This window comes from Larus michahellis, chromosome 3 (genome assembly GCF_964199755.1).
Source record: "Larus michahellis chromosome 3, bLarMic1.1, whole genome shotgun sequence".
Classification (NCBI taxonomy): Eukaryota; Metazoa; Chordata; class Aves; order Charadriiformes; family Laridae; genus Larus; species Larus michahellis.
Genome location: NC_133898.1, coordinates 21,048,172 through 21,120,260, shown reverse-complemented (window position 1 = coordinate 21,120,260; position 72,089 = coordinate 21,048,172). Strand labels below are relative to the sequence as shown.

At 38.8% G+C, this 72,089-nt stretch overlaps 2 protein-coding genes across 3 annotated transcripts; one reads left to right on the top strand and one right to left on the bottom strand.

Moving 5' to 3' along the window:
• The first annotated feature begins 4,158 nt into the window (after window positions 1–4,158).
• DNAH14 (dynein axonemal heavy chain 14) lies at window positions 4,159–15,020 on the top strand. The gene is made up of 7 exons (XM_074578216.1): window positions 4,159–4,239; window positions 5,726–5,860; window positions 7,097–7,230; window positions 8,462–8,626; window positions 10,886–10,998; window positions 13,017–13,499; window positions 14,892–15,020. The coding sequence occupies exons 2-6, from the start codon at window positions 5,746–5,748 to the stop codon at window positions 13,087–13,089; spliced, it is 600 nt and encodes a 199-aa protein (XP_074434317.1). The 5' UTR covers window positions 4,159–4,239; window positions 5,726–5,745; the 3' UTR covers window positions 13,090–13,499; window positions 14,892–15,020.
• A 27,941-nt stretch (window positions 15,021–42,961) lies between these two features.
• On the bottom strand, window positions 42,962–63,214 carry LBR (lamin B receptor). Of its 2 annotated transcripts, none has more exons than XM_074579019.1 (14): window positions 63,062–63,214; window positions 58,306–58,486; window positions 56,573–56,761; window positions 54,858–54,941; window positions 54,004–54,181; window positions 53,221–53,417; window positions 52,389–52,443; window positions 50,184–50,378; window positions 48,775–48,878; window positions 48,433–48,558; window positions 48,168–48,336; window positions 47,766–47,846; window positions 47,548–47,670; window positions 42,962–45,440 (listed from the first exon to the last, which is right to left on the bottom strand). In XM_074579019.1, the coding sequence occupies exons 2-14, from the start codon at window positions 58,468–58,470 to the stop codon at window positions 45,280–45,282; spliced, it is 1,827 nt and encodes a 608-aa protein (XP_074435120.1). In that variant the 5' UTR covers window positions 58,471–58,486; window positions 63,062–63,214; the 3' UTR covers window positions 42,962–45,279. The 2 variants fall into 2 exon arrangements, with proteins under 2 accessions (XP_074435120.1, XP_074435119.1); XM_074579018.1 differs by lacking the exon at window positions 63,062–63,214 and adding an exon at window positions 59,780–61,563.
• Between the last annotated feature and the right edge of the window lie 8,875 nt (window positions 63,215–72,089).

Below are 72,089 nucleotides of genomic sequence, written 5' to 3'. Positions count from 1 at the left end.
ATGTGAAATTATACTTCTTTATCATAGCTTTTTGTTCTCTGCTACTTAAAATTTGAAATGGCAATGGATGTCTTCTACTGAATTATTCGACTGCTTCTTTGCGAATTCTGTGAAGCTTGGATTGACGCTTCAGCATAAACTTAATAATTTTTGCCCATTGCAATAGAGTCTGATGTTGTTTATGTCACTGAAAATCTGGAGAAGTGCTAGTGAAGTCCTTGCAAACAGAATCCAGTCTAGTCAATGGGAAATTATATACTATATGAACCAATGCAAATGTATTCCTATACACTGTGTTGTTTTCACCTGTGAAGAAGTCAAGTGCTAGTATTTTTCAAGTTTAATGATGGAATATAATGACTGAGGTGATTTAATTGTTTGATATTTATTGTCTCAAAGTGAAACTAAAGGAGTGTTCATATTGATCTCAAATATTGTATCAAAAACCTTTGAAGTGGCATGACAGGGTGAAGGGGTGAGGTATACTTGCCAAGAATTAAAGGTTCAGAAAAATTGCTATAGTGGGATCAGTGAAGTCCAGGATTCTCCCTCTAACAGTAGCAGGAGTAGAGGCTATTTAGGGAAACTGCATTCTGCAGTCCCTTTCCCTTTTACTTCCTTGGCATCCATAATTATTGGATTATGAATGTTTAGGGCTGCAGCTCTGCCATGTATCTGTTTATCAACTTGTTGACCAGGGACTTGTCTTCTCCCTTTTTGGACCTCTCATACTGTTATCCTGCACAGATACCTGTGGCAGGTAGCTCTAGAAGTTTGTAATCCCCAGTCTTCTGGCACAGCTCATCTTTTGGTTTCCTTTCCCTTTCGTAGAGGTGATGAGGAAGGAAAATATTTTTCTGAGGCTGATGAGACAAGTTTGCCCTTCTTGCAGGCAAACCTCTGGTCCTGAATTGGATTAGAACCACACTTGGGGTATTTTATCCTAAATTCCTTTTTTAAAAAAATGAAGTTTGTCTATCAATTTCTTCTCAATGGATTTTTAACTAATTGATCTCTTGCATCGAAACTTATATGAGAGATGATGTAGACATCTGGAAGATGTGAACTTCTCAATTTATGAAAAATGAGATTTTGTGTAATGGAACCTCAATTTTCATCAGTCCTGAGCCAGGCAGAATGGTCTCCATGCCAGATATCGGAAAGTTTCTGAACAGTAAAGATCTGCATTCTGGCTTGTATCACCATCCATAATACATGCTGCTAATTGTCTTGTTTATTTAGTAGGTGACGTGAAAGAAAGCTGAGAGGAGGAATTCGGGCATGGAAATTGAAGATGGAATTATTTCTGGGGAGTGATTAGGGAGTATTAAAGTACAGATTGGGAAACTGCCAGTCTTCATTAGTTTCAGTGCTCATAGTGCAACTTATTTTGTATTTCTGCATTTCGCCCAGATAAAATTTTTGGCTTCATACATCTGTTGAGAAAAGCACAGAAGTGCTGCTATTTGTGTATCAGGGGCTGCTAGCAGAGATTTCTGTCCTATCTTTCACATACTGGATTTGACTTTGCCAGCACTTTGTCATTCTTCAGTGAACAGAAGAATCTTACTGGGGGTTGCCATTTACAACCTGAAGTTTCACTTTTTTTTCTCTCACACTTCTCTTTTCAGAAGGCAAAACTCCTCTTAGCACAGAACTGTCTGCACCGGCTGCAGCATCCAGTTTAGTACAGTCTAGTTCTCCACTCCTTTTTTAAATTGTTCTGACAAGTTTCTTTAAGACATCTTCTCTGCTCTAACTGTGAGACTATGAAGAAGGGATTCTACAACAGTTAGGTCTTAGTCCAAAAAATAAAGAATGTCCCTATAGCTTTGAATTAAGGAAGGTCAAGTCTACCTTCATAGACTCTACAAGATAATTACTAACTACCATAATCCTTCTTTGCAGCCAGGGAACCAACCAGCACCTCTTACCTTTTGGAATAAATTTTCATGTTTGATTGCATGCTATCACATGGAAAATGTAATTCATAGCGAAAGAGGGCCATTACTGAGGAAGATTCTACTAATCTAGTGGTCTAGGTAAGATGACAGCAGACCACCACAGTTCAGCACTATGTCCTAGCTAGAAAGAAAAAAATTCCTTCCTCCTAACAGTTAGCAGAGGACAGCTGCATAATCTTGACCCAGGGAAGGGTAAACATGCAAAAATCAAACTTCATTTTAGTACAAAGAATGCAATTTATAAGACCATGTCAGAGTTTGGTCAATTTACTCTTCCTCCAAAAATTCCAGATCTGAGTGATGTTGGTGTCTCTCAAAGTGACAGTTTCATGAGGGAGATGAGGACTTACTTGTCTATTCTGAGACATGTTGTCTCCTGCATCTACATGCTGCTGTGTCACAGATTTTTCTCAGATATGTGCAAGGAAGTGACTCTGGTCTCTGCCAGATAACCAGTAAATGTATTGATATCTAGGTGATCATTGTATGTGCTTATCTAGATTGTAGGTAATCACAGCTCTGTTATCAGGTCCTCTCTCACTTTTTCCCACCTTTTTGGAAAGTGGCTGCTGTTCCCATTCTTTCTGATTAGTCCCTGAACTAACACGCGGAACGTTCAAGGTCTCTAGTTCAAGGTCTCTAGAAGAGCCATACTGCGAATGCTCAGGTAGCTGTTACATCTAGCTAAGACTGCTGGTGTATCAGGCAAAGCTGCTCTTGTTGTCAAAGACCTGAAATCAGTCTTCAAAAGAACAGGCTGCTGCTGAAGAGCTACCCACAGCTAAGTGTGCACGTACCACAAGAAAGAAGTTATGGAATAGAGTAACTTCTTTGAGGTGTATTTTTGGTATGAACAGTGCTCACCCTTTCTTTCCTTTTAGTAGTTTGTATTATGGAACTCTGTACTGGAAGAGAAACTTCAAGACTTGTGCATTCATCGTTCATGCTTTTGTGGGAAGTGCATATATAGCATGCGTCTGCTGCTAAAGCAAAAAGTTCTGGCACATGAGTTTTAGACAATTTCAGCTGCTCTAAGTCTTCTTCTTTGATGTCATTGCCACTTTAATATAATCTAGATTTTGAATTATCCTATTAGTCTGAATTATATAGTCTGAATTTTTTACAGCATATCCACAACAGAGTGAGACCAACATTTAGCTGAGGCATAGTTACCTTAATTAATTTTTCAACCATTGAAATCATTATTTCCTTTGTGGTTTTTATTTATTTTTCATTTTATCCTGACAAGTGAAATTAGCTGGAACAGATTAAAAATTTATCTAAGATGTGTACACTTAAATGTATGCAGAGGCTGTCACCTGCAAGATGTGTAAGAAGCTGGTGTTGCTTACTCTCCTGTGTCCTTTTCTTTGTATTTTAACTGCTGACGACTATTTTCCTTATGTTTCTGTTCAAGCTAATATAGTGCACGTATTTTTCAGAGCTCTCTAGCTTAATCTTGAATTACTTTTTCATTCATCTTGAACTTATTTAAGAGATTTTCAGATTAGTCTACAAATCTAAGAATGAGCTTGAAAAAAACCCCAACAAATCCTGTATTACAGTATTCTTACTTACTTTTTATGCTTTTTCTAGGAAAGAATTTAATTTTGAAAATAGAACTTATTACTTGTTTTTCTGCTTTCATAGTAGATACCATGCTGATGGAATTACTAAGAATGAGAACAAATTATACCATTGATTTTTTGAAGTATTGTTTTCTCAGTTGTGTTTCACAGAGCTTAAACTTAGTTTAATCTTGAAGCTCTCTTACCTTTGAGACTAATAAAAAAAATTATCAGTTCTTATGTAATAATTCTTCTGATGCCTATAGTGTCAGAGCACAAGAGGTAGAGCTGTAATTTTATTTTTATTTCTTTTGCCACCCTCACTGTATATTTTATTCATCATGAATAAAGCTCTAACTCTGTGCCATAGGACAGCTGTATCTTAATCATAAATGCAAACCATTATACGAGTCATATTTTAGTTGATTGTTCTATTTTGCCTGTATGACTGAATCTTCAGGTTTTACCCTACTAGAGTATATTGTTCAATTTTAGGCTCTCAAGAATACATAAGGAGGGAAGAGAAGAGTCTGTTTGTCAGCCTACTAGCATGTCAGAGCAAGAGACAATGAAGTTAAAAAGGAGCATAACAAAATCAGTGTCCTTAATGTCAAAGAATAAGAATTTGAAAAAGACAGTTCCCACAGCTTCTGCTTGCAAAGGAGTTCAGCATGGTTTTGGCTCATCACCTTCTTCTCCTGTATATGGTAAAGTACCCAAAATGACAGAAAGTGGAGTAATGAAAGATATGATTTTCTTTCTTCATCATTGTAGCAATTCTTTTCCAAGCACTTGTAAATATACAGTGTCTTTGAGTGCATTTCTAACAAAGAATACTGTAAGTCATGAGCATTCCAGTTTTTACTTCAAGTGTGGTCTGATGATGATTTTTTTGTTTTTCTACTGAAAATAGCAGTCTTACTGTAGGGGAGAGATAATATTGCAATGGGCAGCCATAGTACAAACATACACCCTGTCCTCTCTAAAGCCTTTAGAAGCGAGCAAACAACGCTTTCTTTGTAGGTAGTGAATACATAAAAAGACTCCTGCAAAACTTTTAAAAAAACATCTTTTAAAAAACAAAAAGAAAAAAAAGTGGAATAGTGGAGATATAACACTGACTTTAACTCTTTATACCAACTGCAAAGCCTATGCATAGAGTATGCATTTATTTTGGTTTTAAAAGGTTATAGTTATCCATACTTCTTTTCTGTGTAGGTTTGACTATTCAAAGTTTCTGTAGGTGAGAAGGCTGTGTAATGGGTCTTGAATATATTTACTCCACCAGATGTTAATGAAAACTAAATATATGTTTGTCTTTCCTATTGTCCTCCAATCAGCTTGGGTTTTTTTGAAGTGTGAAGTGAGGTCATGTCTCTAAAATATAAAATCATAATTCATGGAAGTTGTATGTATGATGAAACAAAACTCACAAGGACTCGGTGGCCTTGTGATCACAATTCTTGTTCTTTGAAAGTCATTGCAAGTTTCAAACTGACTTCAACAGGTCAAAATTCAAGCAAGTCTGCAAGCTGGAGTTCATTTATATTAGTAATTTTGGGACCATGCTTTGAGTGAAACTTGCAGAAAACATTTTTGAATCAAGTGTGTCCTGTAAATCTTCTGCACCTAAAACACCACTATTGAGAAACTATGCCTTGTTAAACAAGGTATTGAAGTGTAGGGTTGTACGGGTTCTGGCTGGCATGGAGTTGATTTTCTTCAAAGTAGTACATATGATACTGTGCTTTATATGTGTGACTGGAAAAGCGTTGATAAGGCACCGATGCTTTGGCTACTGCTGCTTTCCTAGGGTCTAGGATTTCTCTGTTTCAGAATGGATTAAAAGGTTTTCTAGCAATAAAGAGGGACAAACAAATGACAAAAGCCAAAGTGAATGTCATTCTTTTTACTTCATGGGATACACAGGAAACAAGTATAACATTTCTTATCCAACCATGCTGAAGTAACTGATGTCAAGTGATGATCTGAGTACAAGTTTTAATGTATTACCTACAAAAAGAAACAGCTTCTTGTGTCTCTAAATACAAGTATTAAAACCATCAAAATGCATTTCGGGAAGCGGGCACAGACATGTAAACTTGTAGGAAGGTTAACTTAAATTAGTGAAAAAATGTGCAAATGATCTGCTTTAAATTACTGATATTTTCCTTCTTAATGTGTTGGTTGCAGATCATATTAGAAAGACTGAAATGCAAACAGCTGTTTTGGAATCAAGTTGCCTTAAAAAAACTCGTGAGCAATCAAAAGTTGAAAGATCTTCTAAAAAGACTTTGAGAAGCAAAGTTCATACTTATGATAGAACAGGTATGTAAGTTGTAGGATTGGGGGGGAAGACTGTGCTGTTAGTTACGCCCGTACAGCCAGTGTATTTACCTCAGATTTACATCGATATAAGGGAGAATATACTCACCTGCTACTGTCTTTCCTCATCTTCCTCCTGCCTTTACAGTTAAGAGTACACATGTAGGGCAGAGCTGACACAGCTGCAAATGAGAGAGTGCTGTCATTTTAAACCTTATTTCAAAGGCTAACAACTTCACCCTCTGTATTCACCTTCTGATGTTTAGGTTTTTTATACCTGATCTCAGAGCAGACTTTCAGGCAGAATTTGAATTTTTATTTTGATGTTGTTTATATTTTATAGATAGTTACAGTAAGTTTTCTTTTAATCAGAAGATTTGTAAAGCGTAGTCGTGATTTCCTACTTATCTTCCAAGATTAGTGTCAGGAAAAATAGATTTTGATCATTATTTCTCCATTAAAAATATCTGTTGCTGAGTCTGAAAGCTGGAAGGGAGTGATACCACAACTGGATTCCGATATTATTTTTTTTTCAAACATTTTTCTATGCACATTTTAATAGGGATTAAAAACCACAAAAAAATATTTCTAATGTTTTCCAGGACTTCTCAAATTGTTTTCCATAATGTTATAGAATCTTTTGTTCAACTGGAGTGTTCTTCTCCTATGCAGGACTAGATTGGTCTGATTTCTGCAGGGGTAATATGTTTCCATGTAAAAAGGAATTTCTTTGAAATATTAGAAAGAAAAGTATTATTGGTATTCTTTCATTTTCAACAGTCTTTTTGTTTAGCTGAGATTTTGCTCTGCCTTCAGAAGTCTTTTCTCATTCTTTCAATCTTTTTAGCATTTGAGAAGGTCTTTGGCATGTAAATAATATTTTTTCTACTGAGTACTTTGAATTTTGATGTGTAAATTACACCAAAGATCAGTGTAAAATCACTGGAAATTGAAATTACTTTGAAGTCAATTGAAGCACTGTTCTTCAATTTCAGAAAAAAAGCATTTGGAATATCTGATGGCCTTTTTTTTTTTTTTTTTGAGAAAGACTGTCTGAGACATGTCTTCAGGGTCTTCCAACTTGGTCTAAATAGCATTAGATGAACCTTCCACACTTGTTAAGGCTTATGCAATGAAACTAAAGAATGAATGGCTGGCTGGCTTGTACAATGAATCTAAAGGTTTTATATTTAAGGGGAAAAAACCAACACTTTTTTTTTTCTTTTCTTGATGTACCAGAACCAATTGATGATGATGTTATAATGCATATTTTGAGGCTTCGAGGCAAACTTGGCTGGCAAACAAAGTTACCATTGTGTGAAGAGTTAGCTAGAGAGGCTGATGTCACCCGACTTCAGATGTTCACACTTACGGTGAATTTTACTTTCCCTTCTCCACATCCTGTTCAATTACACGTACTAGAAATGATGCTGGTTCTAATCTAAAACACTTATTTCCTGGAAGTTTTTTTCCTCTGAAAAAGAATAGCTCTGTCCTTAGAATCAACAAAATGTTTAAAGAGAATAAACTATTAGAATTCAAATTATCAGGATTGAAATACAATTCTTAAAAACAGGAATTGGAAGCTAAATTACCCTTTGCAATGGTCAGAGCCTTAGCAGCGTTCTGGGAGGAAATGGTCATAATAGTGGTACCCAGAATTATTTATTCCATCTCTGGGTGCACAGCAATCACTTAAACTTAGCACTTAGCCAGCGCTCCCCATAGTTGAGCTATTCTAGCACTGAGTTGAGTTGTGATTGTGTCTGTCCTGAGCAGACATGGCAAGAATGAGGCCAGTATTTGTTGTGAGTGGTACTGGGCAATCTGTTCTTGATGTAGCCAAATGGGATTCTGATTGTATTCTCTTACTAATTTGGTGTATTCAATGACTGACAGACACATATCTGGTTTAATTATAATTTGCATAAACACTTTTTCATGGAAAAAAATAAAATAGGCAATACAGAAAAAGTGCTTCTTTCAATGTGCACCATCTTGTGAAACATTTTGGATGCACAATAAAAATAAAATCTATGTTCTATTTTGTCCCTTGGGACTTCTGATTTCAGATACGGCTGCAGAACTTTTAGGAAGCATTACAGTTGTCCACAAAACTAAAATTTCTTCCAGTTATAATGACATATTTTCAAAACAACTAGGTATCACTGATACTTACAATCTTTAACCGTATAGGTGTTTGCTACTAAAGAGCTTTACAGTGTTTTTTTGATCTTAACAGTGCTTACCACTGTTTTTATAGATTGAGAAACTTAACTACTAAAAAGTTTTTCATTAGTTGTAAGTTGTAACATTAAGTTTTAACATTAATAGGGTTATATGAAACTGTTTCCTTAACAAGAACTAGTAATACTTAACTAGCTTTGGTGGAACTGAAAAATAATTGTTTAGATTGGAAATAACAGAAAAATGTGATGATAATAGAATAACTTTCTAGTCAATTCAGCACTTCTGCTAAGCTTTTTATCAGAACATTTGGGTACTTTTTATTTTTGTTCTCATAGTAAAATATATAGATATATAACTTGTAATCATGAAAAATAAATAATATATATACATGTAAATAATTCCCTCTCTTGACAGAGACCATTATTGCTAAAAGATACTGGGGAATATATATACTGTCTTCAGCGAAACAGGAACAACTTAAACGCTCCCTACAACCCATATGATTTACAGGCTGTCTCTACGAATACAGCTATGCAAAAGAAAGAATATTGGACAATTACAGCTTCATTTGTGTCTAAGGTAGCATGTTGTACAGCACACAGAGCAACATAAACCCAGAGATTTTCACAGAAAGAACATTTTTCTTTTTATTTATTATCATGTCACATTCCCATTGCAATTATGTTACCACCTTTGCTTAAGAGCTTACTGGTCCCTCCTAAAGACGAGTGCTCTGTTGGCTTTGAGCTTAACATAGCTCATCCTTTTGCTCATACATATATTAAGATCTTGAACCATGGTATCCAGTTTGAACCTTAGCACACTAGGCTTATCGGAAGATGGGTAACTTAAAACTTAGCACCCTGTAATCCACTAATTATCTACATTTCTGGGCATAGTAATGCATGACGGGGAATACATTCAATGTCCTGCATCTTCTCATCTCAGACAAGGACATACCCTCTGCTGATGGCTGTATATAGAAACTGATAATGTTCATGTCTTATCTTTGCTTTTTCTGTTCTTTTACTCTTTGCATTGTAAATAGGTAAACCTTCAGTGACTTATTGATTAGTCTTCGTTTGGTCTTGACAGCATTTCCTTTTTAAAAAAATAAAAGAGCAAAGTTTATTCTCTAACTCAGGATGAGATTCCATGACTGGTTTAAGCCTGTGTAAGGCTGAGAAGAGAGTGGCTCTAAGACACCCTCTCCATTGCATTGACAGTGGTGATTTCGTGGCCAGTGTGTTGGATCATCTCACTAATTTAGCTGAAAATGAACGAAAATACTTTATATGTGTATTTATCCGCTTGCCAGGTTAATTTTCAGTCAGATTAGAGTGCTAATCCATCTCACCAGGAGCACAGAGTACTAAAATAATACCCTAATGAAAATAAAACACAGAAGCACTAAAAATAATACCCTTTAAGAATATGAGCACCTCATCGCATGACGTTTCATCAGTTCTTCAGTGTTTTTGAAGGCAACTCAACTTTGAAGCTCTTTTTCTCATTAGCATCAGAGAAGTTTAGAACTAGTATGACACTAACCTTGCCTGGAAGAAGTGATAATTGCATAATTTACATAATTGGATTGTTGCTGGATGCTAAAGTTAAACTTTTTGTTGCATGTATGAGATACATGATTTGAATGTCAGAAAATTACAGACATGGCTTAGGAACTGATGCAATTACTGTTGTTAAAACGGGCAAGATGTTTTTGCTACCGGTGGAGGTACTAAGCTTTTATAAAACCAGACTGGAAGAAAAAAATAGATGTTGGGACCCTGACTGGGAAAAAAAGGCTGCGACCTTGCTCCTTTGCCTTTAGAATGCTTGCTTTACACAGAAATTTGAAGTACAGCCTTTATTTGAATCCAAAGTGATTTGTTCCAAAACGTCCATAATAAAAGATTTACTACTTGCTTTGACTGAACCACAGAATGATTCATTCAAAACAATTAGTTACTGCTTAGTAGCCAACCTTCTCTCTCTTACACTCCTATGAAAGATAATAAAGATTTCTACAAAAGTACATCTGTCCATTGCCATTTTCATGTATTGTTGTCAGTCAGACTCCAGTCCATAATTTGAAAAGGAATTATGCTAATCTACAATTTGTAATTTTTATATCCTTTCACACAGGCGTGAACATTCTCTTTGGAGAATGAAAATCTATTTCCTTACCCCGTTGTTGATTTGGTTATAAGATGCTGTTTGCCTACATGAAAAATACGGCAGAGGTTCAAGAAAGGGCGTTTTTTGAGTTTGCTGCTAGAAGGTGTTATGGTGACCACCCTCTGGGTGGGTTTATCTGCCTGCATTGTGTTGGAAATCTTTACACAAGTCTAATTCTCTTTTCCTCTTATTCAGTATTGTATCTTGAAGTGATGGGAAGAAATCGATATCCCATAGTTTTACTTGCTAACAGCGAATAAGTACATTCAGATTTCTTCTCCTTATATACTTTGTGTGAGATAAACCATTAAAGAAGAAAGATATTCAGTGGGCCTAAATAAATGGATTTTCAAATGTTCTGAGGGCCTTTCCTAACTACTGACAGACTTAAACATCTGCCAGAATACTTTCCTGAATAGCGTGTATGTGCCATAATGACATATTATAAATGATAGAAACATCTTAAAGTTTAAAATAATAAAAACATGTAGAAACTGGAAGCTTGTTCAAAATAAAACAAAACCTACATTGGTAGACAAAATAAAATGTGAATTTTGCCACCACTGAGGTCATCAGTATTCATGCTTTTTTTCTTTGATAAAGAAGGTTCAAATTATTTTTGAAAGTGACTTGTATACTTTTTCTTAATGTTTTCCCTAGTTTTCCGCAAGCCATGAATTAGGAGAAATGGAAATAACACCAGTTCCACAATGGCTGCATGAAAGACAGATGTATTATAAGTTACTCAATTTTAATTTCTTTTCCAATTTCAGGTAAGGAAATGAAAAATTGAAGTTAACCAGTTACAGTAATAATTTTTGATATCTTTGTATGATAAAATACCAACTTAATGCTGTTTTAATTCCTGCATAGGCATTCAAGAATTTCAAGAATTACAATATCTAAAGACTACTCAAAATCTTTTCTCATTCTTATGTCTAAATCATTAAAGGAACTAAATATCCTCTTTTCTCTTTTGTTATTTTTTGTTTCTTCTTGTGTATTTATCCTTAGAAAAAGTAATAATATCTCTAGTAGTATCTTCCTATGCACTAAATTTTAGGAGGCAAGTTAATTCTTCCGTTTGTTCTCTTTCAAGTAATATAGACTATGTGAAAGAGCTAGTACTCTTCACCATACATAGAATGCATTCAAGCAAATTGTGTAGTGTAAAATAGAAGGAAATATTTAATGGTGAAATTGTCACATTCTTCTGTCTGGCTGTTTTGGAAACATCAGTAAAAACATGATAGCTGGATTGTAACCTCTTGCTTAGACAAATATTAAACACCCATCTCCTACACATTTGTTTTAATATTTTATTTTAGTTACTTTTTTAGTGGAATATCCTTGTTTCTGGTTTATTTTTGGCTTTTATCTATAGACTATTGCTGGAATTGATTCAATTTTGGTACTTGACCCTGTGTCTCATGTTGGACTTGTTCATGCAAGTTTTTTGTGCATGCATCAGTCATCACAATGATGGCATCACAAATTTCACACATTTTTGAAATTGTATTTTATGTTTGCCAGTGCCACTTTCCACATACAAAAATTAACCAAAGTAATCATGATTTTATTTCATTACATTGCTCCACAAAATTCTGGTAATATTTGTTGTTACTTGTGTTTATGTGTCAAGTAGAGAATTAAAGATTGCTGTGATGGGAATGTTTAGAAGACAGATAAGCCGATTTTAAGCTTTTTAAAAAAAATTTGCTAGACTGTCATTCTTTAACAACACACTTTCATTATCGCTCCACATAGTCACACGGTCATGATCGCTCCATAGTCAGTTAGTCCTTCACAATCCCTATCTGTGAGTATGCAGTTCCACAGAGCTGATGCGGTGGGTGTGATTAGCACAGTTCTTGATTGCCTGGGGTTGAGGTGGTAAGACTCAAAACCTGTCTACCAAGGGAAGCTGAAATGATAGTGAACATGTTGCGTCTCTTCTCCCTGCCCAACCACATTGGAGATCCTACCCATTTGTAAATGTATTGTGTTTATATTGTTTCTAGACAATTGGCCTCCGCCTCTGGGCTAGGTGATGCAAAAGCTTAATGGGTACTTTCCCAAGCTGCAGCAGGTGTGTTATCCTGTAGCTTGGCTGGGTTTTTTTGTTTCTTTGTTGATTTTCCTTAGTTAGCTGCTGCTTCTCTTCTTAAAGCAAAAGCAATGTTTGCCCAGCCTTTGGGGTTGTGTTTTATCACTGCCCAGTCATCGACCATCAGTGAGTTCTGGGACCCCTTGCTTCAACCTGTGGCCATATTTTCAAGGCCTTTACTGTTACCCTGAGCTTAACGTACATCCCAACAAGAAATGTCTCGTACTAAGGTCCAGTTTACACAGGAAGTTCTCAGAACAAGTCGGTAACAAGCCTAACCAGCCAGGGCTGAGGGCTGGTGCAGTTAACATCGGGCACAGTTAGTGTAAAGCTTCAGATTTATTACTGGCAGTGGCAGTATTATTTTTACTTGGCACAAAAGTGCTTAAGCAGTTACGGTACATTAAGGAGCTTAAAACAAGTTAATATTAGTGTTTGCGTAGTGTACTTTGTCTTTTGTGGGTACAACAGGCCTCTGCTTTAGCTATACACTTCATACATCCATCAAGTTAGACGAAGAGGTGTGGAGGCAATGTTTGGGAGCAGATTTAGAAAGCAGAAATTGGCTAAATAGGTCTGCATCTGTCTCCCAACAGTGTAAGTGCCGTTACTGAGCTGTTGCAACAGCAGGTGTGACAGTCTGTAGAATTTACATGCATAAATAATTATTTCTGTTTCTTCTAGAATGAAGAAATACCTTCTAGTCTGGAAAATCAATGCTAGAAGAAGCAAGATGAACAAGACCAAGTCAGTTTGAGTGTAGGTTTTTCATGCGAAAAGGATTAAAGAATACATCTCCTGCTGTACACTTTAGCAATTTGTTTCTTATTTTCCTTAAATACTTTATAAATCAACAAAGACCATTATACAAATGGTGGATTACCTGTTGATAACAGCATGGCGGATTTACTCTAATAAAATTTTTATGGTACTTTCATCTTGCTGTGAAGGAGCCTGGAATTTTAATCTGGAGAAACATGAGCTTTAATTTGATGTTTGTCTAGTTCCAAGCACAGTGGGACTCCGCTTTATGACTAAGGATTTTCTGTATAAATGGGATGAAAATAATAATTAATACAGTGTTACATTGTAAGATGAGGGGGGTTGGACCAATTCCAGGCTGGATAGGGGCTGAATGAGAAGATGGAATTCAGTCTGTATGTTGAGGTGAGTAAATAAAATCCCATCACACTTCATCTGTTTTCCTTAAGGTTGTCCATTATTGGCATGTAAATAATATTTGTATTGTGTAGGTTTGATGATGACAAAGACACTGTTAACCCTTCACGAGAAATAGAAGAGAGTTTTTTTCCCCTTCTATGGAAATGTATCCTTTAGCTAAGCTTATTCTTACAGGTTTTTAATTAGCCCTTTTGTTAGGAAGACGCTCTTTCTGGGATTTATATCAAAATCATTAGTTTTGTGCTGAGAGCATATGGATTCAATCTTTCACTTGTACCTAGGGTTAAGGAACTGTGAAAGGCTGATGACCTTTTTCTTCCATTTGAATAGTCAAGTGGAAAAGGCATAAACTGTCAAGTAGTCCTTTGTCTAATTCTAAAGTTACAGAAATAGGAAAAGTATTCAAGTAAACAGTGTTTTTAACTGTAAAATCTTAAAACTGTCATTTATGGAATGCATCATTAAAAATAATATATGATGAGTCAGCTTCTGAAAAAAAGTCATGTTTTCTCTTTGCTTGGCATTAGTCAGAGACACAATCATTAATTCATACATTAATGCTTAGCAGGTACATGGCGCTTTCCCTAAAAGCAGATTTTTTGTAGGTGGCAAGTTCATCAATATTCAGTTGGGGCACTTTAAATGACTGACTATAGAATATTTTTAGTATGTTTTGTCAAAATCAGTTTTGTCTTTTGAGATGTTTTTATGTCCTAAAATCATATGACCTTAAACTGTAACCTTTGTATAAATTAGAAAGTAGTCCTGATACTCTCCACACTTCAGCATTTGAATAAATTTGGGAGTGAGTTGTTCCTGTAAACAAAGATGGTGAAAGAGAGTGTAGTCCCTATAGAGTCCATAAATTTGTTTTGTTGAGTTTTTGAGTTTAGTTTTATTCCTCAGCATGTTGCTGCTCACATAAAATTATTGGACCTTCATGTAGGTAGATTAGTGCAGGACACTTTTTCAAAAGGAAATTGTTGACTACACAGCCTGTTTATGCAACTGATTGTTCATAAAATGATTTGGATCCCTATGCGTTAAGAAAAGCAATATAAAAGTTATTGTTTTGGATTTGTTCAAATTCTTTATATTTTTTAAATGTCATGTTGAGGCAAAGCTCTTTAAAGTTTATTCATGCAATAAGTAAGTTTGGTTATGCTATTCCTTATTTTAAAGTCATTAAACAGTATACTCCAAACATGGGTAGTGAAATGCAAACCACTTGAACTACACTTTGACAGTTTGTTGTCTTTTCTGTCCTCTACACAAAGGTGTGCACATTGCTTCACACAAATCAGAAAAACAAAAAAACCTCAGAGTGGTTATGTTTTGATTTGGAGACTATAAAATGGATTTTGTATTCCCCCACAGAATTTCAGATTAAGATTTTGTTATCAGGAGCATCTGCTGAAAAGACAGCCTTCTTTGGAATATCCCAGTGCTGTCAGACAGAGGCATAAAACTCAGTGCTGCTTCTCATCACTTTACAAGTCCTTCCTGGTATGTAGTGTGGCATGTTTTAACGGTGTTATTGTAAAGATGTTGTCTGTTAAATAAATATCTGGTATCATTTTAGTTGTCCTAAATTCTCAGATTTTGGATTATTAATGGTTTCAGTTATTTATACCATTGAACAATTGGTTATGTTAATCCAGACAAAACTGTCTAAGATGTACATAACTTATTTTCAAAGACTAGAGAGTGTTTAAATGAATCTTATGTAAACTAAAAAGAAAACAAATATTCTAGAAAAGACCAAGCACTTATCAGCTCTCCAGATTTGCTAGGGTAGAACATAAGATTATGCCTCATGGAATGAGGCATGGTGCTATATTTAGTTGTTCAAGGATTTTCAGAAGTATTAAAACCCGGCGCTTCACCTGTAAAAAAAAAATTAAGATCTTTAGCAACAAAGGAAATCAGGAAAGTCAAAACCAAAGCCAATACCGGTCTCCTAGCCATCTCCGTTAGCCCCTTTTAGATTCAAGGTCCATAAATCTGTAACCTGACTGATCTGAAGGGTGGCTAGACAAGGACCCATTCAGCAGCTGATGAGAAAAGCCACCAGGGCATCTCAGTGCTCACTTGCTCCCGACTGCTGTTGTTGCAAATGTGGTGAGAGTCGTCTAAGTCTTGCTGATTCCACTACCGATTACTAGAGTCCTGTTATTCATAGTAACTGTTCCAGTGCTTTCCTATGACAGTGCATAATTTGTCACTGTTCCCCTGTAGCACCAGAATCAACCACATTCTGCTCAATCTGAGGATATACTGGTGAGTGTCAGCATTTTTTTCTTTTTCATGGTATCAGTACTAAGCTCTCCTTTGCTCATATCTAAAATTATTTGTGGCCTGTTACCTAGTGTTGGTGTTAATCCTGTTATGGCATGAGAGAAACGCCCCACCTTGCAAGGACTATGTCAGTAACAAAAACTAGATCCTGACCATGTTTTCCCTTCTTTGCCAACCAAGAGGCACTGATCTAGAAGGAGTACAATTCAGAATTATGAATAAACATAAGAAAGCTGTCTTCACAGTGTTTGATAACAGTCTGCATATTTGCAAGGCTGCTATAACGTTTCCTCTGGAGGTACATGTTGTGGATAAAATCTTTAAACAATAGGTATTACTGTCACTTCTGGTTAAGGTTAACTAGATAATCTGTTAATGGGAACTTAAACAGACATAGCCATGTTACTATGACAAACCCCTTTCTTCAGAAAGAAAAATCAGCTGCTTTCGGATTTCAGAAAGAGCTTGCCAAAGAGAGCAAAGTCCTACAAGTAAAAATAAAACCTCAAATAATAGTATTTCTTTAGTAAGAAAAATGGCCAATAAGAAAAAACAGTACAAACAGAAATGTCAAATTATTGTCTTCCAGACAAGATATGATTTTATCAAGTGAAACTTTCTAAGTTTTCACTTTAAAAATTTCCATAATATTTGAAGGTGAAATTAAGATTTGTTACCATAGAGAAGGTTAACTTCTGGCAAAAATAGTGCTGGAGGAAACCCTGAATATGAAAACCAGAATCTTCTGGCACTTCAGTCAATAAAGTTGTCCAGACCTTTCTGACACCATTTTTCTGTAATGTTAGCAAACACATACATACTTTTAAATAAATAGAGTTTAAGAACTCTGAGTATTTCTACTTAGTCTAAAATAAAAATAACAAAAGCTGTAGCCCTGCTAGAGGCAATTGTTTTACCCCTCTAAAAGAACCAGATAAAGGAAGAAATACAATTTTTTTACATTTTTTTTTCCCCCTTTCTGTTTATTGCTGCATTATATCAGCAGTCTCCTAACAACTTCAGGGCAGTTAATTTGGTCATTAAGATTGACAAATGCTATGGATTTTTCTGTGTCACTTCTTTTTTGGGAATAGCAACAGAGTTATTAAATGGACATTCAGTTGCTCTGCCTCCTCCACTTTCATCTCCATTCTTTGTTCTTATTTAGGACTTCCTCTGTCTCAAGCATAAGGGTCTCAGTTATTCGGAATTTTGAAATTGGGATTTGTTTTTTGGGTTGGGTTTTTTAAATGTGTGAATTAGAAATGTGCTGTCCCTAGTGTACTCCTTACTATGAAACTCTGGAGAGCATTTTTAAACTCATTTCCCCCTATAGCCAAGTATTACTTGGAATCCTCTATGTAAACACCCTGGTCATGTGCTATAGATTCAGCACAGAATCTACGTGAAACCTATGTCAACTATTCTTATTTTATAGTGAAGGAACTGAGAAGTGAAGGAAGAAGACCTGCTTTTTACATTGTTTACTGAAGGTGCAGGGACATTCATGGAACAACCACTATCCTGAAGGATGCTCTGGACCAAAATGTTCATTTTATATATAGAAGATGCACAAAAATAGAATAGGAGAGTATGTAAGAGAAAAGATACTTACTGTACAGTAACTGCAATTCCTTGAGAAAATTCCCCAAGAGGTAAGGCTGCCATTTTTACTGTGTGAGCCTTCTCCATCTGGTTTGAGTAGCTCTACAGGAACATGTGTCATGATTCTTTACTATGAAGAGTGCAACAAAGAAGGGTGAGAACAGTGTCTAAAACAAAGACCAGATTGGGAACCACTTGTAGGAACAGACCTATGCTACCAAAACAATGCACAAGATTAAAAAATGCGGCTTACGTAGCAATGGTAGTTTAACTGTAGAAGAATAATTTCAGAAAGTCTATATTTAAGCCCCAGAAGTGTGTGCACTGCTATATAAAGTGAAGCAATATCTGTCCTGAAAAGTTAACATTATAATAGCAAAACATTGAGGGAGAATCTGAGAGGGAAGTGGTACTAAAAGTGTTGATAACAAAAATAAAGGATTTTTAGGAAGGCTTTGAAATAGTTGAAAGTGATTGTGCAGAAAAACACTTTGAACAAATGTAAGAAAATACAATTTTGTGCTCTTTGCAGCAGTTTGTCTTTTTGATAATGCTATTTCTCAGAGCTGTGGTAATTTAGAGTGTGTTTAAGTAATTGCTTGAAATTGAGTTGCTTATTCTATCTCATCTTACATATGACTGTGCATGCGTCAAGAACATTGCAATTGCAAGCAGAATGTGTTATAAGTATTCTTTAGCCTAACATAATCCTAACAATTCTTAGTATACAAATGGTTGCGGTTAAGAGTTAGACATTTTTAATGTACAGAATAAAATTTACAATTTTTTCTCTTGCAATGTTAAATCTGCAGATGGTAAGTCTTCTGGCTCTTAGCAGTTCAATGGCACAAGTAGAATCCTACAGCAGGCAGTTTATATTATTATCGTAGCGTGGAGAATAGTGCTAACATTGCAAGCATCAAAATCAACACTACAAAAGGAAGTATCTTCAGAAGATTTCAAGAACATTCTTGTTAAGTATACAAATGCCATGAAATAAGCTGTAGGAATGACTACTGAAAAGCATAGCCACATGATCAAAGTCAAAAGCTTTACTATCAGAAAGACTGCCTTCCATATTTTGACAGCCTTCCATTTGGTTAAATAACACATTTATCTATGAATAATAAAATTGAAGAAATTAATTCACATCTGGATTTATAGCAGGTGAGACATAAACACTGATGGAGATAAGTGAAAATATGTTATGGTGATTGTATTCCGTATTAAAAGTTCAGTGACACTTTGAAATCAATTGCTGCTTCTTGACAATGATGTCACTAGACATTTATAATGTCTGCTTGGCACTCTGAACTGCATTCTGCAGAAGTCATGGTTCTGTCTTGACACGACATGTACAATAAATAGCCTGTATGCATATTCATAAAGTGGATATGCACGTGTCTGCTCTGTCGAGACTTCTTAGGATGTCTGTAGTGGGTGCACTGATGCTTCACTTCCCTATCTCCTGAATATATGAGAAATAAGATAGTCATTCTATTTCCTTTCAGTTACTGAGTAGTGACAGACCATTTCACGCCTATGTTTTCCAAATGATTCAGCCACCTGTGCCTCCTCCTATGCCTTCTTTAAGTATTACACGATTTCAGAGCCATGCAGCACAGAAACGGTACTTGACGAAGTGGTTCAACAATTATTTCTGTGAAGGATTCCAGAACCAGCTGCCTAGCACAATTTTCTTGAGGCTTACTTTTGGAATCATCCATCATACAAATGCATATTGCTCAAGGAAATTATGCCCAGTAACTCATTAACTTTATTTTTTTGAATCTGTTGTCTACATTTCCTTCTCTTCTCCTCCTAGCAAAATCTCAGAATAACTCTGATATATTTGCAGTTCTGCATGTGCTAAGATTAAAATGGCATTGCGTGTGCTCTACCTTGTGCATTCCACAAAAGAGGCGGCATATGGATGCCTGTTCTATGATACTTCAAGGAGAAATCTCAGGAATAGTCAGGAATGGCAAGTGATAAAACCACTGCATTCCATTTTCCCCCTTCTTTGTCATGACAAATTGCCACTGTGTTCCATAAGTCTGTTTCAGAATGCCTCACATTGCCTATCTTTTCCTGGGATTTCTGTTTGCTTGCTTTTTTCAGCAGTCCCTCAATGTAATTGTACCCTCTCGCTGACATACGTGTTCTGGTTAGCAATATTTGTGCAGTATTTATTGAATATAAGATTTATTTTATTTTAATGATTTGTACCTCATTCACTTTTTAGACATACAATAGTAAAAACTAACTGGTAATGTTGAGATCTCCATCTTGTTCTCATTACCATGTTTCTTTTGGGTTTTATATTCTTTTGCTGATTTCATAGCAAATATACATAAAGATTTAAACACTGTAGAATCTTTTTTTTCTGTCCTGGGTAATATTCTGAGGGATGAGAGTTGTGTGTGTATAGACAGAAACATTTGTCCAGCACTTTTAAATTAAGATTAAGTGATTTTACTGAGAGCTCTTGGGAAAATATTCTCCTACACTTAGGACTTGAGCAGGACTTACATTGATACAGGCTTGAAGCATGTGCGTATCCCACTGACCTCAGTTACACTGAAATATGGATCTCTCCAGGCTCAAAATCTTACACAGAATGTTTCTTTGACCACGCAGTTGTGTGTGTATGATGACTTGATATAAATATGCTAGAGCTGACTCAAGCTGTATGCGAAGCAGTATTGTCTAACTAAAACTAATAACTTGGTCACAACGACTATTAGAGTTTGCTTTGTTATTTTTTTTCTGATTTTTTTTCTATTAAAAGATAGATTCTATTTATAGGCCAAAATTAGCAGTCCTAGTCATGCTATATAACCTTTTCCACCTCCAACAGTTATTTTTCTTTGCCATTTGACAGCTGTATCCCACAAGGTGAGGGAAAATACTTCTGGCAAAAATGCCAAACCAAGACATTTAGAAAAGTTTGACTTTTTAGCGTATTCTTCTAAATAATATTTACATATTCTGAATTGTACACAGGGTGCTTACTAGCAATATGGTTAACTGGGACAGAGCATAACCTTTCTGTCTTCAAGTCATAGTGTACGAGTCCATTCTAGCTGCAGGTGCCTTTGTGCTGTTTGAGATTGAGAAAACTCCCTTTTATCCAGTCTCTGGAGTATGCAGCTGGTGAGCTCCAGCAGCTGCCAGTACCTGAGAACAAATCGGAGAGAAGGCTTCCTCCAAACTTGGAGTGCCCAACACTCCAGGTACTCGGTACCAAGCCATCCGTGCATTGGTCTGTCCTTTCGCGCTCACAACTGTACGGTGGGAGGTTGCCTGCTGAGATGCTCCAGCTTTAAACATAGTATCCCTTCTCCAGAAGAGGCTGATTTTAGGACTTCTTGGGACCATAAACCTGGCTGTCTTGTAAACTGTGCACCAAATTTGACAGGCTGCCTAATGTAGCTCTATGCCGAAAGACTGGATGGCAGATATTAGATCTATGTGACAATTACTGATTTTCCTTTCCTGTGCTTTGGTGAGTAATTGCAGCAAAGGAAAGGTCAAAGTCACCTGAGAACGACTCAGGCAAAAAAATACACTGGGTTTTTTCTTCAGATTTCTTAAGTTCAGACTTGCAAGTTATCAAAAGCTTTTTGTCAGATCTGAATTTAATGTCATGACATTTTAAAATTATATCAGCGAGCCCCAGAGACAGCTCTCCTGGCTTTCTCTTCAGCCTCCCTTTCAGGCTGTGACAGACACTGGTTACAGTCTCTTGTGTGTTGGAGGTAACAACTGCATACCTGCCAAGTCTGGTGCTCTCTCACAGGATTCTTTGAAAAATTGCAGACAGTTCTTGTCCCGTCAGAGGGTCTGAATTTTTTCAATGACAAAACAAATCAAATGATCCCGTTTATTTTAGTAATTGCAGGCACCTTACCCTGAACTATTTCCTGCTGTTCAAGGCCTCACACTGCCATCCCAGCCCTCTTACCATCAGAAACTTCAAGGAGAAAGCAAAATCAAAGCCAAGACACTACCAGGCTGATCTGGCTTCTTCTGCTTTGGCTAATCTTGTTTTTCTCTTTCCCTGCCTCAAGGCATGATTATTGCCATTACCTTCTGACCTTCATAAATGCAGCGGTTCCTCCAAGAGACCTTGTCACTTTACAGTACTGGGGAGACCCTCTCAATGTGTGCATTGCCATGTCCTCCCAGCCCTCTCTGGCTGATCCAGGTCAGTGATGGTCACTGATCCCTTGGTCTTTGAATTGTGTGCCACACAGGCAGCTTGAGAACCCAGGGCATGCGGGAAATCGAGGAGAGGAACCTTAATATCCAGATATCCTTAATATTGTTAATATCTCCTCCAGAGCTCAGAACACTGTGAAGTCAACCACTGATAAGTCATGACAGCTGTCATGCCACGCTATCTTAAATTGAGAAACAGGATGGGGAAAAGATCCTTTGCTCTCTGCTGAAAAGCTGTTTGGTTTGTTGGTTTGGTTCAGTTTTAGACTCTCAATGGTCTGCTTTACTGGCAGCATGCACCATGTTCACAAACAGCCTGAGCTCATTTCAGGTCGTTAGCAGAAAATAAGGGAGGGTGTTTCTTAGGAAATTTTTTAAAGACAAATGTATTTTCAGGGACGGTTCCTTCTATGAGCTATGCTAACATAGAGAGGCAGACTCGACATTGTAACTTACATAATTTTTGTCTTTAACATTATAGCTAATAATCTTGGATCCTAACAAGTGTCACACATAAATGGAAATATTTGCTGATGACAGTAGAAAGCAATTCACTAGATAAAATGAACTGGCTATAGTGAAATAACTTCTTTTGATATTATTCTACCAAATCAAAGTCAATGGTTTAGATTCTTGATTCCTCTCATATTATAGACTCCTTGCATGGGCTGGAAGAATTTAGATTGTCCATGAGCTTGGGCTGCATTTAGTTAGCAGAAACCTCTGCCCGACACCATTCTAGTGAGATTCTGAAATCCTCCTTTCTTCTCCATTCCAGTTTTCTTCAACTACACTAGGATTTATGAGGATGTTTCCTTTCATCAAATATCTTATTGCTGAGTAGTTCTTTATGTCCATTTGTTATTCTGCTAATAATGTCTTAATTATTGGAGCTTTTTTTCCTCTTCCTCCAGACTTTTTGTCCTCCAGACAGTTTCAGGGTGGAGAAATCATTGCACACTGTGAACATCAAGAGGAGTTTGTCATTTTACTTCCAAGGTCAAATCTTTCAGATGCTGCCCCAAATCTTTTCATTTAATTGCTAAAGGTCCAAGCTCTGTTTGTAAAGGAGCTGTGAAGTTGGACAAAAGTCTGTATTATTTATTCCCCCTTATGCCATGACCTATTTCCAAATAATCACCCCACAGACCTGAAGCTGCGTCAGCATTCTTGCTCAAGAATTGTTCCTTCCTAAGTATGTTCACAGAAACCATCTTGGTTTCTACTCCCCTCCAGTAATCAGTATGTCATCCAGGGTCAGTGCCATGTTTGGCAAAAGGGTGTCAAGGTTTGTGATTGTATGAAGAGTTCTAAGATTTTCCTCTAATTTATTGTGCCTTTATGACATTCGGCATCACCTAAATAACAAATTAATATATGTAAAATAATAAATAATAGTATGTAGACTATTACTCAGAGTAGAGAAAGTTATTACCAATAGCTGCAGTTCTTCAAGATCCATAATCTTACACTACCTCCCTCCTTCCCGTTTACTCTAGTTGAACACCCTGGGTCAGCCTGACGCAGTCGTGGCTGCAAGAAGCAAGTAACCTGCTTATGGTCACTATAACCGCTCATATGTAATTATGGAAAAAAAAAAGTCAATCAGTTAATGAAATCAAATTGCTTGACTTTAGCTCATTTCTGCTTCTTTTCCTCCTCTCTCCACAGTGATGTAGCCAGCATCTGTAAATGCTTAAGACATTTTACTGAGATACTTCAATTTCAAATTGGTGTTTCCAACACCAAGATCATCTCAGGACCAGTGTCTTTGGCTTTGTGTATACTTACCAGAAACTTACTTCACAGAAAGATGCACGTTATTAAATCGGGGAAAAATTTTCTTTTAGAGTTGGGAGAAATTTAACAGAAGCTGATTTCTGGTCAAGAAAAGAATAACCACTCACAAAGAGCAGGTAGCTATGTTCTTGAGCACTACACTTCTACTACTACTATAATCTAGAACTCTCCTTTTCAGGCATATTAGAAACTTTAGTTGTAGAGAATACTTTTGAGACAATAAGATCCTTTTAAAAATAGAGGTAGATATACTTCTACCTAAAGAATGCATTGTATGATCTTCTAAGGTCCCTCGGACCTACTGCAGTTTTTGAGAAAGGTTACATCCTTTCTGTCAGTGATGACAGCGTTAAAATGACTCATTTCCAAATCTAAGATAGACTTGATTTAGTGCTTCAGTAGCTCCCTTTTTGTCTTTTTTTTTCAGTTTATTCAGACACTGTGTCAAAAATTAAGAAAAACTACTATAAACAAATGTTATAAAACATATTACTAGTAAAAACAATAAAGTTATAAGGAAAAATGTATTTCAGCAAATATGTTAGTAGACTTCATCTGGCTCCAATAACAAGCTTCTATAGACAATAGGTGAATCAAAGCTGAAAAAGGCTGTTTGTGACTGTAATACCACATATGCTAAATTTAAAGCTTGAATTCTCTTGTGAAGCAGGAACCTCAGTAGAAGGATTTCATTTGCTTTTGAAAAGCTTTTTTTGACAAGTGTATTTTTACATTAAAATCCTTAAACTGTTAAAATGCAATTTTTTCCCTTTTCACCGAGACAGATATGGCATCTTTATTTTATGATGTATCTCATCTCTCTTAGGATATGACATTCAATTAAAAACAGTATTAGAAAAAATGTTTTTCTGTAAAAGAAGACTTATAAAGGCATGCTTTTCTCTACAAGCAGCATTATAAAAGCGTGTTTTTCTGTACCTTTGTTTAGTTATCAAATAGGTGATTGGTAGAATAGAAATTTTTAGTAACAGGGAATGATTTCTCTCTTACGTGCAATACCCAAAAGACTGTGACCACATAGACAGATTCTGCTGCTTGTGAGCTCTTTTTGTCTATCGCATATATTTTTGATATATGTATGTGTGCTCATGCATTCCTATACATATGTATGTGTATATGTATAAAAATTTTACCATCAAGCATCAGAATGATATTTGAAGTCTTTCTCAAGCCAGTACTTTTACTGTTAGTAGGTGTGCAATCATCTTCACAGTAAGAATGTAAGCTTTTCTCTTCTTTTAAACAAGATTTTATTATTTTAAAGGTAAAAGGCAGACAAGACACTAAGATGATAAGAGACACAAAAATTTTAGTCTCAGGTGAATTCGTAACATAATGGGATTTTCAGGTTTTTCTGCTTTCTCTGCAATATTCATGTGTACCATTTTGCTCTGACAAATACAGGCATCTGGGTTTTTTTAAATTTAATAATCTCTTTTGCTATTACAATTTGAAACTTGCAGACTCTGCGTTCACATTGCTAGGTTGAGTATAACTGTCACCAAAGTCACAAAGATGAAATGTAAAAGCAGTCATCCCAGAAGTGGCACTAGGCAACATGGCACTCAAGGACATGTATCTGTGTTGCAGTTCTTGTCCTGCTTTTCCTTCACCTTGTAATGATGCGGCAATTTTATTGTTTACTCTCTATAAAAAGCAATCTACTAAACCCTAAGGGACAGTTAAATGTTGCAGCAAGAGGGTAGCATGATTAAAGCTAGGATCCTGCCGATTTCTTCTTCCAATTACTAGTTGAAATTAAGGAGTGACTGATGCAGTGACTTTAAGTAACTGGTGTCTCAGTGCTTACTTGTGTTTGTTCACGGTCTTTTTGGAATCTTTGACAACAATAAGCATTTACTTCAAAGGGAGCAGGATTAAGCTTCACGATATGTATTCAATTATTCTGTGATTATATACAGTTATACAGACTGTATTTGAAGATATAATGAAAAATACAGTCTTTTTCATTAACAGAATCAAAATAACGAAGGATGGAATCCTTCATTGTTAAAAGGCTATTAAAAGTTCAAAGAATAATTACACAGAAATTTAAAAGTTTGTTTCAAAGAAGTTTGAGAAAGGACAAAAGTTTTTATAAAAATACAAAAAAATGCAGCCATTTCTGTGCATCAGAAGGGTATTGTGAAGAATCTCTGATGATGATGTCGGACAGACTAAATAAATAGTAAACAAGTAAATTCCTTCTAACAATGGTGATCAGGATCACCATTGATCAGAATGTGTCTCCATGACAGGATTCTGTAGGAAAGTTCCTGCTGTTGCAGTGAACTCTTACCATTGAAGGATAAAGATAATTCATTAATCTTGTATTAGTGCCATTAAAATAGGTGTAGTTTAGTGACTGCACTGAATTTCTTAGTGGTATGTTCCATGGCATGTATGGTCCAAGCACTCGTCAGAGTAACACCACCTGGCATTTTGGATACCAGCTTATGAAGTCCCTTTCCTATCTTTCGAAACAGGCCTCTGATTTTCTACCATCTTGTTCCACATTTCCCAAGATGATACTGAACAGTCGCATGACTGAGCTTTATCTCCCCCAACTTGTGTATTGAGTTCTCTTTAAGATACGTAGGTTGCTGCAACCTTCTGGGTATGCAAACTGAAATATTAAATAAAGTCAGCTAATGGACTGTTTATAGTTTCTTTCAATTTAAGAATGTAAAGACCTAAATTTTTCACTTCATTCAAGAAGAAATCATACTTTTTTTTATGTATTTCTTTTCCATTCTAGTTTTGCTGACATCATGCAATAATTTTCTGTGGACACAGAACAGAGTTCTACTGCTTGGAATTAATCAACCTAGGTGGAGGTATGTGTAACATTTGCTGTGAGACTCAGAAGTTTTTTGTCATAACAATATCTGCTCCCTACTCTGCAGTGAAATCTGCAGAAAATATATCCTTCTAATTATAAAATTAACTACCCTTGCCTCAAGACTCCTTACTGCCCACTGTTTGACCTTAGCAACATGAAGATACTTCTTGAGCTGGAAGTTACATCCAGAACAACACAGCAAACAGCTAAAGATGTAACGATCTTCCAGGAAGTTGTCTGATCCCTATGAGAAGACAGTTATACTTTCTGCTTTCACAGCATCCTGTGGGCAAAGTAAATGAGCTGTGTAATTTAATTAAGTTGTGTAAAAAATGTACTTTTATTTGGTAGTTTTAACCAAACCATGGTGTCTGGTAATTTCAGTTTAGTCAATCTAGTTTTCATTCAAGATTCACCTTCCAGATATTCTTGACTTTTAAAGATTGTGAAGTTTGGTGGGAGATAGCAAAGGTGAAGCCCAGATGTGGCTGAAGGACATTCTGTAAGACCCTAAGCCACACCTGTGGGCTCAAGACCATCTCTTCAGGCTCCTGGCTCCCTGCTTATATTTTCCCATGTATTACAACTTTAAGAGAAGTTTCAAGATTGGATTCTGTGCCTGGGAAAGTGTTTGACCTGAAGGCTAATTAATATTATAACCCATGGGTTACATGCGGTTTGAAAGAGAAAAGAAAGTTATTGGCCAGAAAGTTATTTGCGATGGTGATATCTTTGCACGTTCTGCCGTCTGTTCCACCCCTATCTGGTTTTCCATGACAGTTGATACAACCTGGGATGCTCCAGCTGTGGGGAAAAAAAAAAAACAAACCCAAAGAAAAAAACAACCCCAAACCCCAACAGATTATGTGCGTGATTCTTTCTGATCTTAGCAAAACACAGGGAAGAGCAGAATGCACATGCACAGTGTGGACACTGGTGAGACCAAAACCAAAAGACAACCAACCAGGAAAAACCTCAGCCTCAAACAGGTTAAGACCATGTGCACTTATAGTGGAGTGCTAGCAGGGTAGTTTACTTTTTTTGGTTTTTTTACACCTGAAAATGAGGAACAGTTATTCAGAAAGCAGTATAAATCTAGAACCATAATTTTAATATTTGATGCATCTTGAATTTTAGCAGCAGTACTGCAAAGTTATTTACCCTCTTCCTCTTAATAGTGATTTAATGTTTCACACTCCATTTGGCTTCTAGGAAGCAAGAACTACTGAAAATGCTAGCCAAATATATCTTAGTTTATATATAATATATCTTATAATATATCTTAGTTTATGGCAGCGAAATATTTGAAAATTATAATAATCTGCTTAAATTATTAATCTTTTTTTCTGTTTCATTCATTTCAGGGGGAAAAAAAAGATATAATTTCTAGAAAGGTGTTCTGATAAGTTGCAGTCATTATAAGGGAAACTTCATGTATTTGCATTTACTTGGGCAACTGGAGGTGTTTTGGGATGAGAGGATGATTATGAAGATGATTCTCTGATCAGCATAAACACCTTGAATGAAACTCTTCTAAAAATGACTTGAATAACATTTAGTTTCAATAATCTTGTGCATGACATATTTGAAGGATTACCCTTCAAAAAAATTACCCCTTCAAAATTTTTATATATGAAACATATTACATGTCTTTCATTAATATTATTGTGTTTCTGCTATGCTATTTAATTTTTTCAAGACCAAAGCCTTCAATTAATATGCACGATTGGTTTTAAAAGCCTTCTATTTGAATATGATTTTGAACTTTTAAGAAGAAAATCCAATGAGTAATTCTCTCTATTTTCAGATTCAGTGCCAGCTTGTCTTCCACAAACCGTATCTGTCATTACGAGGATTAGACACAATCATATTCAAAATAATAGCATGATTGAGAAAAGGTAGAGCATTAGGTTATATCAGCCATGGTTTCTACTTTGAATGATATTTTTTGTGACTTGATGAACATTGTTCATATAGCAGCAGCTTATTACGTTCTAATGGCTTTTATTATCAGTTGTGCATAACTCATGTAGTCCTATGTGTCCAGAAGAAAATACTGGCACCAGCAGAAGACACAAATATGATTTCCAATGAGCATTACAGCTATTCCGTTCACATTTGCATTTAAATTTCTAAGTAAAATCATGGATTTATCGATTACTTTACTTCTTTTAAGTATCTGGGCCTTAAGTCCAAAAATGCTCATATGAGATTATGTTACTAGGTAGGACTATGACATATCTTTATTACAAAATATAAAAATTTGTGAGAATATGAGCAGACTGAATAGCTTTTGTAGAGGTTTGTATGAATTTCTTTTGTGGCACACAGCTAAGCAACTTGGAAATTTAATTCTAGACCTGGCATGCCTGCCAAATGATTAGCGCGGTGGCATCATGGTCAAAGGTGGTTTACAATATAAAGAAGCCATCATCTCTCTTCTGCTTGTTCCTCACTGTAAGTGGTTTTTCATATTTATTCATATGAACGCTTACCAGCAGACATTTGAGAGCAGCATCCCAGGCACCTGTATGTTAGAGAAATCTGGGGTTAACTGGGAGGTTAACTCACGTCCTCCTCTTGCGTATCTCTGAGAATTGAAAGAGCACAAAGACTATTTCTCTGACCTAACCGTAAGTCACAGACAAGTCAACAAAGCGTTATGCCCCTAAATACCAAAAGCCATTGAAAGACTCTGCCTGATCTTCTGCTCTTGTCCAACACTAGAGGGAAAATATCAGCTGAAGCAATGGCTTTTGGGGGTTTCTGAATTGTGGATCTATATATTTTTGGCACAGACTAAATAAATGGGAGAAATGTAGAAGATGAATTGACATGAAGCAATTCTTACCTACATACAGAAAAAAACACAATTGTTTTTTATAGTGAAGGTTGGAATTGCTATCATTTGTCTCTTTCTGGCAGCCAGCTGATTTTACACTACCTTTATTATCACAGATCAACTGGAAATCTTGAGAAATATTTTTCCAGTCCTTTAAGATAAGTTAATGTAGGTGACAATGCAAATGGTAGTGCAAGTTTATTATATAAAATCTGACTTTTTCTACTTCACTGTAATTTTGATATTCAGTGTATTTCTAGACATTGAAAAGGTTTACTATTAAAAGTAGAGGTACAACATCTGTCTGCTTGTTGCCTGGGAAACCATATACAGGAATCAGAACAAAGTTCAGAAAGGAAACTTTGACTTCTAGATTTTTGTGCCAGTTGGGAAAATAGCAGTACTGAAATACTAAGGATATAGCAAAAGAATGAAAAAGCAAGATCGACGATTTGTCAGCTCTGTTTTGACTTTCAGCTGTGTGTGTGGCACAGAAGCCAGCACGCAGCTGGCGAAACAGACATTCTGGCAAATGGAATTAGTTACATGACACCATTAGTTGACTTTTTATCTTTGTCCCTCATAGGTCCTTTTAAGGCCAGCTTTGAAGCAAAACATAAATATTTGCATTCATATTAATGGCTTTCTGCATTCAGAATTAGGTTAGAAGTATTTAATTACTTTTAAAAATAGTTTCAAGTGAGATTATTTAGTTATTACCGAACAGGTTTTTTATGTCCAAACACTTTTCTTTCTTTCCCCCATTTAATCTAAAGTTTATGTATTTTTAGGCAATATTTTAAAGCTGTTGTCTGATCTTCTCTCAGACATAAACTTCCATTTATTCCAGATGGACCAAGAAGAAGATTTAAAAGTAGAAAAGTAGCAGCTATAATTGCATTTTGTTTTCTAAAATCTGATTTTATTTTGCAATGTTAGCTCAGTAGTTTAAGTTTCTCTTTTTTTCTTGTTTCTTTATACTTAGAAGGCCTAGGTTGTTTCCTTGGGTGCAGACTGTGCCTCTCCAAGTGTTGGAAGAAATGGCATCAGTTACTATCTTCTCTCATATTTTTGCACATTAGCTCTCCCTTCACCTTCTTTACAATCCTTGTAACAGGTTTTTCTGATAATAGGTCAGATATTTTGGAGGAATCAGCACATCAGATGGATATTTAAGAAAGAATGAATACTCTCTAAAGTTTTTGGCAAAATAGTTGGGTTTTCTTTCATCTTGCACTCTGATGTTGTATGTACTCTTTGTACAATAAAGGAGGAGGATAAAATGCAGGAAGGCATTCACGTATCTCCCCCAAACGGATTGATATTTCTCAGTTGTAAGAAAATTTTCTGATCCAAGACAGTGATCAAATTGCCCCTCAGCACTGAGAAATATTTTAAAGTCTGAAAATAACTTCAATTTGAAAACCTAGAAGTTGTTTCATTTCTCTTTGAGTATAACTGAAAAGGTATTGAAAGTCTGAGGATCCATTGTTCTGAAAATTGATCTGTTTTATTTGTATTTCTGTACTTATAATTCTCTAAGCCAAAGTGTTGATGGAAAGGGCTGAAATGGCTCACGCTGAGTGTTATTTGGTTGCAGCGGCTATGCTTAGTCACAAACACTTCACTGTGCTCCTGATATTTGTGGTAAACCGTATCCCATCTCCAGCTGAAATGCCATCAATCACCGCGAGTTCCAAAGCCAAGTGCACTGCACAACTCGGACTGTCTCCTAGAAGGAATTCAGATGGATTCATTTTTTATGCTAGGTTGGATTTGTGTCCTGATGGTGATAAAACACCCAGTTGCACCCGTGCATAAATGTTACAGAGCCCCTCTGCAGCTTGTACCTGTTCAAAAACAAAGTCATGTTTTGTGTGTGAGAAACTCAACGGAAAGAGCAGGGATGAAAAGTGTGAAAAAACTGAAATCTCAGGTGGCATTTAACTGCATTAAACTGCAGTCACTTCAGCCAAGCATCTCTTAATGACCAGCTTTTAGTTACTCAACATTCACAGATTATTAGGAAGTTAGAAGTAAAAAAAACCAATTTAATCAAATTAATAGCTGAGAGGCCCAAAATTTCTCACCAACAATTTACCATGTCACGAATGGAAACTTGCAATGATCTTTCAACAACAATTTTTTAGGACTAAAGGTCTTTCAGGATCAAGCTTTTTTCTTCAGAAGTCAGCAGGAGACACACAAAACTGTTTTCCAGAGTCAGTCCCTTCTCTAGATATGTTCCTGACCCCAAGGCGGGAAAGTTTTTTCATATTTCTCTGTTTCTCACCAGGACGAAAAGCAAAGCAAAGCAAACAAACTGCTGATCCGGCTGGTCACAGACTGGCTCATGTTGGCTTTACTCCAGGACTCACGGGTTGGTGAATTCAAGCACCCAGAGACATTTTGCCAGATCTTTCGCTGTACATTTAGAACAGCTTGAACATCAGAATCTGTCTTCTCCTCCTTCTGGTCTGGGTGCCTGGCCTCCAGGATTTACTACAGAGCTGCCATAATCCATGCTAGTATTATTAGGAAATTTCAAGAAAATCTTTTTTGTCAGATGGGCTCTGTTTTATGGTAGGTTTTACAACCAGATCTCATTCTCCTGTGTTACCATTCATGTCTTCCACTCTGACCTCTGAAAATATCTCCTAGACCTGAAAATATCAGGTCTCCGTTAGATTGCTCAGAGTTTATTTTGTGTTGTTTTCAGCCTTGTATCTCCAGATTTGGGGCTTGCGGTTGGGACAAAGTGGTCTTTAAAAGTCCCTTCCAACACAAACCATTCTGTGATTCTATGATTAGATTAAATACTGTCCTGGTTTTCCTATGGAACATTTATGAAAAGTTTGATCCAAGTTTTTTTCTAATCCAGTCCACCAATGGGACTTCAGTCTTATGGAAAATTCTGTTTTCTTATTAATAGGAAAGTCCTTTATACCCATGGCAAATTTTTCCCATCTTCATTTATCTTCCTAATATCAACTTTATTTGCAAGAGAAGGGAAAAAATCAAACCTCTACTAGATTATTTTCTTTATACTGTTTCTTCAAGGATGAAGTAACTCTCAGGATGCTTCCAAGCACCTTGTGTGTGTCCATATTCCAAGCATGTCACAAAATTAATTTGCCTGTGATTTCTTCCAAACCCGTATGAATCCACTGCAGGAGCTTGCTGTCATACACTGAGTATTAGTTGTGCTTTATCTTTTTATACCTACAGGATAAAATCCTTTAAAGCCATTCCTTATCTTTTAGTGTCAGATGCTGAGAAGTCCTGAGATTTACATATTTCATTAAAGAGAATTTCTCCCTGGCATAACTGACTTGTGCAAACACGTTACGAGACCATTAAAAGGGAATCCTCTGCACCAGTCAGGGTTCATTCAACGAGAGCTCAGGCAAAAATGGGATTTTTTCGTTTTCATGGAGTATGCCTGCAGATGGAAACTGCAAAGCAGCCATTTGAAGCTCCACTTCATTCTGTATTTGTAATATTTTCCCACTGAGCTTTAACAAGCCGAACCTGAACTCCCAGGATTACAACTTTATCCATTGCTTTGGTGCCTGCCTCACATTGCCTGGATGTTGGCTTATTCTCAACGTTAAACCATCCTGCCTCTCTTTTGTGATTTAAAATACTATATATACTAGGAAAGAATCCCAGAAGTGTAGTTAAATGGCCACACAGAGTGTTTTTGGGATGTTCAGGAAAGTTCTGTCACTTCTTGAGACCTCTTCCAGCAACCATAGCAACTTCAAATTGGGATGATTAATTGTGTGAAGGCACATTTCATAGTCAATTCTGCTCATCACCTGCCTTAAGACAAAAATTCGCACTTTCTTATCTGACCACAGAGAGATTCCTTGGGGGCTTGCTCAACCAATGCAGACTAGTTAAGGATCTGCTCTCAGGAAATTTAAATTCACTTCTTTTAGCTGGCATGGGGAAGCCCTTCACTCTTACATCCCTTGTCGGTGTCTTTTCTTGATGCTGCACCATCCAAAGCAGTAAGAAAACTCGAGGCTCCTGTTTCTGGCCTGCTCTTTTGGGATAAGGTTATTCCCAGGACACAGTCTAAATTTCTCCCTACAGTAGTGCATTGGGTCTGGCTGACATGGAGTTAGTTTTCCCCATAGCAGCCCTCATAGTGCTGTGCTTTGTACTGGTAGCTAGAAAGGTGTTCAGCCTGAAGAAGAGAAGGCTCCAGGGAGACCTTATAGCAGCCTTCCAGTACCTAAAGGGGGCCTATAGGAGAGATGGGGAGGGACTCTTGATCAGGGACTGTAGTGACAGGAGGGCTAACAGTTTTAAACTGAAAGAGGGGAGATTCAGATTAGGAAGAAATTCTTTACTGTCAGGGTGGTGAGGCTCTGGAACAGGTTGCCCAGAGGAGTTGTAGATGTCCCATCCCTGGAGGTGTTCAAGGCCAGGCTGGATGGGGCTTTGAGCAGCCTGGTCTGGTGGGAGGTGTCCCTGCTCATGGCAGGGGGGTTGGAACGAGGTGATCTTTAAGGTGCCTTCCAACTCTAGCCATTCTGTGATTCTGTGATAAGACACCAGTGTTTTGGCTTCTGCAGAGCAGTGCTCCGACAGCACCCAGGCTGTCTCTCCAACATTGCCCCCTCACCAGTAGGCTGGGGGTGGGCAAGATCTTGGGAGGGAACACAGCCAGGACAGCTGACACAAACTGACCAAAGGGATATTCCATACCATATGACGTTTCCTCAGCAATAAAAGCTAAGAGAAAGGAGGAGGAGGGGGGTACATTTGTTATTATGATGTTTGTCTTCCAAAGCAACTGCTACACATACCAGGACTTCATCTGCTGATGGGAAGTAGAGAATAAACATTTTGGTTTCCTTTGCTTCCACACGCAGCCTTTGCTTTTGCTTTTTTAAACTGCCCTTTACCTCGACCTATGAATTTTTCCCACCTTCTTTTCTCCCCCCTTGCCCCCAGCCCTGCTGAGGAGTGGACCGAGGAGGCAGGTTGGTGGGCACCTGGTGTCCAGTCAAGGTCAACCCACCACAAATAGACTCCAAATTCTACCTTAGTCAGGAGTTAATATACTGGTGGTCTTTCCTGGATCTTATACCATGATGGCTCCAGCATCTTTTAAATTCCTCAATATCAGACATGCCCAACCATTCTACCAATGAAGTAAAAAGACTTTCAGCAGGACTCCTTGCTGCGTTGCTTCCACAGAGGCGATATTTGGACGTGCGTGTGTAGATCTACAACACTGCTTTGTGGGCATCCAGCTACAGATAGCAATTGTTCTAGTCTTTATGTCCCTTTTCTGTAAAAGATGGATGAAAATTTTTATCACCCATTGTTTATTTTAGATTTCAAAATCTTCTAGGCTTTAATTTTTATATGTATATTCTCACAGCACCATGAGGACTCTTAACTATAACAGTAATACAAACCCAGTGATAAATATATCTAGTCAGACTGAAGAGACCAACTTCAATTTAGTTTTCATGAACATAAATCATACTCCTGACCTGTGATGATACTTGCCTGAAGTGGGAGGGACCTTGCAGGACAATTCCTCAAAGACCAACTGAGAATAAGCCATTAGAATAAATTAGGTGTGGAGTAGAAAGACATTCATGAGAGGCAAATTGGGAGAATCAAGCAGATAAAATATTTCCGCATCTATTTCACATGTTCCCTGCCAGTTGCTATTTTAATCCATTATTACTTAGAAGCTGGTTTTGTTGATGGGATTTTTTTATCCTACTTTCTCATTTTCTCACTTAACGGTTCACTTAGAAGAAGCTGTGAAAATTAAGTATTTCTGTAATAGCAGATACAGGCACAACACACAACTAATTTGACGGAAGAAATTTTAGGCAAACATATTTATGGAGGAGCTTATGTATCCCTAACCTAGTGTTCTGTAACTTCTCAAAATAGAAATGTATAATGGAGAGACCTGATGCAGTCTTAAACATAATATTGAAAATGTTACACTATTGTAATTCACTAAGTCATATTATCTATAGTACTACCACTATTTCAATATTAATGGTGACATGTCATGAAGAAATACTTATTTTTGTTTCATTTAGTTCCATTTTCTACACGGCATAAAAGAATACCAGGTACACTTAGTAAAACAATGATTATCATGGAATAGACTGCAATTTTGTATTACCCTTCCTATTTTATAATTATATCTCTGAAGACAGACGTATGTGATCAGTAATATTAGTGTATTAGTGAATGTAATTAGAGTATGGATTTTACATACATATACGCTGTTGGAGTCACGTAGGTAAATGGGGAGTCTTTGTGTTACCATTGCATAAAGGTAGCAGTTTCAGAAAGAGTATACTTATTTAGCATACTTTTTATAGGGTAGATAATGGCTCGTTATGGGCAAAAGTTGCTGAAAATTGTGTGGCCTGTGAAATATCGGTTGGGGGAGCACTGCAGCCAAAAAGAGTAGGACTTCATAAGGTACAGCTAATGTGGCTCAAATGATATAATCAAGTCCTTACTTCAAATTTAATGAGGTTTGTAGTAAACTACAGTTTGGACTAGACTGCTGACAAAAATTATGACGACATTAAGCAATTTCTTTCATTTGCTAGTACTTTTTATAAAATAACAACTGCATTAAAGGAACTGAGCACATAAAAATACCAGGTAAAGCATGGAGGTGAAGAATGAGATTGGAAATTTGTGGGTTTGCTATTGAAATAATGGAGAAAAATTTATTTTGTTTTAATAAAGACATTTAAGAAGCCTATTTACATTTAGGTAAATCTGGAAACATACCTTTATAACAATAGATTTTTATAACAACAGAGGTTCAGAGATGTAAGGATATGCCAGCGTCTTTGTCCATAGCTGCGTTCAGCAGGGAGTGTCCCAACGTGCCTCCAACACCAGCCAAGTGCAATCACACGTTGACTCGATAAGATCTCTTCAAGATCTGCTGTATCCCTCTACGTGGTCAAAAGCACTGGAGGAATGTTTTGGCTTGTGTGTAGACTAAAGAGGAGAATACAGAAGCTGATAATTTTACTTCCACAATTGTCAAAGCTGTTCAAAATGTGTTATTAAATGCAAAAGGAAAACAAAGGACAGGAGAGCTCCAGAAGTAAGCTCCTGCCCCATGGAGAGTCCAGAGAGCACGAGAGCTGAGTGGGAATAACCCTTCTTGCTGCTGCAAGTGTTCCAGCTTGAAATCCCAGGAACGAAACGCTCCCGGTGTCCTGTCTGTGGGCAAGCATGAAAGGACCTGGCCCAATTTCAGCCTTGAGAAGAAGGTGCCGTATCTGGAGCTTTTGCTCCCCAGTCAAGTCCAGCCTGCGCATAAGAAATCACAAACATGTACTTTACCTGTTCTCATCTGACGGGCGTGATGCATAAGCCTTACAGCAGCATGCGGTTTACTTGATTGTATAGTAGTAGGGTCAGTTGTATACAACCTTTCTTCCTATGGAGTTAAGGGATACACTGGGGAAAGGCTTGGAGCAGCCTGGTCTGGTGGGAGGTGTCCCTGCCCATGGCAGGGGGGCTGGAACGAGATGATCTTTAAGGTCCCTTCCAACCCGAACCGTTCTGTGATTCTATAACTATAACATCACTAATGGTAATTATAAAGAGGAATACAAATCACGTTTTCTTCATAGGCAAGAACAAAAAGAAATCAGTTGATACTTCTGTCAAAGGAGTAAAAAAGGTAATTCAAAGGTAATTTTTCTAGGCTTATTTAACAAGAATAATCCCTGATATTGATTTTAAGGTGTGGTTTTTTTTAAGATTTTAAGATTTTTTTAGATTTATTTAGAAAATATTAATAATCATATATTCACACACAGAGAATTATAGTTTGCTCTTAGACACTAAGAGCTAAATCTAAGAAGTTTAAAAGTTCTTCTTTCTCCCTCCTTAACTTGAAGGAAGCAAAGCACCTGCAGAAAGCCTTGGAGGCTTCAGGAACGCCTTCTAGGAAGCCTTGAGGATCCGGGACCACATATATTAGATATTGCTTGAGCAAATCCTGTGCTTAAGAAAAGTGTCGTTCCCACACTGCCACGCTTCGGAACCCACAGACAGGAGCACTGATTGACTGCCCAAGTAAGCATGTGGAGCTGAACCCAGGTATGGGCCTCCAGGGATGTGCTCTGGATTTCAAAAAGCCACAGGCCGGCGTCAGTTGTCAAGTTATAGAAGAAAACAGGGGCTGAAGAAAGCAGCCAAAAAAGAGTGAGGCAAAAGCTTCTCTGTCGCTCTGCTCTCCCTGCCACAAGGGTTTCGGAGCTGCCCCGGGCTGAGGTTTGGGTTGAGGAGCACACCTCCGGGTTGGTGGCGTGTCTCTGGCCCTACGGTGGGGACGCGGGGCTGCGGCACGCAGGGTCATGGCTAGCTTTGCTCTTCCCGGCTGCCTGGGAAGGAAGGCTGGTATATCAGAGCCCTCTGCCGGGCACGCACAGCGGGCTACCGCTTTTTATTACAGTGGTGAATTTAACACACTCGCTAAAGCAACTAAAAAGCTGCTTTGAACCCAACGCTGTTGTATGTAACTGGCTTGAAAAGCTCCTGCGTGCTGCAAAAACCTGCCTTAGCCATGACTGACTTTTAATCAAACTGAGGTAGTATAAATAAAGCCTGTATTTTCTCTTTCTTTCCTTCTTCATGGTTACATTTCCTCATTTATGGTTAGTAGAGAATTCAGACCTAGAAGCACCTGAAACTCTACAACTGAATTTAAAAATTGTTTAAATGGTAAATTTGATTCTTCCGGGTCTGATTATATGAGTACATATCAGAAACGATTCCACGGAAACTGATGTGGCTACAGTAACGGAATCTCAATAGGACCTGGAAAATATATCAGCTCACAGGATACAAACTTGTCATAAAAAATGTCTGTCATTTAAAAAAAAAATCAGGATTCTTGCTTCTTACTGAAAAATAATTTTGACACATTGCACAAAGCTGCTTTTTATCAAGGAAAAATTAATCTGTGTACACTTGGCATAAAATGAAGTCTTATGTTTTTCAAAACTAATGAGAAGACTTTCAACATCAGTGCCTATTCTACCCGAAGCTGTATTATTAAATTCAACAATTCAGATTTTTTTTTCCTTAAAAAGTACACTATTGTAATTTGGCTTAGTTTTTATCACTTTGTGATGGATCGCAGAATTCAGCCATCTGTAGTGCTTAGCCTTCTCGTCACTAATCATAGGCTATTCCTTTTGGCATAAAATGGCTGTAGGCAACAACATAAACGCCAATAGTGCATGGTTCAACACATGTAACAATGTCAATTAAATGTGTATCTAAAGTACACCTAAATTAAAACTTTAACTACGTGGTTTTACATTTTTTTCTCACTTAAACTAAACTCTGTTCCAAAATTTAACTGCGTGTGTTGAAATCCACAAAAGCAGGTTGAGGATAACGAAGAGCCACCTGACCAACACAACACGGTGCAACTAAGTGACCCCCAGGCACCGCCTGAAGCTCCTCGGGACCTTCTCAAGGTGACCAGAGATATCAGAAAAGAAACCTCTGCGTAGGCGGTAACGAACCACCATCGTTTTCCTATTACACGCTTTGCGTGGAGCCCCCATGGTAGGGCGGGAGGCCGGCCTGACATTTAGAGAGAGAAACTTAATCTCTGCCCATGCAACGTGCCCGCACACGTCTAACCAGCGCTGAGCAGCAGGCAGGAGCAGCCTGAAGTTTACTGCAGGTAACTATGGAGTACAAACACCTCCAAGGTCACAAGTGCGGTGTCTATTTGTTTCTTAAAGCACCCAAACCCCCAGTCTTTTATTTAATCATTGCTTCAGCTCTACATTCAGGTTTAACCCCAAATGGCATTAAAACCAGCTCAGGTACGTTTGTTAGGCAGAAGTAGCTAAGCCTGTGTAAATCGTATATTGGCTCTCCCTATTATTGAACGAGGGCAGGGATGCACACAATTATTTATAGTTCTGACTTACCGCGGCAGCAGGCGAACGCCCTTGGTTAGCTCTGCAGGCCGTGCTGCGTGTGTGCAGCTCATCGCGATGGCCTCTGAGCTGATGGAGGGGAAATTGTGCCAATTTTCCACTGCCACAGAATCTCAGCTTTCATCCTGCCAACAGACTATTCAGTATTAAAGCCGGTCGAAACAGCGAGCTGAATCTGGGCTATTAACAGCAAACGTAATAAAAGAATACAACTGTGAAATGCAATTAATTTTATTTTTAGGGATTGTTTTAATAATGGTCTATCCAAACACAGACGCAACACTTTCAGTTGCAGAAATGCAGGAGGAGTTACTTCTCCTTGGTCCTCAAATAGAACAAAAATCAAAGGTGGTTCAAAATACATTGTTGCTTTTGTTCAGTAGCGTGCTGAATCTTTAGTGGCGTCCTGTATTAGTTCACCTCAAAAATCTAATTCCTATACATAACTCTGTGACTTGCTCTTAAAAATTAAAATTCAACCCCACCACCCCGACACTTCATGGACCCACGCGCGTATACAAAACCCTACCAGTCTGAGCTAAGAGAAGAGCTCAAATAGACGTACGTGTGTGTGTATAAACACCCTCTTGCCAAGCAAGAGATTGAATGACAGTGAAGCGCAGTGACATTCCTTGTTGGCTCCTTCCGGAGACGTCAGTCACTCAGTAACTCTGTCACATTTATTGAAATTGTATCAAGAGCACGTTTTCCTCAGGCAGGAGAGAGGAGACATTGCAGAAGCTGCAGGGAGAATCACGAGCTGTGGAAAAGGTTTGAACACTTGTTAAATAAGATGAGGAAATCACCGTTGTAGAAACAAGGATTGTGGCAGAATATGCTCGGGTTCGATGTCCCTAGTGATCAGCTCCAGACTTGCATTTCCACAGACACGGGCATCAGCTGCTGAGACTCCACTCCCCTTTATCTGGGTGGGAATTGAGAAGTTGCAGCCTGGCAAAGTTCCATTCCCTGAAGGCGCGATAAGCAGCTACGAAGGCAAACCGAAACTGCCATACGATTCCAGTGTCTGTATTCTTGTCTGCAATGTCAGGCTGCTTTCAGAGGAGGCGTCACAAGGCTATAAAATCACAAGTAGAAAAGAGCATAGAACAGTGCTGCTTTGGTTCGTTAAATCATTACTCTATCTGAAAAACTTTGCGTGAGCATCATTTGTCTTGCCAGGAGAAAAGCTTTTCTATTAATAGTTATAATACGAGTATTTTTAATGCTGTGCTGCCAAAAGCAAATGGTTTGAATTTTAATATGCCTTTGAGTTCAACTTCTTTTCCTTTTTTCCCCCCTTTCTCTGCTCATTAATTTCCGCTTATATTCCTAAGGATCTACCAGGTATCGCAGTACTTTTAACAGGAATTCTCTTAATCTGATTTTGTGCTTTAGATGGATTCTCTTTCTGGTCAGTCAATTCACGTTTAAAACTTTCTGCAATTTGAAATATAGGCGCAAGAAGGTCCTTAGTCAGGCTGACTAAACCTAGCAATATTCGGCGCCAAGAGGGAATAACAAGGAAGAGTCCCGGGAAGCTTGTCCTAGGAAGAGCGGACAAGCCCATGTGTGCACAGGGCAAGTCTCAGGGATCTGGAGACAGGCTGGTGACGTGAATATTTGGTTGCGTAGTGAACGAGGCGCTGTACATGTGTCGGTTTAAATGGCGCAGTACGCTCCCACTGATGAATAGCTGATCAGTCGTGTTTCTCACCTTCGGGATCGCTGTTAAAAGATTTTCTCCTGAACATCTGCAAAGACCTTTCTCATGGCTGTTGAGCGGACTGACCAAAATTCTCTTGGCATCTGCATCTTCCACAAGTATTTTACAAGGGAAATATTACTGGCTCAAAATTGCCGATTTTCAATGGCAAGTCACCTCCATTTACCTTTCACACAGGTCCAAGAGCTGTTCTTTAAGGCATTACTGCTGCACCTTCAGCTTTCCGTCCTTTGGCCGAGGAGGGAACGGAAGAACACATGGACTCACTGAACCATTACCCTCTCACAATCCTTTATGCAGAAGGCAAGCAGACACGCAAATGGGAAAAAAAAGTAATCTTCCAACCGTAAGGCATGCTAGTCATTAGTGTGGCCATGCCGAGCTGACACCGTGAAGTAACGAGGAACTAGTAAATAACCTGCTCCACCAAGTCCATGTCACCTGAAACGCAACAGTGCCAAGGACGCGAGGAGGTTCTGCTGCAGCCCGCCTGCCTCTCACCCCAACGGATGGTGCCATCTCCCGCCCCAAGGCAGGCGGCAGGAGAACAAACCACCTCAAGGTGCAAAAGGAAAATTACTTGGAACATTTGGCTACCGTGGCACCAGATAGTCTTCTGAGGAGAATGACGGATGGTGTGGTGACACGACCTGAGTGTGACAGCTACAAAACACACAGAAAAGGAGCTGGAGTACCGAGCCGGCTTGGCAACGTCAGCCTTTTCTTCAAAAGGTTTCCCCACTCCCATGACAGGGCGTGAAATCCTTTTCTCATGGTACTCTGTAGCATTGTTTTTGCTCACATTTTTATATACAAAAGGGTAGAACTGATGATTTAAAAAAAGCTTCTCAAAAAAAAAATAATAAAAATCCAGCATTCAGCTTTTCTGAAATGTTAAAAACATCAAAGCAGATCAAAGTATTTTAGAGAACTTCCCCACCAGAAGAGTGTTGGAGTTTTTGGTTTATCTACAGACAGCGCAAGATGTTCCCCACCCACACACAGGAGAGGTTTTACACCCACTCCCCCAAACAGCTTTTGCTCCCCGAGAGGCACTACCTATGCTTCTGGTGAGGTTTTCATGAGCTGTGCTAGATGTAGCTTAAGCAAACATTTTTATTACCTGTGGTAAGTAACTTTCTGTAGGCAAAATTATGATTCCTGTTCCTTTCACCATGGATCCTATTTCCACTAGAGTCCTGTTCACGTTAGGTGAAATTAGCACATTTATTTCCCGTGCAGCATCCCTTAAGCTGTAGCCCATGACTACATGGAGCATTGTTTGGTTTTGACTTCTGATAGAAGCTGTGGGAAAAAATACAATATAATACAGGCCGAACAAGCATTACCTTCTGTCTTTTTACAGTTAAAATGAACTTTATTTTTGGATTATCAGAATAGAGGAACAAAAAGAGGTAATGCATTAGCCTTGCCCGCTTCACTGGACGCCCTAAAGACCCACAACACCGTCACCAATTCACTTTGTAACAGCTGTCAACCTACCCTGCCAGCAAGGACAAAGTCAGAGCCACAAAAGCTGGTGCCCCGATGCCCTGCTGTGCCAGCTCCACGTCTGACAGCTCCCAGATACCTTAAATGAGCATTTCATTTCTCTGAAGCCATCATCTTTTCCAGTAATGACAATCGCTCTTCCCTAACTTAGCATCAACTGAAGTTACTGTCCACTGCGGGTTTCAGCCTGCTTTTCCTTCCCCTGCCAGGCCACCTACTACTTAGCACTTTGATTTTCTTCAGTGCAGGCCGACGAGCGAGACAGGTGATGCAGACGCAGCCGCTTCAAAGAGCAAACGTGCTCTCAGGCTGACAGAGCATCTGTAAACTTTCGCGTAGAGAGAAGCAGAAGAAAAGGGAGAAATGGAGATGTCCCTTTTATATGGAGAGACATCCTTTCATTAACGTTCTCAGAGAGGCTAAGAGGAGCACCATGCGTGACCCTGTAATGCTCAACCCACCCACAGCCACAGATACAAAAGGAACTTCAACAAACTCGCATCTTTACTGAATAAGATAAACCACTTCTTTTTTTTTCAGACACCACCGTGAACAGGGGGGAAAAAAAAAAAAAGCACTACTTAATTTTCAGCAAAAGCTTTATTTCAGTTCATAGGCTTGTTTGTATTAAAAACAGTTACTTCAAAATCAAATTCACATAAAACTCGGCATGTAAATAAACTGGAGTTATCATTGGTCAAGCTCTGTTCCTGAAAGACACGGGCTCCAAATTACATTTTAACAACCTTGTGTAGCAACAGATAAAACTGGGACGGCCGTAGCATCTCCTAGCTTAAAGGCTGAGGAATTAAACTGCCCCCTCCACCCACCCCCTCCCGGTACATTTTAAAACACCAGCTGCAAACTGGTGCAGTTAAATGATTGCTCTATTTTCCATTAACCCACTGGGCAACCATTGAAAAAAGTATCCCAGTTTAATCTGCGACTTCACAGGAGTAAATGCTCTTCAGCGTTGTTACAGGCACTGCTGTTTTCTTCCAGGAATCAAAGTACTTGTCTCAAAACATTTTCCTTACAACACTAAGACACAGATTTTCGGAGGAGACTGTCACAATCAAGCTACATTATATACACTTCAAATGTACAATTCTCTGTTAAAAAATGCCTGTGTACAAAATAGAGGGATCTTTTATTTAAAAAAATGCCATGCTAGATTTCATTACATCAACATTTTAAAAGAATTTAAATCAATTGATGAGTAATAGCAACATCCTGATTTATTAGGAACCTTCCTGCAAGCAAATGTAGAGGTACCCGCTCTGTATTTAAAATTCTAATAAGCTTTTTTTGGACAATTTGTGCTATAAACCTCATGTATGAAGTATGTGAAAAGTTGTGACGACAGAAGGAAAGTTAGTTAATGCAAAATTATTTTGGTAAAATATAAAATTATTCTACTTATGAAGTAAATCCTGCAAGGGCATCTCATTTACAGCCAGTTAGACAAAAACACAACTAGTGCCTAGTTACACATACATTAGTTAAAAAGTCAAATATATACAAAAATATATTAGAAAGTGGTCGAGTTTAACCACAGGCTCATGTAAAAAAATGTTGTTTTAAATAGCAATAGCAAAAAAATAGCTATTTTCTCTATCTGCAACAGTACAAAAGGCAAAACCTACATATGAGGTAGCAATGCCGAATTAAAAAAACAACAACTTTGGATTGAGGAGCATTTCCTGCATTTTCATAGCATATCTGTCAATACAAATATTTAAATGAACACTTCAATTGTTTCAAGAATTAATACATTAATTTACAAAAACCTTTATTCAATTAACGTTTTTAAAAAGAATTACTGGCAATGGATTTAGTTACTGATTTCCCTTGTTTCTAAAAAAAAGCTATCGCATTTTCAAATCCAAACACTGTACAGCAAAAAGGTGGAGGCTTTATTATACACACTCGGTAAACGCTATGGTACATTAAGACATAATTTACAAAGATGTGACTAAGCCAACTGTGGTCATTTCATTCTTTTCTGCCAAATACGCACACACTGCGCCTTTTGCTACCCCGTGTTCAGTGCTCGTTGCAGGATAAGGTTCACTACTCGCTTCCACAGCTCTGCCCACAGCCGAAACAAGTGTTTGTATCATCTACCTTCAGGAGCCTGAGCCAGAAGCGCGGCTCCTCTCTGGGGTCAGGGACGCTGCCAGGCAGCAGCTCAGAGTCCCCCCTGGTCCGTGCTGAAACTGCCTCAAGAATGCAGGGATGGGATGGGATGGGACGGGAGGGGACAGCTGTGCCCCTTCACATCTCCTGAGCCCATCCCTGCAGGGGCCACCTGAGCCTCCCTGACCAAAAAAAAAAGTCCCATTAATGAAAAGGCAGGAGGGGGACGATCACCCAGCTGAGCTGTGCCAGCTCCGGGCCCAGGCCCCTCAGGTGAGCCAAATCCTCTGCTTCCAGATCCACTGACCAAAAAGACCCTGCTGCTTTGGCAACCAAGTCAGACGTCTGAAGTTAGATGGTACAAGTAACACCAAAAAATGAACTGGATGGAATTTCTGTATTTATTGCATTAAGAAAATAATATACTTTACATCACAGTGCTTAATTAAATGCAATAAAAAAATGTAAACTCAGGATGCTAGATAAAATTTAACTTGAAAAATTAGGGCTCCAAGACTTTTAAAAATTCACAATATTTTAAAAATTGAAGTCACAGACAGTCAGTTCACATAACTCACGTATTTAAGATGACTTGTAAATACCTGTTGATGCACTCCAATGTTTGGTCACTTTTTTTCTTTCTTTTTTTTTTTTAAAAAAAAGCCTAAATAACAAATAGACCAAGTGCAAAGGTAAGAGGTATATTTTTATTTGCAAAGAAACTAACTTTAGAAGTAATTTGCAAATCAGGCATCTGGAGTGCTCTAGTAGATGTAAGGAAATATGCGGTATGGTACACGCTGACAATACCTTTCCCATGCCAAGCCATATTTTTGCTTACAGTGATGTTCATCACGAGCTTCTCGATGAATAAGCAAACAGATGAAATATATCACGTAGAAATATGGTAAAATGTGATTAAAACCTGTAGAATAAAGTGAGAAAGTCACTTTAAATACAGAAAAAAAAATTATCCAGAAGTGTTTGCTATTAACAACATCTACTAAGCTGGTGACATATGCTTGGTATGGCCTGCTGCATTTATACTCATATTGTAAAGCATCAAATACTCAAGGGATAGTGCAAAAATTGTGTGACATGTTTACATAGAGATAGGAAAAGACCCACAAAAACCATACTTAAAATTCAGTCTCAAAATCTGCCAACTTCATTCTCAATGCACACGCAAAGCAGGCACATATTTTAAGCTCTTTAGCTATCAAAACCAGGGAAATAGTTAAACCTCTGCAGCACCAAGCTGCCCCGCAAAAGCCCCACTGGGTTTTCTCTATTTTGGCTGTAGGTGGTAACTCTAGCTTTGCTCAGAGCACACGACTTGACTTGTGGATGAAAAACTGGACATGGGCCAGCAGTGTGAGCTCGCAGCCCAGAAAGCCAACCCCATCCTGGGCTGCATCACAAGAAGCGTGGCCAGCAGGTCGAGGGATGTGATTCTGCCCCTCTGCTCTGGTGAGACCCCACCTGGAGTACTGCGTCCAGCTCTGGGACCCTCAGCACATGAAAGATGTGGACCTGTTGAAGCAGGTCCAGAGGAGGGCCACAAAAAATGATCAGAGGGCTGGAGCACCTCTGCTATGAGGACAGGCTGAGAGAGTTGGGGTTGTTCAGCCTGGAAAAGAGAAGGCTCCAGGGAGACCGTATTGTGGCATTTCAGCGGGCCTACAGGAAACACAGGGACAAACTTTTCAGCAGGGCCTGTTGCAATAGGACAAGGGGGAAATGGTTTTAAACTAAAAGACGGTAGATTCAGGCTAGATAAAAGAAGAAATTTTTTACAATGAGGGTGGTGAAGCACTGGCACAGGTTGCCCAGAGCGGTAGTAGATGCCCCATCCCTGGAAACATTCATGGTCAGGCTGGACAGGGCTCTGAGCAACCTCACCTAGTTGAAGATGTCCCTGCTCATTGCAGAGGGGTTGGACTGGATGACATTTAAAAGTCCTTTTGAATCCAAACTGTTCTATGATTCTATGATCCCTTCCCACCCATTCTCACCCACCAGGTAGCTATGGCAACACTTCCACTTCTGCCATTATGAGTCTGACAGAAGATGAGAGTCCTTCATTTTCATGGGGGAAATCCTCTTTCAGGGTACTGTCTACAAGCATATATGCTAATTAGTATCATCTACTTCCAATTAAAATCCAAAATAAAATTAACCCCTGGAGGAACACCTGAACTCCAGCATCTGCTTTCAGCTGATGCCCCTGGTCAGGGCCTTTACCAGTTGGTGACAAAGTCCCACTCTACCAAAACTCTGTGTGTCCCACAGTCTGCAAGAGTCAGACTGTGCCTCAGCTCTGTCTCAGAAGAGCATCTGTTGTGCTCATTTCTGTGCTTTAATAGAAGAGAAACTCCTTCAGACAAGGGAGGAGTCCGAAGCCATTTTTCAAACTTGAATGAGAGGGGGTCAGGACTACCATGATCAGATGTAATTTCTGAAACTCTCACTGCTCTTTCTAAACTCTGGCAAAGAATCAGGACTACAAAACCCCAGTGGACAAAAGGCTCCCTAATTTCCTTCAAGTGTAAACTTCATGGAAACTAGGAAGTAGTCATTAACAAAAAACTGACACAGAATTCCATTCCTTTCTGTTTGATGACTTTTTTTTCATGTGTACTTTGCTTGAAGTCTATCCCTATATGTGGTAGCCCTTGTCTCCAAGGAAACTCCCACTTTCTGGGAACTTCCTTTGAAAACACTATAGCATAGCCACTAGCCTAAAAAAGTGTAAGGAACAACTTATTAGCAAGCCCCATCGATACCAAATGATAAAGTGTCAGAAAGAAGCGTCAAATCTATAGTGTGATATGTCAAATCTATAGTAAGATATAAAGTATAAGGTGTAACAGAAAATAGGTGTCGCATTAAGCTTACAATATAGGAATTTGGATTCAGTTAATCATAGGTTTTAGTATCTCAAATAATTATCACTCTGTATTTCAAACTCAGTCAGATGCCAACACATACAAGCATTTTTGATAAAATCCACTTTAGTTTCAGGAACTTACCACAGGGTAGGGACCATGCTAGAGCCATGATGATGTCACCGAGATAATTAGGGTGACGAACAAAACCCCACCAACCCGTGACAAGAAGCCCCTTTCCAGTTGCAGTGGGTATAAATTTCAGATCTGTGAATAGAGTATTGTGGTCAAAACAACAATTGAAATGTGTATTTAACAAAGAGACGTTGTATAGCAATTGAACAAATAAAAAATGCACTTACAGGCCAATTTGGGATCTGCTGGATTCCTTCGGAAACTATTTTTCTGAGAATTTGCACTACGGAATATGTAATACCCAATACCTGAAAATAAATATTATTTTGTATTTTCAGTATTTTCCAGTTCTCCTTCCTTCAACAAAAGCACTCTGCTACACTTCATTCAAAACATTTAAGTCACTTCTACAACTGCAGACAGCATCCATCTAAAGATGCATTTAATAAAATGAGAATTTATTATTTTTTTTTGTATTAAACAGTAGCCAGACACATGCTTCCACCAGCTGTGGTAATACAGAAGACAGGATCATTGCACCTTAGCTAAAGCTTCACTTCACAACTCAAAGAAACAAAATCAGTGCTACACTGTTACCACCAGTAACAATAACATTTACCATAACTTACAGTTCAGAATGGTAATTGCAGCAGCAACAGGCCAAGAAATTGCAGTAGGATGACCAACTAAATAGAAGGCCTGCAGACTGTAGACAAACGGAACCCACACCAAATCTCCAAATGCTAGCATGAATCCAAATCCATCATGGGTAATGTCCATTGTAGTCAAAATCGCTTCCTAGAAACCAGGAGGAAGGAATTTAGAATTTACAAAGCGTCATTCATTTAACGTGATAATTAGACTTGGTAACAGTTTAATACAATTGCTATTTACCTCATTCCAAAGAGCATCCACCACATAAAGAAGCTGAAAGCTGTTCACGAGTATCATTGACAGAGATGGCATACTTTGATTGTGTATCTTCATCTCAGCCAATAGCATTGCCAAGTTTATAACAACCTAGTTTAGAAAGTATTTTATTACAAATTTTCCTTTTAAGAGACAGCAGTGTTTTTGTTACATTACAGGACGTTTTAATACAGATGTTTTTGACCAATATTTGAGTTTAAAAAAAAATAACAACCTATTTCACAAGCAATAGTTTGCAACTAACTACCAATAATAATTTGTGTGATACTTAAGCAGATAGAATAAAAATAACAATTACTGACTCACCCAGCCAATTAATCCTGGACGCAACTCACAGAAGTATTTGAGGTCAAAACTGCCAATACGAGGGTTTAATTCATGTCCAGTAAAAAAATCATAAACAAAATACCCTGCAGATAAGACATACTCTTTGTTAGCAATACTATTCCTTTTATTCTCTACTACACTCCCTACAGAGCAGTTCCTACTTTCTACTAACATTGGCTCATTAGAAATAAAAAAAGCATTTAATTTGTCAAGAAAAATGTAAGAGTATATGCAAAATACAAAGCAAAACCCACATGGTTTATATTTTAAGAAGCCCAAGTATTTTATTTGTTAGGAGGACTAAACACTTTCGAAGTTACTATAGTCTTATTTCTTCTGACATTTGTTCCTTCTTTATTTTCAGCCTTCTCCTGAACCTCACATCATAGTTACCATAATCATGATCTTATAGTACTAATTAATTCTACTTTTCTTCCTCCTTCATTGCTCTTCTCTGCGAGCAAGAATTCCTTTAGCTGTAACAACAACCTGTCCATCAAAAGAGATGGACAAGAAGGAAAAAAACAATACCTTGACTTCAAGATCCTACATTCAGTTAGCAAATAACAAACACTTTGGCAGAACAGTTAGAGAAAGCTACTGCGTCACTTGCACAGACTAGAACTGCACTTTTCAAAGAAAAAATGAGTTATGATCATTGTATTATTTCCCTTCACACACATACACACTGCACTGACAAGGAACTGAGGATATTTGAATATTTCATTTTATTACACTAAGTCTTCTGTCCATAAACTCCATTTCTTAGTCACCGTATGATCACTTTTAAAAGCAGTTTGTTTAATATTTAACATGAATTGATTTCTCAACCTATCTTTTGACCTACAAAAACATATGCATATAATTTGACACTTTCTAGGTAGGCACTCTCAAGACTGAATCAAAATCTCTTTTGAAAACTCAAGTCAGCTAACTAGATTTAAAAGTGCACAGCAAAGTAAGAGTTTTGAAATACACTGTAATTTCAAGTTCTGTACCTGACTTCCCACTGCCAAAATACCTAGATTTTTCAGTTTTTCTTTCTATTCTGAGCTGTTTCAGGAAAAGGCCTGTGAGCAGGGGCACTATGAAGCGAATGAGACAGCCCTCAGACAAATGCTTAAAACTGAAAGGAAGGAACGGTCCTCTCACCGCTAGGGTACTAGACCAGCCAAGATATTTTTGCATAAACTATTCAAGACAATCCAACTAAAATTTTAAACATTTTACAGTATCCGAGTGTGAACAAAAAATTGTCGTTTAACTTGCAACATGAATTTTACATTGGTAGAAAGTCACAAAAGGCCCTAAATCTAGCCTTTAATTCATAAAAAATGAAACTGTAGCAAACAATTGGAAAGAAATTACCCAAAATATTTATTACTCACCAGAATTTCCACCTGGTGCTAGTTCTTCCTCAGGTGCTTTCAGGGACCGAATGTACAGATAAATGCTCAAGCCCATAGAGAAAGCTGCAGCTGACACTGCAAACTGCATGAAGTGATCATACAAATAATGAAGTTCAAATTCAAAGTATAATAAAGTTCCAATAGCTGCAGCAGTCAAAACAAAAGCATAAAACCCTAAAGGATGCAGAAGAAAAACATTATTAGCCAAAATAAAAAAATCATTCTGGTAGAACCTACCCAATCCAGCCTTTCTGCATTTTTATGTCTATATTCCAATAACGTCTTACACATCCCATGCTCCTGAGGTTCAAACTCCTGGAGCACAGCAATATACCTATGATATTCTATCTATGCCCTGAAATTTCCTGTGCTTCAGGAAAGAACAGTAGGCAGGGACACTGAACGCTCCTGAATTTTTTACAACATAGGACCTAATTTCAGATTTTAGTGGAAAAATGGACACTGACACTACTACTGGATAATGACAGCAGGTCACAAAATCTTATCTGTGGGACAGCACAGATAACCGTATTTTCTTCTTGGAATTATCTTCATATATACCTCAATACAGATAGCAGTAATTAAAGTATTAAAATAACTATCAAGTCAAGACTTCTGTACTTAGCAGTATAAAATCACGTAGAACAGAACGATGTCCAAATAGAAGCAGGCAGTTCTATACTGCTCTCACTTAAGTACCTTCTACGAACAACTTCCCAGGGTCACAAAGGCTGAGGTTAGAAGGGACCTCCACAGCCCATCTAGTCCAACTCCCCTGCTCAAGCAGGGCTACCTAGAACCAGCTGTCCAGGACCATGTCCACATGGCTTTTGAATATCTCCAAGGATGGAGACTCCACAACTTCTCTGTGCAACCTGCGCCGGTGCTCAGTTCCCCTCACAGTAAAAAAAAGTGTTTCCTGATGTTCACATGGAACTTCCCATATTTCAGTTTGTGCCCATTGCATCTTATCCTGTCACTGGTCTTCTTTCTTTCCTCAGAGCTGCTTTGAGAATTTGCCTTTGAAGCAGCAAGAAGATGGCTTCTCTCTCTCTTTTTTTTTTTTTTAAACTATCCAAACCATGTAGGTTATTTCCTCCCTTTATCAGAATGTGGAAAAAAACCCTGCAGGACTATGCCCCTACTAAAGACATAAGTCCAAAACAAAAAAGTTATGAGGCAACCTCCATATGACTCACTTTTGCAGGATGCAATTCATTCTGCCTCTGTGATTTACAGCCCTATTCCATCTTAAAAATGTGTCTTTAAAATGGTGCATCTTAACAAACTATGACAAAATCCCACTCAGCTTTTTAATATAATATTTGGATTCCATTACCATCAGACAGCCTCCTTGACAGACTAGTCAACTAAAGAGGTAGTCTGCAATACTCGCGAGGCATCAAAGTAGACTTCTCTGTTTAAGCCTGAAAAAGCAGGATGGCTGAAACATGTTAAACCCTACTCTAAACCTAGATGAGAAATTTGCCTTTTTTGTAGGAAGTGAAATCTGATCTGAATAAGGACCTCAGAACTATTCTCTGCCAGGCAAGAATAACAACATCTTAAATCAAGACACACTTCTTATTTGTCTATAAATCAGAGACATCCAAGATGAGATACAACACTTGGGATAAGATCTCTTCAGATCACTCCTTAACACCTCCCTCTGGGACAAGTATCCTTATTACACGGGTGTTACTAATGCTGCCTATCAGCAACTGCCTGTTTAGCAATTATGCAGGCAATATTGACAGGAGTCACCAGTCACAACTGGATGCAGACCAGGTACCCTATATAGCATAACATTTTGCTCTTGGGGCAGTTAGTTCCTGATCTTTCCTAACCACGTTCTTCCATGAAAAAGTTCATCCTATCTTATGAAAGATTTACAACAGATACCTAGTGTCATGGTTTCAGCGTGGCTTTTGCGCTACCTATTAAGTTGTCTTTATCCCAACCCTCGAGTTTTTCCCTTCACTTTTACTCTTCTGATTCTCTCCCCCACCACAACTGGGGTGAGCAAGTGAGCAGCTGCTTGGTTCTAGCTGATGGCTGGGGTTAAACCATGACACCTAGTTTGATCGTAGAGCATATCTTTCATCACTTGTATCTTATGGTACTGAGAACTGAAAATCAGATAGCAGTATCACATTTCAGAATAAGCAACTGCAACACACTTACCATTTATCCGGTAGTGCAGTTTCCTTCCATTTGAAAGGGGCAGGCCTTCTACAACCTAGGAAGAATAAAATACTAGTGTTTCAACCAAGTACTTGCCAGGGGGCACCGGCAGAGGAGGGAAATGAAGCACCTCTCTGCCACAAAGACATTCAATCAAGGTAACCAACTGGACGCATTCAAATCTGGAGATCATGGATTGTTCTCAAAAGCATACTTTGGTTATCAAAAGGGTAACAGTTTCAAATAGAAACACTAAAAAAAAAAAACCTCTTCCTAACCAGCCTCAAGAAAACATAACGGCTCCAATCATTGTAAACATGTATAGCAACAGAACAACATGACTGAATGATCTATTTATTCTTGAGTTCTTTCAGAATCTGCCAGTATCCCTCAAGTCACAAAAAGAGGGAAACAAGCATTTGCCCAATACACATATGGCTAGAATCATTTGCAGATTCCTGTAAGTGAAGATTACATTCCAAACTACTGGCTATCAATAAGAAACTAAGTATCAAAGACTTTGTTGATTTAAAAGTCAGATACCTGAAATTCTTCTAGAATTCCATCAAGCAAGTTTTACCCATGCTTTGATTTGAACTCCCATATAATGCCTTCTGCCTTTTCTACTGTAACTGTGAAACGCATAGGCATTAAGTTCTTAACAAACTGTGCTATTTCAAGGTTACAGAAATCTGCAGTAGCCATATTCCAGCTTAATATGGAAGACTAATTGATTTCCTTTCAAATTTACTGCTTTAAGAACATACCCTATCTTCAAGCCTAACGCACAAATGAATTATCCATGAGACCCAATTGCTACTGAACAGCTTACCTTTCCAATTGGCAGTAAGTAAAACAGAGCTTGAAGGAAAAACCACAGAAGAAAAACACCAAACACTCTAGCCTCCCAAAGGCTTTCAAGTGCTGGGAGAGGAAGAGGGAAGTTCATAAGACTGGGGTCATCTTGTTTGCACATCAACAGCAAGTAGAATACAGTAGCAGGCAGGAAAAATATCAGCATGAAGGTCCCTGTAAATAGGCATCATGCCATATTAGAAGATAAACATAGAAAATTAAAAAAAAAAGTTTCAATCCCACTACTAAAGCTTGATATTAACTTTAGTAACAAAGAAGAGGTTGTTATTTTCTATTTCTGAAGCCAGACACCGTCAATTCCCCCATCACATAATGGGACACAGAGACATTCTTCTCACTCCTATATGGGGTCATATAACCAAACCAAAGGATCACACCCACTGCATCCCTTTAGAACCATATAAAATATACTTTACTGTCAAGTTCAAAGCACTTAGGTTTTGAAAATGTAAAAACTTCGCTAGTTAATTCTTAAATTTAATTTGGAAATATTTAAATCTCATTGTGCAAGGGAAGGCTCAAGATCTTCACTGTATTTCACAAAAGAAACAAGTGTAACAACAGTTCTTTGACTGCCACCAATACCAGTACAGACTACGTGAAGCACTGTCATATGACTCTGGATTCTGCAGCCATGGTCCAAAAATCAGAAAAACAGTTCTTGACACCACAGTATGGTCAATAAGTAAAAACCATAAAAGTACTATTTTTCCACTACTACAACAGTTTGCACACATACCAATTCTTCCACCAAACTCTAGTTCCTTTGTTTTTGATGATGCTTTCTCAATTGTTTTTATTGTCTCAAAAATCTTTTTCTCCGAATATATCTCTTCTTTTTTCTTTTCTTCTTTTCTTGGGCGCAAGCTGTACTGTTCAAGTACACGCTCTGTTTCCAGGTCTGGCTTCAACTTTTGCTGTTAATAAATAAAAATAATTTACTAACAAGATTCCCAGTGATTTTACCTTATTTTACTCCCACGTTTAATATTTAAGAGGACATAATCCACTATAAAACACCAATATACAATGTCTTCTACTTCTACACAATACTTAAGTTTATGCATTTATATGGAGAACCTGCTAAGACCAGTTTCATTGTGACTACGTAAGGCCATGATTACTCACCAGCAGCAGTCCCAGTACAGGTCATCCATTCCCACCCTCCTCCCCTCCTTTCTTCCATAACTCCGTGCATTAGCTAGCAATCAGGACAAAAGAACTGATTTCGGGGAAAAAAACCACAAAAAACAAACCAAAACCAAAAACCACACCCCCCAAAAAAACCCCACTTCCTATGGCCAAACATTCACACTGTAAAAACATGGAAATGAGCACAAGTCACCAGTGAGGGTCTGATGGAAAAAACAAACAAACAAACAAGAAAAACGAGTGTTGTGTAGCTCCAGTACTCTTCCCTTCTGACAATTTCATCTGCCTCTCCCCTAAACTTAGCTAGCTGAACTTATTTGACCACTAAGTTTTATGCTGCATTCTATTTATCCTTGGTTACTGTATTACCCTTTTCTAAGGATTCTGAGAAAGCCAAGTTAAAATGTGACATAAAACTAAGAGCAAATACAATGTTCATACCTCCAAAGTTATGCGTGATGTGTCATTTCTTTCCGTACTTTCAGGTTCACCATTGTACCTTCTGGTGTTATTCTCACTTGGTTTCTAGTTTAAACAAAAAACATGGGTTTAGCTTGCTGAAAATAACAGCTGCATTAAGTATAACACGAATAATTAAAAACACTATCTAGTCTTTTTCAACTGTAACTGCTCTGGTTTTCTCCACAGGAAAACAAGTGGGTTCAATACCCAAAGTACAAACAGTATGGACAGTTTCAGCTCACAAACAAGGGAAGAAAACTTACTAAGGGAAAGGTTACTAATTTTTTTTTTTTAATAAACAGTGAAGTTATGAGAAAATACAGCTTCCCAGTTACTTTTTACTCATCCTTAGGGACTGCCAGGTACAAAATACATGTCTATAATAATTTTATTAGGAAATTGGAGGAAAATTCAGTGTCCTATACATAATGCTGCTCTGCAGGACCAAAAGTTTGGTTTTTCATTAAAAATCTTTCTAAGAAACAAATTCACTTACAAAAATTCTTTTAATGAGTCTAGCTAACACAACTCTGAGAAGACACAACTCATGTTTTATTTCAACTTAAGCTTTGTTGAAAAGGACCAGGTCATTCCAGTCATACAACAACCAATAGATCAATCCTACTCCTCAATTAGAAGCCAGGAGAAAAACACCAAAGATATTTTAACATTTTTGTCCAAAGTAAAATGTATCTGCTGGCTACAAACTACTTAAAATGAGCATATGGTCCACAGGCTATGCAGTGGGTCACACAGCTCAAAGCAGTTCACTGCAAAACAAAAACCGCAGCAACTTCAGTGCCAAAGAATGCTTTTTGTAGTAGCAATTTACTAAATCTATCTATTTATATTCAGTTTACATTGGTCCAGTTAAGTTTAGTTGAAACCTTACTAAAACCTATCTATTTTCAATAGATCATCAGAAAACATGTCCTATTCAAAGAACTGTGTCTCAGACAAGTATCATTTGAAGCTTTCGAGAGCACAAGAGGCAGAAGAAATGCTGTTTGTCTCTTAATGGAGAAACACCAGCACCATTTTTAGAACTCATTATAACCTTCACAAAAAGGCCAAGAACAAACATGACGAACTTCAGCTAAAAAACAGATATTTGATAAACTTATAAATCCTTACAGGATGGTTTTTATAATGAAAACAGTTCTGCAATATCATCAGTCAGCAAGGCCATATATATATATATATATATTCCACGATTGCAGCAATTCTCTCACAGAAGCTTCACGTCTTCCATTACTATTTTAATGAACTGTATACGAAAACAGAACTCATTTTATTTCAAATTCTAATACCTATCTGCTACATATTGATCAATACATCTTGAAAGTAGGCTAACTTCCTTTGCCCCATTTCACAAGTGAGAACATATGAATGACTTCGATATTAAAATATTGAAGAATTTGTGTTTGAATTCTGAGAACTTCACGGTACCACCAAATTCAAATAGAACTTAACAACATACATTTGCTTTTCAAGAATTTCCTCACAACTTAGCGAGCTAGAAAGCCTATTTTCAAAGAAAAAAATGCAGTTATGAGATACACTTTTGCAGCTAATCTTGTTGTTCAGGGAACAGGACCTACAGCTGGCTTTTACAATAATAAACCCAGTATGCATCAAACAAATCTTTTGCAACCCCCCCCCCGCCTCCCAGAACAAACAAACAAAACTAATACCAGTAGAGCTATGTTGGTTTCCTGAATGGTCTTCTTTTTGTCATCTTTACGTTCTCTGCTTTGGGAAGAAGAACGACGCCTGCCTTTTGCTGGCCGACCAGGAGATCTAGATCGAGACCTGCTAGTACTTCTTCTGGATGGAGAACTTGAAGAGGACTGGCTTTTCCTGTGCTTGAATGATGACTGTGACTAAAAGAAAAAGAGTAAGAAAGCAAAATCTTATCTTAGGTGTTCCAAGGAACAATGTTAGAAGCTTGGGGGTTTTGCGATGAGGACTCTGGCATATAGTTCTACAGAATTGTCCATTATTTACCAATGCTGTACAAAGGCTGTTACGAAAGAGCAACTACAGCACACTCATTTTGCTGGCAATACCCAAATAATCCTGTCCCAAGTCCAACTACTGACAATTCTTGTCAAAGCTACAGAAATCAGGATACGGATGTAAGCTATCAATGTAAGTACTGAGCTCTTAAGCATGCTGCCCTCTTAAGCCTTTGCACAAGTAAATGAAATTACAGCCATCTCTTAAGCCTTAAGAGACAGCAATTATTTCAATTACTTAGCTTTATTAATACATTTGGCATATTGAGATGCAATGATCTGATTTAGGCAGCACAGTTCAGATCAACATTAAAAAAAACCAAGTCGGCTAAATCATTAAAGTAGATGTGATAACCAATTTCGTTAAGTTTTCCCCGAAAGCACCCAGTTCTATTTTTCCGTGAAGCTTACAATGCTTATTTTCCCATGTAAAATTTCCACAACACAATTTTTATAAAGCACAAATGTTTATGACAAAAGAAAGGTATCTTCTCAGCTTTAGTCTGCTAACCTGCAAGCACAAAGTAAACCAGCTAGAGAGTCTTAAAGTAGTGAAAATGTTTGTCTAGATCAAGGCATAAATATTTTGTCCCAAAAGAAAAGGTCAGTTACAGGGCATGTACACACTGCCACTAAAAAGTGGAACTAAAGTTCACATAAAGACACACAAATTAGCTTTGAAATTACACAGGTCCCAGAACAGGTCTTAAAAACCAACTACAGCAAACACTGAAATAGCTTTTTCACTCGTGCATTATCACATGTTAAATGAAACTTGTACACAGAGTTTTAAAGGCCTTTATTAGTAACAGATGATGAAATAATAAACATATATAAAGAGGAAGTGATGTGCTCACGTACGTATAACATGACCCTTTTTCAAAAGTCCATAACCATCACAAAGCAAAATACCTTATGAAGCCTTTGGGGACCTAAAACAGTATAAGTTATTGACATATGTTTTTAAGCATGTGCTGAAAGGATATGCACTATTTATATTTACAGTAATCTTTAAATACATGCTTGCATTTGTTTTCAAATTTTCTTATTTAGAAGTGGAAAAAAGTCAAATTAGTATCAACCCTCTAATAACTAGTTGAAAAAAAATTTTCATGAACAATCATGCTGTAGAATTCCTGAATAATTAGACTTGGTTTTCCCCAAATGTATCACTGTTTTTCCAACAGAGAGAAAACAATCGCACTTCTTTAAAGACAGGGTCAGCATTCTGAACCTAAACTTGCGATGTCACGTAGGAAAAAGATATTATTTCGCACCAGTTCATTGAAGAAACAGTTAATGAAAACTTGCAAAGCAACTATCCAATTATAAGTTGTATTTTATCCACATCACAAAATCAGCATCGTCTTCCATTGGAAATATTGATAATTATATAGAAGTGTACTAACCCTTATATCACTTTCTTTCAACTCAAGTTCAGTCCCATCTTTGTACTTAACAGTATAAAGATGAGAAACATCATTGTAACTAGTCACTTGTACTTCATAGTACAGGACACTTCCTGGCCAACGGCCCATCACCATCTCGCCATCAGCAAACCTCCGGTTTGGCATTTTCCAAAAGGAATACCTAGAAAAGAAATAAATCAACACATGTGTCAGCAAAACATTAGGCTTGATTTTTTGCCTACTCTCTTTTGTATCATTTAGGCTGGAGCAGGTAAATTTTAAAGTAAACAACTCTTCACATTAAATAGGCAAAAAGCTGCCTGGTAAGAAAAAAGGCAATCAATTCTTCTCCAAATTAATAGCAGACAGAAGAAATAGGCTTAAAGTAGAGCAAAGATTTAAGTTAGATGTTATGAATAAATGGTAAATTGTATCAATAGTATATCTAGACCAGTATTCAGCTATGATACACAATCTCCATCATCAGAAACCATCAAAAGTAGGGAAAAGCATATATTTGACCAAAATTACATAACGCAGTTGATCTTATCTTGATCTTATCTAGAGGGAAAAAAGTAAATTAGATGGTATCTAAGTGTCTTTTAACCCCCTTTTCCTGTGGTTCTACAAAGATTATAGAAGTGATGATTTCTAAGTGTTAAAATATCCCAAATCTATTCAGTACACACAGCCACATTACATATTTTCTTCAATTTGTTATGCCAAACACTCAAACACCAGAATTTAGGCTCCTGTCTGGGTTGAATATTTTCTCTTTTCCACCTATTTAGCACAAGGCATGTAATGCCTTCTGCAGGGGCCTTTAGGAAAACAAAGTACAGCATCAGAACAATCACATAATAGCCTGAAAAACTGAATTCTATCCACCTATCTGCACCGTAAGGTTTTCACTTGATATTAGCAAAACAGGGTTTAAGTGACTACCACCCTTAGTCTATCATTCCAGGTTGCTGGGAAAAAAAACCCCAACTGCAACATAAGGGAAGTTATGTTTTTAAATGTAAAGTCCTGTGTGACTCTTTGGAAAGTGCCTTGTATTATGTAATTGCCATTTGAAAACAGGTATCCATAGCAGAAGATACTTTTAACTTGAACTTCTGTGACTCAGGCCTCAATGTATAAAGTGAAGGTATCTTAAAAGTCTAACGTAAAATACATGCTAATTTATGCATTATCACCATTCGTATGATGAACATCAGAACTTAGAATAGGAAGAGGGAGAACCAAACAAACCAGCAAATGTTTTTGTTTCTAGGCTTTTTAACTCATTTGCTGTAAATAAGATGTAAAGCCACTCAAAATGAGGTGAAAGCAAATATTTAACTCATTCATTACACATTAACTAACCTGCAGTGAAGACTTAGATTCTTTGGCAAAAAAATACTGTTAATACGCCATCACAGACCTTCATAACACATTGGGGGATGGGACTAAATGAGGCTTTCCAACCAACCTGCATTCTGGCATTTCCTGAAGCTGCTGCTGCTGCTGTTGGATTTTACAACTGTGAAGCTCTCCAAGTCAAAGAAGAAACCAAAATCTCAGCAAAATTCCCTCATGTGGGCTTTACAGCTAATATTCCTAATTGCTTCAGAACAGAAACATGTAGCCACCTCCTTTGCTGTATAATATTTGAAGGAGCAAAAAGATGAAGTTTTATCATTTGGTTTCACTGACACTTGCCAGTTAGAAAAATGATGAGAGTTCTAGTCCATGCTTGTATGCACATACTCTTCCAGCTCATCTGTCTTCTACCTAGTGATTCTTGTCCCAGTCTCTTCTTATTTTCTTACTTTCTGAATTCCTACTCCTCTGACCCTATTTTATCGCAGTCAGTTGAACCTCAAATTGATATATTAGTTTCTTATGACTCAGTAAAATACAATCTACGTATTTTCATTTTAAATTCTTCTCCATTCTTTCCTTACCACCCTTTTAATTCCTTGGGGGTTTTCATCCTTTTCTGCTCTAGTTCGCCAAACTAGTTCCAGTTGCTCATCACCATCTGGGCTCAAGATTTGATCTCAATCCTCATCTCCTTGTCCCGTCTTCTCACCCGAAAGACAGTTCTTTAGGAGATCCACATCTACTACTGCTCTTTCCCCAGTCTCTTGCACAGTTCCAGCTTCTTCCTTCTCTTCCATAAATAGTCTATACACAGGTCCTCCACCAAGTCCAGTTACAGCTTTCACTATCTGTCATAACCTGATCTATGACTTGATTTCCTCTTTGCCATTTACTTCCTACGCTCCAGCCAACTGTTTCTTCTCTTGACCTGGAGCACATCAGGCATCCTCTGTAAACTCAGAGCCTGACCAGGACAAAGCTGCCAGATCCTAGGGCAAAGGATGTGAAGTTGTGAAAAACAGAATCTTTGGAGTTTAAGTCCTTTTTGAAAAAGGGAAACATTTTTTCACAAAGTTGTTACTAATGACAGTTAAACTGATTTTTATGATTTAGAACAACCACTTCAAAATTTAGATAATTTCATAGGCATAATAAACAAACTTCAAACCCCAGCATTTTTGTATACAAACATTAAGATAGCCCAAAGGAAAGATAACCTGATGATTTAATTCTTTTTAAAAGCAGAAAGACCTTCCCCTCCTCCAACCTTTTTCTCAAAAGGAGCTGATAGTTTTAAGTTGGAAAACTGTGGCTGAAGGACCTGAAGCTAAATCAATATTATGTAATTCAGCCTGAGGTAGATATCAACAATATGAAATTCCAGAACAAATAGTTTTAAGCAAGTGGAAATATTATCCTGTGATTCAAAAGTAATGAACAATCTTATTAATGGAAATACCTATTTATTTTTCCATTTTTTTCCTTAAATATTAAAGCTTAATAATGAGAACAAATATTAAACACTAAAAAAGTAAATACTACTTCTTACCCTATCAAAAGTTACCACCTTGTTCTGCACCTCTGTGCCTCCTCTGAGGGAGGTTTGTAACGCTCATTCCATATATCCCACTTCAAAAAGCTACACCTTTTAAAGGCAGCTTTCATCTGTTCAGATAACAAAAACCATTACTGTCATCAAGAAAAATAAAGGTAGGGAGTCTTTAAAAAAAATACAGTTTAGAAATTACATTTTAAATTTACTGCTCTTTCAAGCTCTACACACAACCCTGGTAATTTTTAGGGTACCAGCTGTCACAAGCCTAATGTTCAAAGTAGTCCTATACAAACCTTTTAATTCACAGAGCTTCAAAATATATCTCCAAGTGACCTCAAAAGGCAAATTATTTCATACAATGACTCCTGTACTATACAGATATCTAATTGCAAATATATTCACTTTCTCCTAAGATGAAGTTTCTGTTTTCTGCACCATTATGATTTTCCTTTAGGAACCCAGATTCTAAGGGAATGGGTCAAAAGGATTTTGTATCCTCCACTAAGCCAAGACAATTAATGCAAAACTCCCTGGAGCTTAAAAGTTGGTCAAGAAAAGTTACTGCTGACTCAACCAAGAATGAAACAAAGAGAAACATGGCAGAGAAACATACTGCCCCATACATTCATTTCTGGTCCTTCTTAATGACCCTCTCACTAGATATGGGGAAAGATAGTTCACTCCTGCCAAGAAAATAAAATGACTGCTATCTTGTAGTCACTACAAGTTCATACCACATCAGCAAAAGTTAGGTGCATAATTTTAAGAAAAAATTTAAAAGAAACCCCAAACATCAAAGTTTTCCCTCTTGGAAGAGCTGTGCAATGTTTATACACATCCAGTGATTCTACTTATTAATTCTAACATCTCACTATTGGTAGCTAATGTTGTGTGTGTCAGAAGAGGGAACCAGTTGAATGCAAGAAAAAATGCAGGAAAATAATAAAAAAAACACCCCCAACAACATTGACAGTCAAGGGTAACAAGCCACAGATCCCTATAAGTAAAGTTACTACCGAGTTCACCAAAGAGACAAAACTGCGTAGGACCTTTTCGGGATCACCATTACTCATTCCACATTTCTGGCTCTCTACCTCCATAACGGTGAAGGCATCTACCCCTGTTCAAGCCTGGCTCGACACAACAGCCAAATTAGCTTCACCGCTAAAAACAAGCGCAAAGAAGCCTCAAGGCAAAACAAAAAGGTATCGATCCTCAGGCAGGGAAACGAGGTTTTTCCCTTTAAAAAGCCGACTTCACCAGAAGCACGGAAAGCGGAGGGAAAGCGCCAGCAGCTCGGGCTCCCACGGCGACAGGGTGAAGGCCGCGGGGCGCGGTGCTGACAGGAAAGGACCCACGTGCCGGGGGCGGGGGGGAGGCCCGGCCCCTCGGCCCCGCTCCGCGGCCCCGCCCCGACCGCACTCCCGGCCCGGGCCTGGCGCGGGGCCTCCGCCGCGGGGGAAGGGAGGGGCCGCGCCGGGCTAGGCCGCCCCTCTCCCACGGCGCACCCCCGCCACACCGGGTGGCCGCAGCCTTTCCCGACGCCGCTGCGGAGCAGAAGGGGACGGCGGCGTTCCGAACAAAGCAGGGGGAGCCCAGCCCCCCCCCCGCCCCCATCCCCTGGGCCCAAGCAAGCGGTCCGCGCAGCGGAAAAGGGCGCCGCTCACCCGCCCGCCCGGAGAGAGGCCCTGAGCGGGCCCGCGGCCCGACACCCGCGCACGGGGGCGGGGAGAGGAGGCGGCGGCGATTGGCCGCAGCGCTTCCCCCCCGGGAAGGCCGCGGAGGGGGTGTGCGTCCCGGTCCGCTCATGCCCCGGTACCGCCATTTCCTTACCTGGTGCCCACCCGCACCGGGCCGGGCAGGAGGCACGTCCGCGGAGCGGCGGGAGCCGGGCCCGAGCGCGGCGCTCTCCGCTGAGGGGAACAACCGCCCTGAGCGACGGTTACGGCCGCGCAACGGTCCGTCCCCTCGCCCCGCCCCTTCCCGCCCGCCAACCGCTCTTATTGGTCAGGAGGCACCATTTGAATCGTGGGTGGCCGCACGCTATTGGCTGCCGATCGATGGCGCGGTCCTCCCGCCAGAGGCCCGGCGGCCGCCCGAGGCCCCGGTGTGGAGACGAGCCGGGAGGCTCGGTCCCCTCACGGCGACGGGGAGCGGGGGGGCTGATAACGGGTGCGAGGGAGGAGAAGGTCGGGGAGGGAGAGCGGGGAGAAGAGGCCGTGGTCGCCATGGCGGCGGCGGGGGGCCGCCTGCGCCACACAGGCCCCGCCGGTGGGCGGTAAACAAGAGCGGCGGGTTTTGTTTATGGAGCGCTCGTGGTCGGGCCTGAGGCGGTGAGACGCCGACATTGAACAACCGGCCGTGCGGCCGGCAGCCGAACACCTCCAATACCCTGTGAACGAGGCTGAAATGTGGTAAAAACACCCTCTCCAAAAGAAAAAAAAAACTTTAAAAGGGCAAAACCAGCAGCGCTATGTGTTTAACGCTGCTCTTTTGAGGCAACCTTTCCAGAAAGGCCATTCAAGTTCCTGGCAGGTTTTGAAATCAGGAAGTCTAAGCAATACTTCATCAGGCAGAAGAAAAATAGGTTGTGAAAAAGTTAACGAGTTGTCATACGCAGTGAGTTTTAATGCAAAATCAGTTGTTTCAAGTGTTTGGATCTCAAAAACGATTCAGTCTCTACGCAGGAAATACGGATGTGTTTGTACAATCTTTATGGGCTGCCCAAACTGTCCAAATTTGGACACTGACAGACAGGTTATGTTCTGGCCTAAAAAGCATCCCAAATCAAGGAAAACTGAAAAGATGAGACCACCGTTTTCCAATATAAAAGACTGGTAATACCACACAGACACAGCAAAAATCTGTGGTTGAAAAATAGTAACAACACAACCCCAAAGCAAAAAACACCCAAAAAAACACAACCACAAGTGCATGGACGCAAATAGGCCCTCTGGTAGCCATGGGCTTAACTTGTCTGAAACTTACTGTTATATATTTGCTCACAAATTCGTGAGGTTTGGGGTTTTTTTCCAAGTTTCTAGCTATAATGTTTGAATAGAGAGTATGGCAAGCTTTTTATCTAAGTAAATGAAGGCAGGAAATAGGTCTTCATATGTGACTTATTAAAAAATATGTATTTTATTATTTATTCTGCCTAGTTTGGCCTTGAACTTTTTAATTTTCCCAAGGATTTTTTAAATTTTATTTTGTATCTCCCCTTTTTTTATACCAAATAGGCCAGGTTGTATTTTCTTACGCATTCTTGCTATTTTTCACTATACAATGCAATAAGAGGCATCTAAATCAGATTTAAAGTTACTCAGTCAAACCAGAGTCATGTTTAAGCATAATTTAAATAAATGCATTCAGAATAAATTTGTTCTTTAGTTGTTAAGGCAATCAGCTTTTATCTGAAAGACATTTTATAACTTACTATATGAAAGAACACAACTGAAGCATAATTTCTGGCTTCAGATAATGAATATTTTTGGTTACAGCTAAGATTTTTGCTTTATTGCTGTTGCACAGTTTACAATTATAGTGTTAAGAACTGTTTTCGGTAGATGTCTTTAATAACAGCAACTAATGCTTGGAATGGCCCTGCTTCATTCTATTGGCAGCAGAAGCCTAAAATTAATATGCTTAAATATGAAGTTTTTCAGTTGTAATCTCATTTAGAGAATAAACATGCATTCAAAGTAATGTTTTGGGTTTGGGATTATTATTTGAACCTGAATTGGAAAGCTATTGGGCCTTTAAGAACTGTTTGTTGCAATTCTGCCAGTGAACGTGTTGGTATACATTGGAGAGATTATTCTGGAAATATTTCTGGGACCATCACAGGTGAACTGTTAAATAGGACAAATGTGAAATCCAGTCAGACCATCACCATCAAGATGATATTACCTGTGCACTGCTGGAGGTTAGCTTTTTAGTGTCTGTATAAACAACTCAGAGAAATTTGCCAGTCTACGCGGAAAACATCTCCATCCCACAACATAAAACGGAGAAAAGAATTCTCCAGCCTTTCATTTTAATGATAAATATTAAGCACTACAATATTACATCTTTCTGAGAACACAAGACACTGATCCTTCAAAATTCAACCCTAAGTTCTCCTTTTGATTTCAGCAGGAAGTGTAAGAGGGCTCTGGGAGGTTCCTGGTGCTGGAGCTGGTCCCGCCATGGCAGCCTGCCACCTTTCCTTCCTCCGATTCCTGTCCCTGAAATACTCTTCAGCTGGAGGTAGAAAGAGGGGCAGGGCTTTGGGAAGAAGCCATTCAAAAAGCTTTGGGCAGTGGGTGTTAGAGTTTAAAGGCCACAAAAATTAACAAAACTTTAATTGACCAGGCAACTAAAGTTCTTACATTCATTTTTACACTGTTTCTGTCCACCTGCCTATCTCTTTTAATGTAATAAGGTGCGTATTTTGATTTTAAAAAATACAAATATTAAAAAAAAGATTATTCTGATACCAGTACCTATCTTTCACAGAATTAAATCCGCTTTAAATTCACCAAACCATTTATGCAGCATTAAGGGAAACAGCATACAAATATTTCCAATATTCAGGGAATACAAACTTAACACACTCCAGCAGTAAGAGCTGACCATGAACTCCCCTAAATTTGCTTAGCTCTGAAATACTTACAATATTTCTGGTCAAAGCTGATCTTTTTTAGTCCCTGGGCTAGATGTAACAGCTTAACTGTCCAGGGACTCCCATGTACCCATACCATACCTACCTATTTCTGTGCTTGAGAGACGTATTACTGATACTATGTGGTTATTTTACCATTATTTTTTACAGGTGCTGTAAAAACTTTGCAGATGATGTGTCCTTCCATAAAGTTGCCAACCCAAGAAGGTTGAGAAACATTACGATAAATGGCTTTAGCAGAGGCCTCAGAGGTGGGTGGGGTAATCGGCGCCTGTTTCCTCTCCTGATTAGCCCCTTGCTGCTGTGGAAGAAAACACCCGTAGGACTCATAGTAAGGTGTGTGGAGGGGGGTTATACCCTATTAAAAAACACCATGTATTTATATATGTTTGTACTACAGGTGTATACTGTATATGCATATACTACATAGACTATAGTGGATATATACACACACTATATGCTTTCTCTCTTTCTCCCTCTCTCTAATATTCTATATGATCGAAGCATCCTGGCCTGTCTAGTGAAAAGACCTCTGCTGTTGGCATGAGCAGAAGAAATCTCCTAGCTGGCAGCTGCCTTCGCAACACACGCAGCTGAGCAGTTACCTGCTGTAGCCAAGTAGACAATGATGAACACGTACATTGCCTATTTTAGATCACAAAGCATAACTTGGGAGAAATGACAGACTGAATTCCGCTAATTGACAAAAAACATCTCCTCTCTGCTTCTCAAACTGCTTTTGAAAAACTAAGGACAATCCACTTTTAGAAAGAAGACTGAAGGATGTGAATATGCTCGGGCACTTTGGGCATTTTTTTGATTAGTGATTGTAATTTTATTCGTATTTTTTCAGTGATAGAATGGTTCTTAAAAAAGGAGCAGGAGATTTGGGATTAACCTCTGAATTTTACTGAACTAAATCAATAGAGGTTTTGTTTGCACGGACCTCAGTAAGGCATAGACCTTGACCTTGACCATAGAAGTAGTTTCTCATTATATATTAATTTATGATACATCAAATTGGAACTTAAAATCCCCTGCAAAGGAACAGCCTGCTAACAAACAGTACAGCTCTGGGTAAATTAATTCGAGCACTTGCATTCTGGGAATTTTTGCAAAATGTTTATCTTTAGAAACAGCTTTAAAAAAATGCCCAAGGCTATCAACCGTGCTGGGCTCAGCAATAAGGAGAGGGATACAGATACATGCAAACCGACTTCAGTTCTCTAAACAGGAGAAGGAGAAAAGAAACAGGCTGAAACTTTGATCTCCACAATAGTGCAACAAGCTTCCTTTCTGTATTGTATGTGAATTTATAAATAAGACTCATTATTGACTAAGGGAAGTTGATGCAATTCTCTAAGCAATGAGTATTGAGATAAGAGTTTTGGCTACTGTATCTTCTGCTGGGCCCGTTACCTTCCCATTTTTGCAGCACGACTGTTAAATTACTCCAGCAGTAAGTCCTTGAAACAGTCAGTTTTCTGAAGGCTTATGTAAAACACAGACTACAGTATTGCCAAGTATTTGTAAGACATCAGAGGTATCTGCGTTAAAGAATTGTACATGTTTAAACAGAAAGTAGTTTTAATTCTAGAAAAAGATAAGAAACTTAATTACTTTAAAATACTAAGAAAAGCCTGCATCCCAAGCACCTCCTGACTCCCAGGCAGTTTCACAGAAGGCTTTTGGCTTTGGAACTGGTATCCTTTAGTCTTCAGAAAGAGGTTACAGAGCAGAGAGTGACTTCAGCTGATGCTGCAGCCATCTGGGATCTCTGCAGGATGGGAGGGACGAAACATACCTTCCCCTCATTCCTGTGTGACAACCTGCCCTGGATGAAGGGAGAAATCTGGCCTCGATCCCCATTTATGCACATTACTAATGTTACATCCCTAAACCATGAAGGCACACTGGCGCCTGGAAAAAAAAAACCACAAACCTTGGCAAACACAAAACAGACAGAACCCAAAGGCTTTGAAGTGACAACCCAAACAAGTACACATGTGTGTATATATATATATACACATATATGTATAAAAAGTTAACAAAAATGTTAGCTCTCCAGCCTTATTTTTTGTAAGCAATTCATGATTTTTATGCCTGTGGCTGGCAGCATGCTCAACTCCCTGCAGCAGCTGAAACTGATGTTGAAGAGGCTGTGTGATACAGGCTGAAGAAGGCAACTTGCTGCTGCTCCAGAGTGAAGCTGCGGCGAGGCTGCAGGCTGGGCCAGGCCAGCGGTGTGCGAGGCCCAGCATCAAGGTGGAATACTGCACCCAAGGCCAGTTTTCAAAATCGTATTAAAAATTCACTGTAATGTTTTTAATTGAATTAAAGAAAGGAAAAGCACTGTACTTCGGGGAGGGGGGAGGGAATATTTAAGGAAAATAATTTGGGTAAGTTTGGGCAAATATTTGTAACAAATATTTCCAACACTGGGATATGTAGAAAAGACGATAAATTTCTTACCAGAGTACAGACACCAAACAAATGATTTTATTTAACATGGCGCTCACATTCAGTCTCTTGTAAGTGGTGCTCCTCCTTTCCTCACACCTCTCATCTTCTTATTCTAGGGGAAAAAAAAAAAATTAATTACTGAAACATGCAGGCCCAAACCAGAAGCAATAAATGAAGAAATCAGCTTGATGCATCTCGCAAAAGATGAGCTCACATAGCTTGGCTTTAGGAACTGGTATTGCTGCATGTCTACTCTCAGTTAAATTGCCTTCTTCTGTGATTAAACCTGTTCAACTAGTCCTGTTTATTTTGTTTTTTAAATACTGTAATTTAAATGTTAATTAATCCTTTGAACTTCAACAGCTATATTTCTACTAACATGTTGAAGTATGTACGTGTACTTTATTTTTCCACTGTGTTTACTCAAGATGGAGGCTTTAAACAGATGCTGGCAAGAAACAAAAAAATATGGAAGATTCATTCAGATGTGGCCACCAAAACCATAAATCCCACATGTGACACTTGGACTGGGTTCACATTATTTTTTTAGTATCTGCCACTAAACTGCCAATAGAGCTGGACAAAGGAAAATACGTCTTAAAATCCAAACTAGCATCAAGTTATGCATTTTAATAATCATTAGTAGTGGAACAGAGCTTCAGTGTAAACATGTGATCCTTCCTAGGCATTTTTCATTGCTCAACTTTTAAAATTCTTGTTACCAAACATATCCATATAAAGTTAGTTTTGTTAGAAGCAATTTTAAGTGAATTAAATGGAACCCCGCAGGGCAGAATTTGCCTATACAAGCCTATGCTTCCCTCACGTCCATAAATCACTTACTTTCCTTCCCTACATTTTAAAGTCTATCTATATTCTGGCCATCACTGTATGTCCAGGTTATAACACAAGAACAAATGGATCTCCACATTCTTGGTTAAGCAGTGAGCAGCTGGAGTAGAAGAGCTGAAAGACAGTATTAACGTGAAAAGTTTCAGTGAGCCAGCACCTGGAGACAGATAAGCAGCAAAGATACTTGTGTTCTTCAGAGTCTCCTCTTTGTCTCTGTCTCTCCCCCCATTTCTCTCCACTTTCCCCATTTGCAACACAGGACGAGCTGAGCCCAAAACATGAGTTGCAGGAAGCAGAGGCTAATGAGAGACTTCTCATTTAATTAAAGGAGAAAGGATAATTAGGATGGTTTCTATACTAAAAATCAAATTCCTAATTCTGGCACTAGGCAGACTGACAGTTTTGAGACACTTCTTTCTTATGCTAAATTTTAAATGCAGAATCATCCCTGCTTGTTAATGCAATAGCCATCCGTTCCCACCGTGGATACACCTGGAATTGTCAAGTTTCTGATAGCAGTCACAGGCATTCCCAAACAATAAACAGGTCGGTGTTCTGAAACAAGTCACTCAGGTATTTTAAGAAGAAAAGAAAAAAAAAGTATTTCTGTTATGACCAGTTCCCACCCAATGTTTATTTGTTCAGCGCTGCTTAACCACACACACACAAAAGGAAACTATGCTTTGTTCTCGGGGAAAGCTAGCGTTGCCGCAGATGTTGGCTCAGAGTCCCGCTAGGGCAATTCGGGTGGCTCACAAATAATTTTCCCAGCCTGTGCAGGGCTGCCCAGTCCCAGACAGCTTTGGCAGGGGTTTTAAGGCCAGAATTAGACCCTGTGCACACAACACATCTGGCAGTTTTGTGGGCAGTAGGTGGCAGGGTTCTGGTTTAATATTCATCGTTGTTAAGTACAGTGTTAAATACAAAAAAAACCCAAAGATGCAGGTACCTGACATTGAGCTGCATGAAACTGCCACCCCCCCTGCCAGGCAGGACGGATTCGCTGCTGGAGCAAGCTGTTATTTTGCTGGCCAGAAACGCACCTCGGCGATAACCTGACCTGAAAGCACCCTCCCGTGCACAAAAACAAAGATGCTTCCTGCTCCTATGTGCTTTGCGTTTATGCCAACTGGCAACACGACTCACTCTATTTACGTTTAGAGCATGCTCTCCCTTCCAAATCATAGAATCATCGAATGGTTCAGGTTGGAAGGGACCTTAAAGATCATGTAGTTCCAACCCCCCCTGCCATGGGCAGGGACACCTCCCACCAGACCAGGCTGCTCAAAGCCCCATCCAGCCTGGCCTTGAACACCTCCAGGGATGGGATGTCCATCCCCATCCTCAAATGACTCCATCTGACCTGGCCTGGGTAGATCCCTCCTGCTACAATGTCCAGAGCCGTGGTGGCACCCAAGCCCACATGCTGGAAGACCCACAGATCTGAGCAGTGTGTAAAATAGGGCTACACTGGACTTGTTTTCCCTTTTTCTCACTTTGTTTCTGTAAGATGAAGCTGCAGTTACATGTAAAGCATTGGCATTACTCATCTGATGCACACACTGTCCTGATGAAAGCAAATGGCAAGTGGCAGGAGGACCTCGCGGTGTAAAGGCGATTGGGGAACTGAGGCTGAAAAACACACCGCAGTCTAAAAAATTTCGCTTTCTTACTTCTCTGTTCCTTTCCTGTCTGCTATATATAAAAATACTACCCAGAGCACGTTTCTTCCAGTTACGGCCTTTGCCGCCATCATGCCAGCCTTTTGGTGAAGCCGTGGTGGCCCACGGCAGCCGGCTGCAAAGCGATTTCCTGGACTAGCTGCGTTTGGGCTCCGTGAAAGTGCAGCATCCGCCCCATGTTTGCCTGCCTCTTCGGCGCTGAGGCACTGCTGATCTTTCCCCTGAGAGAGGGGGAAAAAATAAAACCCAGATGAAGTCATTGAGCAGCTTGGCCAAAAAAGCCGGGGCTGCTTGTGCAGGCTGAAGCAGATAAGGTCTCCAGCAACGCTAAAGAGAAATCAGGAGATCACCACTGCATCCTCCAGCCTTTCTTCAAAGTTGGGGTTTTAGAGCATTTTCAGGTTTGAAGGAGAGATACTTCTCCTTCAGCAGCATCAGCTGACATGAAAATTTCAAACGGTCCCGGTGGCTCGCATAGGCTTGGGTGGCAAAAACCTTCCTGTTCAAGGTCTCCGGAAGCACCTGACAACGTTCAGGCCACTCAGGCTGGTTTGTAGACAGCTGTTGAACCGGCCTCGCTCGCCGTCCCACCTCCCCCCTGCAGCCTGCCCTTCAAAAACGTCTAATTCTCAACTGCACCGAATCTGGGGAGGCTTCTCGTATTGCTGCAAAAGAAATCCTCAGGGAAAGGCCTTTCTCTAACTGCTTTCCTAGCCACGTATTTTCGTTTCAGAGAAGCAGCTGTACAGGTCACCCAACGTGTAAACTTCACCAGTCGCGCTGCTGCTTCGGCGTGCTCTTGAAACCGAGTTTGGCTTTCAAGTTCGAGATGAGACGGTTTGCTCTTCCTGCAGGCAGCCGCCAACCGCTTCGTGAGCCGTCTCAAGCGCGGCATGTTTCCTTCCCTGGGAGAGGGGAATTTCCGCTTTTCAAAGCGCCGAGACCCTCCCCACACCCCAGTCTATCTGTACACAACCTCTCAGAAGACCAAAAAAAAAATGCGCAATGCTAACGTGTTTGGCCCCGTCGTATTTATTCAGTTGCTGTGTTCATTAGCTGTAAGCGTCTGAGCCCTCCTCTCCTCCCCGGAGCAGGCGCAAGGCGGTACAATTAGCACTGAACTGCAAAAGGGAGCCCAGCTTCTCGTTTGCTTCCCTCCTGGCTCCCTGGTTCTCAATAAGTCAACACCGGTCATTGCCAC

Coding starts and splice junctions, on each gene's coding strand:
- LBR (XM_074579018.1), bottom strand. Junction 48,559..48,774: donor GTCCAGGATTAATTGGCTGG/GTGAGTCAGTAA, acceptor TTTCTAAACTAG/GTTGTTATAAACTTGGCAAT. Junction 47,847..48,167: donor TGCAATTACCATTCTGAACT/GTAAGTTATGGT, acceptor ATTTATTTTCAG/GTATTGGGTATTACATATTC.
- DNAH14 (XM_074578216.1), top strand. CDS start 5,746: ATGCAAACAGCTGTTTTGGAATCAAGTTGCCTTAAAAAAACTCGTGAG. Junction 7,231..8,461: donor TTCAGATGTTCACACTTACG/GTGAATTTTACT, acceptor CTCTCTTGACAG/AGACCATTATTGCTAAAAGA. Junction 10,999..13,016: donor AATTTCTTTTCCAATTTCAG/GTAAGGAAATGA, acceptor TGTTTCTTCTAG/AATGAAGAAATACCTTCTAG.